A 72089-nucleotide genomic window follows, 5' to 3' on the forward strand; every position below is an offset into this window, starting at 1 on the left:
CATATATTTTGGTATAAATATGAGAATAAAATAAGTTATTCACCAAAGCGATAATTTGGGAATAATTATTGAGCAATAAATCAATTTAAAAATCTTTTAAAAAATTGGAAAAATAATAAAACACTTGGGCATACTTATATATGTATGTATATGATATTTGAAAGTATTTGCATGTAAAAGAAATACATAGGGAAAAATTGGGTACAACAGCTGCCCCTCTTTACCCGGGAAGGATGAAAGAGTTGTCGGGTAAAGATATGATGGTCAATTTTGACCGAAAGAGATGATTTGCAAAGAATTCTGACCGAGCTGTGGCTCTTGAGCTGCCTACCTATCCCTGGTCTTACAGGAATCAGGCCATATGTAGTTCAGGATCCATCGGCGAAATATGTCGATAGAGTTATTGAAAAGAACAGACGTGATGCCTAAGTTGAGAAGGATAGTTGAAGTCTGATAGGCTGCGAGAAACGGAGCGGGATCGCTACTACTGAGATGGTCGTTTGCTAGCCGGTTTACCTGCAAGTGGGCAATACAGCATAGATTGTACATAAATTTAAATGTGATGCAAGTTCCCATTGGACCATGAATGCTGTCTTTGGACGGTTAGGATGATGTCCTTGGACCATGACGTCCCGGGCTATGAAGAGCGTAAATAAAAATTTGCAGGCCATGAAATGATGTTCTCGGGCCATGTAGATGGTGCCTCCGAACTATGATGCCTTTGAATAGGTTGGCGATCTTTCAGCCCATGAAATGCAAAATGTGGCGATCTTTCAGCCGGTACAGAATTGAAATGAAGGTGGCGATGTTGCAGCCGTGCGAGAAACGTAAAGAGGCGATATTTCAGTCATGCAGGATGGAGACAATGCTTAGTCTCGAAAGGCAGATAGAGTAGCCTTATGCAGATGGAGACAGGGCTTAGTCTCGAAAGGCAGATAAGTAGCCTTATGCAGATAATGATGGAGGTAGAGCTTAACCTTGGAAGGCAGAAAAATAGCCTTATACAAAATGCAGATGGAGACAGGGCTTAGTCTCGAAAGGCAGAAGAGTAGCCTTATGCAGAAGATGATGAAGGTAGAGCTTAACCTCGGAAGGCAGAAAAGTAGCCTTATGCAAAATGAAGATGGAGACAGGGCTTAGTCTTGAAAGGCAGATAAGTAGCCTTATGCAGATGATGAGGGAGGTAGAGCTTAACCTCGGAAGGCAGAAAAGTAGCCTTATGCAAATGCAGATGGAGACAGGGCTTAGTCTCGAAAGGCAGATAAGTAGCCTTATGCAGATGATGATGGAGGTAGAGCTTAACCTCGGAAGGCAGAAAAGTAGCCTTATGCAAAATGCGGATGGAGACAGGGCTTAGTCTCGAAAGGCAGATAAGTAGCCTTATGCAGATGATGATGGAGGTAGAGCTTAACCTCAGAAGGCAGAAAAGTAGCCTTATGCAAATGATGAGGGAGGTAGAGCTTAACCTCGGAAGGCAAAAAAGTAGCCTTATACAAAATGCAGATGGAGACAGAGCTTAGTCTCGAAAGGCAGATAAGTAGCCTTATGCAGTGCAAGAATGCAAAAGGACGATTAGTAGTAAGATCTCTTAGCTGATAGCTGATTACGACAATATGACTGCTGGGGAGATTGTGTACGGATAGCAATTGCGGGCAAGTGATGATTCTGAGAAGTTGCATTCTTGGGAAAGTATGCGTACATAAATATACTTAATGATACTGCAAGTCGAGTGCCTGCATCCAAAGAAAAATCGTGAGTTCTGTAAGGGGAAAAGGTTAGTTCGTCTTCCCCGGGCTCTTGACGTTGTGTGTCATTGGGTTATCGTTGCTAAACAACAGCAATTCGGATAATAGTTATGCATGATTTAGTAAATATAACGTAAGTATATAATCGAAAATAGTTTTCTTTAGATGAACCAATGACTACGACGTGGTTCAATACATTGCAACCTCTTTCACTCCGGAATTTTGAGGGTCCTCCTCAAAATTCTGCCCCAGTTTGCTGAGCGGACAATTCTGACAGCTGTGCTGAATGACTAAAAAATCATCTTCGGAATTTTGAGGGTCCTCCTCAAAATTCTGCCCCAGTTTACTGGGCTGGCGCTTCTGGCGATGCATGGACTAAAATCAACTTCAGAATTTTGAGGGTCCTCCTCAAAATTGTGCCCCAGTTCCAATAGCGGGGAAAAATGAAATTTTTATTAAATTGTGACCGAACCCATAGGGCCACTTACGTATCCCCTCTTAAAAGGGAATCAGGTCAGGTGTAGTTCAAATTACATCATAGAGGGAATCATAAGTGGTTACACATAATATCGTTTTACTGCATCTGAATTGATCAGCTTTGGCCAGACTTCTCCGTCCATTTCTACAAGTTTATCACAATATGTCCTCAAATGGACTCTGGGATCTCCCGTGCCATTGAACATTTCAAATATGGGAGGTTTGTACCCCTCCGGAAGTTCAACATCTGGCCGAATGCAGAGGTCCTCATAATTCAGCCCCTCTATACCTTTGTTTCCTTCCATGCCCTGGACTCGGCTGATCAACTTCTTGAGTTCTGCTACCAAGTTTATGATAAGAGAGTCCTTGTCATCATACTCAGGTGCACTTCAGATTGGTTGAGTGTAGTGGGGTACGGTATCTACATAGATGGGAGTGTTGTGGAGGTGGTCGTTTGTGGTGTTCAGTAGTTCAGGAATGAGTAGTGGAGTGTTGTTTGGAGTATGACATGTGTTGCAGTGTTGAGCATGAGTGGGTTCCATCTGTAGTTGTGGGGTGTTCTGTGGAGGTGCGGGATTTTGAGCATTTGGAAAGTTGACATCAGGAGCGGTGAGAGAGAATGATAAATTTGCCAAGTTCCGAACTTGGTCCAGTTCTTCTCGAAACTTCAATAATTTCTGCTCAAGTTGGGCAGCAGTTTCCTTAGAAATCGGGGTACCCTGAGGAATCTCAATTCTTTCAATTTCCTTTCTGGCACTTGAATCTCCCATTCTACCTTTGTTCTTGTTCCGAATAGGACTCGGAGGAGGAGGAGGTGGAGGGCCCTTGGATCTTGTACTGTATGATGATGGTGCCAGAATGCACGAACTAACCTTTGGGGAGGGGAATAATAAAAGAAAAAAAAGGTAACAAGTTAGTGCGGATTATGAAGAAAAATGTCACAGTATTTAAACACATTGTGCAAGGATGTAAATCGTGTCCTAATTTGGGTGTCTCGTTATGACTGAGGTAGGCCTAGCGATAAATTAATTTGGAGAACTTATAATGCTAAATGCCTTATTTTATTGACAAAAATAAGACGAATCCCAAAACGACACTAAAATAGCGGAAAGTAAAAATGTCACTAATGGCCATTGGCCTTATTACATTAAAAGCGAAAAGAAAGACTCCTAACTACTTGGTCCCAGAAGGACCTTCTTCAGGTTGAATGCTCTCATTGATCAAGTCCTCCAGCTCGCACAGATTTTCCAATAAAAATACTATCGCCAAACGTTCTCCTTTGCCTTCCTCAGCATTTTGACAGTCGATAACTCTTTTCCTCACTTTCCCTTCCAATTCCAGTAAGCTGTACTCCAGGTATTCTAGATTCTCACTAGCCTTGGTGACACTCTTTTTCCATTCGTTGATTTTGTTGCTCGGTGGGAGGTTTCTCCACTAAGTCTACAAGAGTAAAGGTATGTTTACCATACCGAAGTCAGGAACTTTGTCATTCATTTTCTGCAAAACAAAAGGGTTAAGACCTCACCCCCACTGGACTCGACTATTTAATACCAATAATCAGCATAAAAAGCATTTAGTTCTCCAAATAAATGTACAAAATATGGTGGTGTCCATTTGGGTTTCAAGGAAACCCAGTGGACTTCGGACAAGGTTATCTTAATGAGTCATTATGTGGAAAACATAACTGACTCGGCTAGGTTTGACCATGATGCATGCACAGTTAAACAGAGTAAGGTATATTGGGGTATTAGACAGGTACCCTTGAGCGGACAACTCAAGAGGGAAAGGCACGGAACCGTCGACTGCACCGCTGATCGACTGGTTTTACCGCAAATACGCCTTTGCCAACTTTAAAGCGTGATAATATTGGAAGAGCGCAATCGCTCATTATAAGCACTACAATGGTATTTGTTTGGCATGAGTGGAATATGATGCAGTTTACAAGAATGAAACAAATTGACATGTATTTCCACGTTCATAAGATAAATGATTACAATAATTGCAGTAATCACAATAGTATTGAAATAAAGCAGTAAAGGAAAGCAGTTAAAGGAAAGAAAAGACATGAAGAGCCAAGTCAGTTTCATAGTGAAAGAATAAAAGACAGTAAATAAAGCAACTAATGAGATAGTAAAGTCACAAGCAACATGCAATGGTAAAAGCCTAAAGAAGTTACCCAGCAGAGTCGCCATGTTGTCGATGCCCCCTTTTTCTACGGGTCGAAATCGGGTATACGACATTGGGAGGACAACTCTATTCCCTTTCGAGAATTGGGTTTTGAAATTTTGAAGAGTCTCCACCTAATGATTATAGTGCATTAGGACACTTTAAGAAAGGTTTGAGTTGGAAAAAATTAGAGTTCGGGTAAGGGCTAGAAATTATCTCGAGGGGAAGGTATTAGGCACCCCTCAAGATCCACTAGTGTGGTCCCGGCCATGTTACAATTGTGACTTTACAAGTAAACAATCAAGGCTCAAATAAGGACTTGCATACAACATTGCAATTAGGTTGAAAACTTTTGAAGGTAAGTAGAGAGGACAAAAATTTATGAAAAAAAAATATTTGAATGGTTTCACGAGAAGAGATAAAATCAAATAAGGGGAAGGGGGTCCTAGGTTTACGATTAATATGGATCACTTCAATGCAATACCCAGCAATCACTCCTCAAAAAAAAGGGGCCGCACGTGATATTAGCGCATCGGTCATCATCTCCATATCTACCTTTCCCACTTCGTTAAGGTATTAAAGCGCGGAATAGTATCGTTACTTATTGCATGCTATTACCCGTCCCAATCCTATCAGTCCCGGAGGCATATGGGACTACTAATCCTAAAAGGGAGGGAACTGGGGCTTTTGCAGTTTTTTAAAAAGGATAAAATTCTAAGGCGACATTCAAAACATATACAACAAGTATTGGGAAAGCAAGTAAGTAGATATGGGTCAAATAAACCTCCTTAAATCAGAGAAAATCATATAGTTTAGCATGTCTTACACGTACTGATTAGGTCTGAATTAAACTTAAACATTAAGGCAGGCTGATTTATCACATATTTTCAGATAAGAAGTCCGAATTAGGCCTGCCTGCGGGTTGTAATTATCAAAGACTGATGCAATTATAGTTTTTACCCTAAAGCTTGCCTAGGTGCTAAACGGAACCTATAGGCATGATATCTATTAGTTTCAGAAATAAAGAAGTAAACTGATTGTAGAAAAAAGAATTGTCAATTACAGGGACATAAGATCCGCAATCGTTAAACATTATTGCTACTGATTTTAGGCTTATAAGCGAGTTGACGATTCAGGTTTAGTTGACAGCTCCTATAGGCATGCTTTCTAGGCGTTACTGATTTTAAGCGCTGTTATTGTCATGCAGAAATCCTATAGGTAGGTCATCTATATATAGTTAGTTATTTAAATCTTATAAACAGGTTTGCCTAGTGACAGATGCATATGCAAAATGCAGGAAGTCCTATAGGCATATTACCTATATGATATGCAGAATTTCAAAAACGACTTATAGACATAGTATCTATATGAAGTGCAGAAAAACCTATGAACATGGTATCTACATGAGATGCAGAATTTCAGAAGTATAGTAATTCCCTATGAACATGGTATCTACATGAGATGCAGAATTTCAGAAGTATAGTAATTCCCTATGAACATGGTATCTACCCCTTTACATGCAGGACTGACCCTCTCTTTTTCACTAATACCCCAGTAGTTTATTACAAGATTAATACAGACCAGAATAAATATGAAAAAGATAAGAAATAAATCAGAAATTAAAGATTCCAACCAAGGAGAGCCTAATTCAGACCTCAGGTCTGAAATATGAAATAAACCAACTTCCAAATATCAGATTTCCAAAGCCTTTCTCTTATTTGGGATGTGTCAAAGTTCCAAGGAGCTTCAAGAACTCCAGGCAATGCTTACACCCCTAAATATCATTGCAGAATTAGATTATAGTGCAGTATGGAAGGGCCAGCCCTCAAATATCCAAGCTCAAAGAGAACTCAAAGTCTCAAGGCAAGGCTCATAGGAGAGGGGGGCAGAACTTAGAGGCTAGGAGTAAGTGCAAGTGCAATAGAGGGGAATTAGGGGAATTCCAGCGTAAACTGGTGGTCATACCCAACAATAAGGAGTGTTGACACACCCTAACCAGTCTACTAGGCCACATTTTGGGAGTTAAGATCCATTGAGGATCAGGTTTAGACCTGAGCAACAATTTGGATACTGCCAGGCCATAAACCTTAACTCAAACACATAGAAGGGAGTAGGGGTATGGGGAATTCACAACAAACAGCAGATGCAAAGAGAGAGTAGCATATTCAATACAGAACATGAACAGGAAAGTAGCCAAGAGTGTAGCAACTATAAAGTAAACACATAGGGATGATGGTGGAATCAAAATTAGGACATACCAGTTTCAGGGAAACAAATAAGTGAAAGGAGAAGTCTTGTCAGCCAAATTGCAAGCAAGCAGTACAAAAGATCTCAGAAGAGAGTAGAGAATTGAAAGAGTATTGTAATTGAGAGTGTGTGTATGTAAGAGTATGCAATTCAAAGTGTGTTCAAGTGCATAAGGGTAGTCCCCTTTTATAGTGCAGAAAACAAGTAATAAAAGGTAAAGAAATAGTTTGCAATCAATCACATAAAGTCTCCCTTTGGTTAAGGGATTCTGATTTCGAACGGGCATAAGACAATTAAGGAAAGAATTTTATTAAAACCTTTTCCAAAGTAACATAATAAGGGTAAATACACAGGGTTTATTTAAGGCAAAAGTCCAATGATACATGGTTTGTGAAAAATAAGGAAAGAGAATCAATCAAACAACCAGTAAAATCAAAGTTGCAAGCTTTGTTCGAATGAACCAAGTAAGAAAAAGGGTAAAGAAAGGTTCAATTAGGGAAAATTAGTAACAATCAAGTAAACACCATTAAAGGAATTCGGAATCAATTAGTAGTTGGCAAAACCTTTTGAAAGAAGAGTTCTCATATATAAAGCACACAAATATGTGAATCAAGAAGAGGCTGTCAAATTATTTAGAAGAGAGTTTAATCGAAGAGAAGTTCAGAATCATAAGCAAAAAGATACAGGTTCAATTTGCAGACTCATAGTGAGTCTGAGAGTTCAGGGTCCCAAAGTGGAGCCTTAACTCGAACACAAAAATCAAAATCGTCAAAGGAAACCCCCAAATCCTAGGGTTTCAAAACTGAATCAGACATGGAAGTGAGAAAGCAAGTCTTTTGTTTTAGAGTCTCAACAAAACAGATATGATAGCATGTTTGAATGACAAAGGAAGAAAAATCATGAAGAACATATTTGAGAAAACTCGGAAGCTAAACAAGTTCAGAAGAAGGAGATAATACAAACGTGAACACAAGTAGATGAAGCATGTAAGAACATGAACAGAGTCCAGTAAACAAGATCAAATAACTTAACAATAAACACACATAGTAAAAGAGTAAAGAAAACTAAGCAGGGATTAACATATATAGCAGAAAAGAAAAGGTAGAAGACAGTACATGCGTAATAAAGAGTACTCACACCAACAGGGTATGGAAAAACACACATAAAGTAAAGAAGAAGAAAAATCAGAAAGATTTTTCCCAAAAAATCCTTTCAGAAACCCTAAAATCGAAGAGAAACGATTTTGAAAAGAAACTTTTGGGGAAAACACTTTAGATGGCAAGAAAAGCATAGATACAGTATAGATCTAAGCAAATAACGGTGAAAGGACCTAGAATAGCTTAGGGTTTCGGAAAAACCCTAGAAATAAGAAAGGCTTAGAAACAGGTCCGATCTTGAGTCGGAGAGGTCAAGAATCAGGCTCCTGAGTCTTGAATATGCCGGAGCATGGCCGGAGGAGCCATGAAATCAAAGGTCTGAAAAGATCAGAGAGGGAATCTTTGAGGTCAGGCCTCAAAGCTTTGAACAACCCTGGCTTACTGGTGAAGATAGGTGAGTACCAACTATCCATGGCCTGAGAAGCCATGGATTCCAGTGACCGGTGGTTGAAAGGGGGGTAGGAGGAGGCTAGGGTTTCAGAGAGTTTTTGAGAGGATTTGAGAGGGTTTGGGATTCAAAGGCAGCGGGCCAGGTGAGAATGAGGGATTAGGGTAGTCACCTGTGTTTAATTATGGTAGGGCGAATAGTGGTCGTTGATCCGAATGATCAACGACCTAGATTTAAGAAGGTAGATGGGGAACCGGGTTGGGTCGTTTGAGTTGGGTTAGGGGTTGGGTCAAAAGGAATTGGGCTGGTCCGAATTTGAGTTTGCAATTGGGTCAATATGAGGCTAAAATCGAAATATAATGGGGCTACAATTGAAACGAACTGAGGCCAAAATTTAAATAGCCAGTTTTCCCTTTTTTATTTTATAAAAATAGTAAAAAATGATTTTGAAAGCAAATTAAAAGCCCTGGATCCGTTAATAATATATAAATATTAATTTAAAAATATTGGAACCAGTTTAATAATTATAAAATGCTATTAAATCTTAAAGCAGGCTAAAATTGCAATTATATGCAATTTAACTTTTAAAATACCAAATTAATTTGTAAAAATATATCAAAAGTAACCTACATATATTTTGGTATAAATATGAGAATAAAATAAGTTATTCACCAAAGCGATAATTTGGGAATAATTATTGAGCAATAAATCAATTTAAAAATCTTTTAAAAAATTGGAAAAATACTAAAACACTTGGGCATACTTATATATGTATGTATATGATATTTGAAAGTATTTGCATGTAAAAGAAATACATACGGAAAAATTGGGTATCAACATGGAGGAGGATGAAGAAGGATATTGTTGCATATGTACCTCGGTGTTTGAATTGTCAACAGGTAAAGTACGAGCATCATCTTCCTTCCTTGCTTCCCTGTTCTTCTTCTTGCCCTTCCTGAGCAGTGGGTCTATTGGAAACAGCCTCTCTACCTTCATTAGGTAGGGGTAAGGTCTACGTACAGACTACCCTCCCCAGACCCCACATGATGGGATCAAACTGGGTTTGTTGCTGTTGTTATAAAGTACGAGCATTAGAGACCTGGTGGTTTGCTTCAGAAGATTGAGATTCCTGAGTGGAGTGGGAGCGTATCACTATGGATTTCGTTGTTGGACTCCCACAGATGCAGAGGAAGTTCGATGTGGTATGGGTTATTATTGATAGGCTAACTAAGTCAGCGCATTTCATTCTTGTGGCAGTTTCCTATTCTTCAGAGTGGTTAGCTGAGATCTATATCCGGTAGATTGTTCGTCTCTATGGTGTGCCCATGTCTATCATTTCTAATCGGAGCAGGCTATTTATCTCACATTTCTGGAGGGCAGTTCAGCGTGAGTTGGGTATGCGGGTCAAGTTGAACATAGCATTTCATCCTCAGACGGACGGATAGTCCGAGTGTACTATTCAGATCTTGGAGGACATGCTTCGAGCCTGTGTTATTGACTTTGGAGGTTCTTGGGATCAGTTTCTGCAATTAGCGGAGTTTTCCTACAACAACAGTTATCAGTTGATCATCTAGATGGCTCCCTATGAGTCATTATATGGTAGATGGTGTCGATCGTCAGTTGGATGGTTTGAGCCGGGGGAGGCTCGGTTGTTGGGTACAAATATGGTACAGGATGCCTTGGACAAGGTTAAGATCATTCAGGATAGGCTTCGTACAGCTCAGTCCAGGCAAAAGAGTTATGCCGACCATAAGGTTCGTGATGTGACATTCATGGTTGGAGAGCGGGTGTTGTTTCGGGTGTCGCCCATGAAGGGAGTGATGAGATTTGGGAAGAAGGGCAATTTAAGCCCTAGGTTCATTGGGCCTTTTGAGATTCTTCGGAGAGTGGGAGAGGTGGATTACGAGCCTGCGTTGCCACCAGGTTTATCAGCAGTACATCCAGTATTTCATGTGTCCATGCTTCGGAAGTATCACGGTGATCCATCCCACGTGTTAGACTTCAGCGTTGTCCAGTTGGACAAGGATTTGACCTACGAGGAGGAGCCGATGGCCATTTTAGACCAGCAGGTTCGTCAGTTGAGATCGAAGAGTTATCCTTCGGTTCGTGTTCAGTGGAGAGGTCAGCCTGTTGAGGTAACTACCTGGGAGTCTATGTCCAATATGCAGAGCCAATATCCCTATCTTTTCACCGACTCAGGTATTTTTCTATGTCCGTTCGAGGACGAACGGTTATTTTAAAGGTGGAGAATGTGATGACCCAAAGGGTCATCTTGTGTTTTAGAATCCGAATCCGGGTTCTGAGGCCTTGAAAACCTTATTTTCTTTCTCCTCGATTTGCGTGCACAGTCCGGACGCATTTTCGGAAAGCTTTTATGTGAAATTTAAGAAAAATATTGAAATTTGCCTTTAAAATTGATTAAAGTTGACTTTGATTAACGTTTTTGGTAAACGGACCAAGACTCGTGATTTGACGGTCTCGTAGGGGCTGTAGTAAAATATGGGACTTGGGCATATGTCCGGAATCGAATTCCAAGTTCCCTAGCCCGAGAAATGAATTTTTGAAGAATTTTTTTTGCTGGAAAATATAAGGATTTTTAAAAATGGAATAGTGTGTAATCTCATTGGTATCGGGCCCGTATTTTGGTTTCGTAGCCCGGTACAGGTTTGATATAGTATTTAAGTCGTATATGTAAAATTTGATATAAAAAAAAGGGAAGAGAATTGATATAAATCGGACCCTTGGTGGAGAAAATAGAAATTTTGAACTATCTTGAGAATTTCATGAGTTTTGGTGTTAAATTCGTTGTTTAAGATGTTATTTTGGTGATTTAATCGCACGAGTAAGTCCGTATGATGTTTCTATACTTGTGTGCATGTTTGATTTTGAGCCCCGAGGGCTCGGGTGTTTTGGACTTGGAAAAAAATGTTGCAGGTGTTCAGTTCTGTTGCAGGCATCTGATCTCGCAATTGCGAGATCAGCCTTTGCAAATGCGAGCACATCAGGCTTGGCAATTGCGAGCACATCAGGCTTGGCAATTGCGAGGGCCTCATCGTAATTGCGAAGAAGGCCTAGGCCAGCAGAGTTCGCAAATGCGAACAAACCTTCGCAATTGCGAAGGAAGTCTGGGAAGGGGTGTGATCGCAAATGCAATCCTTTTGTCGCATTTGCGGAGGTCCCTGATCGCAATTGCGATCATTACCTTCGCAATTGCGATAGCAGCAGAAGTGTGGGTAACCTCGCATTTGCTATGGTTTTTCGCAATTGCGAAGTTCCAGTCATAATTGTGTCATCTGCAACTGTTAAGTTGGGACTTAGACGGGATTTTCACTTTCAAATATCTCGAACCGTAAACCTCCATAGGCGCTTTTCTAAAGACCCAAACTTCTCCAAATCATAGGTAAACGAGTTCTAACTCATTTCTTTAAATCTATCTCATCATTTTACAAGATTTCATCACAAAATCTAGGGATTTTTATGGGGAATTATGTGTTTTTGGGTAGAATTTAGGAATTTCAAAATTTGGGGAATTAGACCTCAAATTGAGGTCAGATTCCAAAACCAATTGTATATCCGGGCTCGGGGGGGAATGGGTAATCGGGTTTTGGTCCGAATTTCGAGTTTGGACCAAGCAGGCCCGGGGTTGGGTTTTGACGTTTTGGGAAAAACTTTGGGAAATATATACTCATGCATTAGAATTGGTTTATTCAGGGTTAATTTATGTTAATTACTTAATTGTTAATAGATTCGGGCGGTTTGGAAGTGGAAATCAAAGGAAAAGCGGTAATTGAGGCTTGACATTTAGTCGTGGAATCGAGGTAAGTGTTAGGTCTAATGATGATAAGCTCTAGTTTAATATTTTAGTCGCTTATTACACTCAATTTACTGCACTTTAATTGAGTTTGATCTTTAATCGCTAGTGTCTTGCACTAATTGTGTGTGTTATGCCTTGTAGGTGTGATTTCGAGCTATGTGGATGTTATGGAATGAATTCAAGTGATTTGGAGCTTTGAAGTCTGAGTAAAAGCCCAAGGAATTAAGCCGGGATCGTATTCGGGGATCAACGAATGATAGAGCAACAAAATGAAGAATCGAGTAGGCATATTGCGCACTGTCTAGTAAAATGCACATAAATGTTTGTTTAGAACTCCATTTGGGCTCCACAATATATGGTTGGAAATCTAATTCAAAGGGCTATAATGTTCATGTTTTATGTTTTTTTCAAATTCCAAGCAGAACAAGGTGAACAACGCGGTCGAAACCGTGACCGCGGACCTGAGGCAGGCTGAGGCAGTAGCCTTGCAATGTACCGCGTCCATACCGCTGCTGCGGCAGTCCAGACGTGAAATATAGTCCTTTTTCGCGTAGGAGAAGGTATAATTGTTTGGTCTCGACCTTACTTGATATATATACATGTAAAAATGGTATTTTTAAGGGGTTGGACATAATTTAGACCTAGGGAGGCTGAGGAGACCAATTTTTGACACAGATTCGACCTAAGGAGGCAGAGACACAATAGGAGCAAGGCGGGGAATTCTTCTACCAGTTTTTCCTTCCTCTTCCTATTTTTTATTGTTGGTTATGACTTTTAGTATTGTAGTTTTACATACTATTATGAATAGCTAATTTGTTATCTAGGGTTTTGATGGAACCTTTTGTAGGATAAATTCTTGTTATGCTTTTATATAATTGAGCTATAGTATTTTCTCTATTTGTTCAACAATATTATTCTTGTGGTTGATTGAAGGGCCCTCAACTAGCTATGCCTATTTAGTATGTATTACTCGGAAGAGAGTGCATATTTAGTTAGTTGTTGAACAACATCACTCCCGACGTATGTGAGGAATCAATAACCAAGGGTTTAAAGGTTGAATTAGGGATACCGAAACCTTGGGTGCGATCTAAGTGAGCTGTAATTAAAGCCAGCTAGCGTAACTCGGGAGAGTACATCTAGTAAATTGTCGTAATTATTCGGGAGAGAATTACAACACGCAGAACGCTCATGATCGGTAGAGAATACTTAGGCGAAATTATAGAAGACACAACGGGAAGGATTCCGACAATTGGGGAAATCATAACTCTAGACCTCCTTAATCTTCTCTCCAACCTGTAGTATCTTTAGTGTTAATTTATTATTTTAATTTGATAGTTTGTTAGTTAAACACAAGAATCTTAATATCTATAAGTTAGGAATTGTTAGTGCTTGTATTCTTGGTGATAGTGAACATTGTAGCTAAGCCTTAGTTCTCTGTGGGATTTGAATCCAGACTTATAAACCGGATTATATTTGCAACGACCGCTTTGTCCTTTTTATAAGGCATAGTTGGGTGTGATCAAATTTTGGTGCCGCTGCCGGGGAACTAACGGTGTAGTTGTCAGTGTACATATTTTTAGGTTGCAAGTTTGAACTGTTATTTTTGCTTTCTTGTATTTGCTTTTTATTTTTATTTTTCTTACTTGTTAATTTTAAAAAAAAACATGGCATCAGGGAATTATGAGAATTTTGATGTTGGTAATTCTACTTTTAATCCTCCTTATGCATATTGTGGATGAAACCACGCTGGGCAAAATTATCAAAATATTTCCGAGAGCAAGTTGTTTGCACCAACTCAACTTTATATGTGTGATATGTGTGGTGGTCAAGATGGTCACTTTCATGGTTGTGCTTATATTTCTTATCTTCCCCCAAACCCTTACTTTGATGGTTCTTCTTTTTCTTGTGAAGTTAATAGGAACAAAGAACCCAGGTATGAGGACCTGAAAGAGATTGAGTATATGCTAAAGTACCTTATGAACAATATGATGAGATACAACTGCGGGTACAAAGGCAAGGGGAAACTATTCACAACTTGGAGGCTCAAGCGAATAAATTAATTGAACCTTGTAAAGCGCAACAAGTTGATATTGTGGATAGTAGCCAATATGAGCATGAATTGGCTGCAGAAATTGCCATTATACTGGAGGATTTAAAAAAATATGAGGATGAGCTAGAGGAGAAGGCCAGAGTAGAACACCAACAATCAATCAAACTAGATTTTGAAGATGTCGATGTTGTAGAATAGATACGAGAGTCAACCAAGGATATTGAGGATACATATTTAGTTGACTCTATTGTCATTAGTGTTGAGAATGTAGACAGTCCCAATGTTCATATAGTTGAGCGTATTGGTCCACACTCCAAGCATTTTTCCACATTGTGTTTGGATGATGATATAGAAATAGAGTCTTCCGAGTCACTTGAGGAGTCAAGAAATGAGGAACAAGGTGCTTACATCCTGGAGTTCTTCTTGCTAGAAAGTCGAAATTACACACCTCATCTAAAGGCCAAGAAGTGCAGAATACTAAATTATTTTATTGGGCCAGTCAGATTCGTTTCACCATCCTAGGAGCATGATCATAGAGCAGAATCAAAACTTGGGGTCCAATTTATAAGTTCAAAGTGGAGGCAAAAAATGATTCGCGTCATGCCGCAACGTTAAATCAAGCGCTTGTTGGGAGGAAACCTAGCTTTACTGCTTTGTTTTATTTTTTTGATAATTTTTTTATTGTATTATTTTTGTAGTGCCGATTTTTAATTTTCTAGAAGCATGGAAAGCAAAGCTATTGGAAGGATGTAACAGCGAAGCAGATGGTTGGAACTAAGTGCGAGGTACCCGCACGAAAGACCAAGCCTGGGAGAAGTCTGAGTACCCCATGAACTGCTAGTGCTTCGGCCTTTGGCCTACAAGGGAGTTTCTCTTACCCTCTTCTGGTTATGTTGTGCATTGGGGACAATGTACAATTTTAAGTATGGGGTGAGGAGATTGTCTGGGTGACTTTTTATACTACTTTAGCTGTGTTAGTTTAATTAATAATATTTTTTTTAAAGATTGGACTTTTCCCGACGATGGATCTATTAGAAATTTTTTTGAGGGATTTAAGTCTAAAGAAAAAAAACAAAAATATTTTCTTTTGTTAGGTAGTGTAGCAATTACCCCTTGATTTTTCTTTAAACCACGGTTCTTTTCCAAGGGTTTTGTTTGAACCAGGTGTAATTAGTTTTTTTTTGGAGTAGGAGCCATTGTGTTGTGTTTTGAATTAAAGCAATATCTCTTGACTTTGTTATGCTTTGAGAATAGTGAGTACTTTGGTTGTGAGGCTTAGGCTCAGTTTTTGACTCTTGTATAAGACCTTAAATTTTATGATCTTAAATTTGCTTAACGGCTTTGACTAGAGTATCTTGATGAAATCAATCCTAAGTGAGTTATGTGACATGTGTGTGTAAGGATTTCTTATATTTTGTGCATTGCATTTGATGCCTAGAACTTACCTTGTGTGTTTGCAAAGCGAAATAGTAGTTTTGTTCAATCTTGGAAGCGATATAAGCGTTTCTTTGTTGAGCCAGATATGTATATTTTACCCACCTAATTGTTATGTATCGTAGTTAACCCCCATTGAGCCTGTAATCTTGTTTCTTTGGCAACCACATTACGGGCCTTACCTATTTGTTTGAATTAATCATCTATTTGAACCTTTAACCCCTCATGAGTACTTTAATTATTATGAACTCTGTAAAAGTTAAAGTGTGGGGTGGTTGATTTGGCTTTTGAGTGGAACTAATGAAATCAGGAGAAAGGTGCACTGTTTTGAACAAGTAAGAGCCACTTAAATTGGAAAAAAATGAAGTATTGCTATGAAAAAAAAAGTATTCCTTAATAAATGGTGACTCTTGATGTAATTGTGCTTAAAGAAGTATGAGCTAATATACATTGATGTGAAGGTGGAGTTTGGTTTGACATAAGTATGGGGTTTGAATGTTAAAGTATATGTATTAAAGTGCTTAGGGAGGTGTAGTCACTCTTATATCTAAATGTATCATACCCGTCTTGTAGCCTACATTACAACCAAATAAAGTCCTAATTGATCCTAGATTGAATGAGCTCGATTAGTGGAGTAGTATACCTCGGGCAAGCTTATGGTGCATTTTTTGTGGCATATGAATGTTATTTCTGAGAGTGAGTGAATTCTTTCTATCTTGAGTTCCTAAGTATTCTTAAATTTTATTGTGTGAAACTACTCTTTTTTGTTGTGTGAGGGCACTTGATTCATGAAGGAAAGGTAATGTCAGTGACCTCTATGTTAGAGTAAGTGAGTTAGTTATGAATAATGCGTGGTACTTGTGAGTCAAATCTTGAGGTGAAGATGTTACGCTTTTGTGCTTAGTCTATTTTAAATACTCTTGGTGTGAAGAGTTAGGAGAATTGTTTAAAAAGGTCGTGTCTATAAAAAAATGTAGTTTGATGCTCGAGGACGAGCAATGGTTTAAGTGTGGGGTGTTGATGATAGGATATAGTTACGTATTTTAGTCGCTTATTACACTCAAATTTACTGCACTTTAATTGAGTTTGATATTTAATTGCTAGTGTCTTGCACTAATTGTGTGTGTTATGCCTTCTAGGAGTGATTCCGAGCTATGTAGATATTATGGAATGAATTCAAGTGATTTGGAGCTTTGAAGTCTGAGTAAAAGCCCAAGGAATTAAGCCTGGATCGTATTCGGGGATCAACGGATGATAGAGCAACAAAACGAAGAATCGAGTAGGCATATTGCGCACTGTCTAGTTAAATGTACATAACATTTTTCTTAGAACTCCATTTGGTCTCCACAATATATTGTTGGAAAGCTAATTAAAAGGGCTACAACTTTCATGTTTTATGTTTTCCAAATTCCAAACAGAACAAGGTGAAAACCGCGATTGAAACCGCAACCGCGGACCTGAGGCGGGCTGAGGCAGTAGCCTTGCAATGTACCGCGCCCGTACCGAGGTTAACCGCGCCTGCGGCAGTCCAGACATGAAATATTGTCCTTTTTTCCCGTAGGAGAAGGTATAATTGTTTGGGTCCGACCCTACTTGGTATATATACATGGAAAACTGTATTTTTAAGGGGTTGGACATAATTTAGACCTAGGGAGGCTGAGGAGACCAATTTTTGACACAGATTCGACCTAAGGAGGCAGAGACACAATAGGAGCAAGGCGGGGAATTCTTCTACCAGTTTTTCCTTCCTCTTCCTATTTTTCATTGTTGGTTATGACTTTTAGTATTGTAGTTTTACATACTATTATGAATAACTAATTTATTATAGGGTTTTGATGGAACCTTTTGTAAGATAAATTCTTGTTATGCTTTTATATAATTGAGCCGTAGTATTCTCTCTATTTGTTCAACTATATTATTCTTGTGGTTGATTGAAGGGCCCTCAATTACCTGTGCCTATTTTGTATGTATTACTCGGAAGAGAGTGCATATTTAGGTAGTTGTTGAACAACATCACTCCCGACGTATGTGAGGAATCAATAACCAAGGGTTTAAAGGTGGGATTAGGGATAACGAAACCTTGTGTGCGATCTAAGTGAGCTGTAATTAAATCTAGCTAGCGTAACTCGGGAGAGTATGTCTAGTAAATTGTCGTAATTACTCGGGAGAGAATTACAACATGCAGAGCGCTCATGATCGGTAGAGAATACTTAAGTGAAATTATTGAAGACATAGCGGGAAGGATTCCGACAATTGGGGAAATCATAACTCTAGACCTCCTTAATCTTTTCTCCAACCTGTAGTATCTTTAGTGTTAATTTATTATTTTAATTTGATAGTTAGTTAGTTAAACACAAGAATCTTGATATCTATAAGTTATGAATTGTTCAAGCTTGTATTCTTGGTGATAGTGAACAACTGTAGCTAAGCCTTAGTTCTCTGTGGGATTCGACTCCGGATTTGTAAGTCGGATTATATTTGCAACGATCGTTTTGTCCTTTTTATAAGGCATAGTTGGGCATGATCATCTAACCTTAGCTTGAGGGAATAGGTGTTGTGTCTTAATTACTATGTGTTAGTGTTGAGTACGACATATAGGTGTGCTGACGAGTATCTATACGTTGGTGTCGAGCATGCAAATGAGTCTTATACTGTGATTGTTGTGACTCTTATTATGTATTGTTAATATTTAAATTGATGATTATCCATGTTAAACAAGTTCTATGATATTTTCTTGGTATTTGATCATTGTTGAGTATAGACTCAAGTTGAGACTTATTTTGTGAAGTTAACTATTGAAATGAGATTGGTTATCGATGATTCCCTTGCTGGGATGTTGTGTTTCTATTGTTTGGGTGAGGAAGAGTGTAAAGCACGTAGGGTGATGTCGTGCACGATATTGTGAGAGAGTGTTAATGTACGAAGGATGATTCCGTACCATATTTCTGTGAGTGTTAACGCACGAAGGGTAATACCGTGCCATGATTATGAGAGAGTTAATGCACGAAGGGTGATGTCGTACCATGATTATGAGAGATTTAATGCATGAAGGATGATGTCGTGTCGTTTCTATTGATTTTTATGGTGAGAATGAGAGTAAAAGCACTAAGAGTGATGTCGTGCATGTATTGTTGTGTTATCATTTCTGTTGGTTCAAAGTTTAATATTTACCTTGCTTCTTTACTGTATTACTGTCAGAACTTGATATTTCCCCCAGCATGTTTTCTCTTCCCGTTATGTTTTGTTAAATTTCTGTTGTTATTACTGTCTCATATCTGATTTAACTGCACATGTTTATATTGGTGTCGTGTCCTAGCCTCGTCACTATTTTGCCGAGGTTAGGCTCGACACTTACCAGTACATGGGGTTGGTTGTACTGATACTGCACTCTGCACTTTCTATGCAGATTTCGGTGCCGGACCTCGTGTGTAGAGTGTGGGTTGCTGCCTTCAGTCCATGGGAGACCCAAGGTAGATCTGCTGGCGTTCGAAGACCTTGGAGTCCCTTTCTTCCCCATTTTGGATTTCCTATCTCTTTCTATTTTGAGAACAGATGTATTTCTTTTAAACCTATATTTGTTGAATTTCTTAGACGTTCGTGGATTATGACACCAGATCATTGGGGTAGTCACATATTAGAGTTGTTAGACTGTTATAAAATTTTCGCACTTTATCTCTGTTTGGCTTTAGCTATTATTTATTCATGTTCTGATTAACAATTAATGTGGTAAAATTTATATGTCGGCTTGCCTAGCTTTCAAGAGTAGGCGCCATCACGATCTCGACGGTGGAAAATCTGGGTCGTGACATAAGTAGAATTCCTTTACTATATAAAGGGGTTCTAATCATTTTGTAATCATTATATTTACGCATAACAAAGCAATATATTACATTTTCTCTTATGCTCTGCTGTTTAGTTCATATTTTATTTAACATACTCTCTTGGTTCGAGGGCGATCTAGCTCGAAGGCCATAACCGCTCATTATATTGGTTTGCTTTATTTTACAGTTAATTTCTAACATTAATTCTAATATTTCTCAGTTTGTGCCAGGTGAAATCACATATCCTTAAAACCACTTATAAGTTTAATTGTTATCTAGTTTTAAGTGTAAGTAATAATTTTCTCACAAGGAGAAGAATTAGGGAAAGCAGTGTTACTATATATTTGTGTCTGGCCAATAGCGGAGTCACGATTTTCACTAAGGTATCTCAAAATATAAAGAATAAATTCACGAAAAAAACTAAAGGGTGTCAATATATAGTATATACATTAAAAAATGTTACCTAATTATATAGTATAATTTTTCGTCGAAGAAGTGTCGGCTGACACCCCTTGAATACATTTGGCTCCGCCACCATGAGCGGCCAGAGGCGGAGTTAGAATTTCAAGTTTATGGGTTCGGAATTCTAGTCGTATTAAACTAGTGGGTTCTAAATTAATAATTTATATATATTCAATAAATTTTTTAAGATAAATACAGGGTTCGAACCAAAGTTACCGGGTTCGGCCGAACCCGCTCGGAATACTCTAGCTCCGCCCCTGTGAGCGGCCCATTATTTATTGGTGCCATTACTACTTTACCCTAGTGAATATCTTTATATATCATTCTCCAAAAGGACAAAAAGTAAAAAAAAATGTAAATATCTTCAAGTTTCTAGAACAACATCTATGCTTCAATATCTAGTTAGTTGGTCTATCTTACATAGAATATTTGCAACTTTTTATTACAAATAAAAAATGTATGGGGTTAGGCAATCGTTGTGGTCTTATAAAGATATCATTTGTTAACAAAGTGATTTAGTAGTTAAAACATTTGTAATTAGAAAGACTTTCATTGTTTCCAAATATAAGTAAACTTGCAGGGAGGAATAATGTCTTTCTAAGACATCATTAGATAAACTATTCGAGAACAAATTTCCAGTGGATGGTACGACAACAATAACAAGTACAGTATAATTCCACAAGTAATGTCAGAGAAGGAGAGAATAGTGTGAACACAGACTTTACTATTACCTTAAAAAGATAAAATGCTATTTCCAATTTGAAAAAAAATAAAAATCACTATATAATACAGTTCTATTTAGCTAGTCTTCGTTCACACTAGTGGCCTTTCTTTTCATTAAATCCTTTAGTACAATTTAATTTTCTTCCCCACATGGTCCTTTTTCCACAAGAATATAATGGTTCTAAGTTCTAACCAAAATAAGGGGCACAATTAAGTCTTGCAGTGTGACCAAAAAAGACTCCTTCCAACATATGCACAAGATTTCTTGATTGATTTTGCAAGTGGGGGAAACTAAAGTCATGAATATGAAATTGTGAATAGCTCAAGGACAAAGCACAATATATAGACATTAACACCAAACACAAAAGCTCATCAAATTCACTTTCCAAATACAACATCAGTTGCATCCATGGGATTCTTGAAAATCCTTCTATTCTGCATCTTTTGCACTTTCCTATGGCCTAGTACTCAGAGTGATTTAGAGACTTATATAGTCCAAGTTGAATCCCCAGAAAGCCAAATTTCTACTCAATCATCATCATCAATGGATTTAGAGAGCTATTACCATTCTTTTTTGCCTAAAACTACAACAATTAGCTCAAGTGAAAATGAAGAGCCAAGAATGATCTATTCCTATCACAATGTGATGAAAGGCTTTGCAGCAAGATTAACTGCTGCACAAGTGAAGGAAATGGAGAAGAAACAAGGCTTTGTTTCTGCTCAGCCACAGAGGATATTGCCCTTGCACACTACTCATACTCCAAGTTTTCTTGGTTTGCAACAGAACATGGGCTTGTGGAAGGATTCCAACTATGGGAAAGGCGTGATCATCGGAGTTTTGGACACTGGAATTTTCCCTGACCATCCTTCATTTAGCGACGTTGGGATGCCTCCCCCGCCTGCTAAGTGGAAAGGAGTTTGTGAGTCTAATTTCACGACCAAGTGTAACAACAAGCTCATAGGACTCAGGTCTTATCAACTTGCCAATGGTTCCCCAATAGATGACGATGGACATGGTACACACACAGCGGGCACAGCCGCAGGAGCCTTTGTGAAAGGTGCCAATGTCTATGGGAATGCCAATGGCACAGCAGTTGGTGTTGCCCCTCTTGCACACATAGCCATATATAAGGTATGCACTTCTGATGGTTGTGCTGATGTTGATATTTTAGCTGCCATGGATGCAGCTATTGATGACGGTGTAGATATCCTTTCAATATCCATTGGTGGAAGTCGTTCGCGTCCTTTCCATACTGACCCTATTGCTCTTGGGGCGTATAGTGCAACAGAAAGAGGTATTCTTGTTAGTTGTTCTGCAGGCAATAATGGTCCATTCAGTGGATTTGTAACAAATGACGCGCCATGGATTCTCACAGTAGGCGCCAGCACTCATGATAGAAAACTAAAGGCCACTGTTAAGCTTGGAAATAAAGAGGAATTTGAAGGAGAATCTGCTTATCGTCCAAAGACTTCCAACTCAACATTCTTCCTTCTATTTGATGCTGGAAAGAATGCAAGTGATGAATTTGAGGCCCCTTATTGCAAACCAGGGTCACTCACTGACCCTGCTATAAGAGGAAAGATAGTCTTGTGCCTGGTTGGTGGTGGCGTTCGCAGGGTTGATAAAGGACAAGCTGTAAAGGATGCTGGAGGTGTTGGCATGATTATCATCAATGAACCAGATGATGGTGTCACTAAATCAGCTGATGCGTTTGTGCTTCCATCGTTAGATGTTTCAGATGTATCTGGAACGAAAATTCAGGCCTATATGAACTCAACATCAAATCCTGTTGCTACAATCACGTTCCAAGGGACGATAATTGGCGACAAAAATGCTCCCATAGTTGCTTCATTTTCTGCTCGCGGACCAAGCGTAGCTAGTCCTGGCATCTTGAAACCTGACATAATTGGTCCAGGGGTTAACATCCTTGCTGCTTGGCCTACCTCCTTGGATGACAACAAGAACACAAAATCAACATTCAATATTATATCTGGAACCTCAATGTCTTGTCCTCACCTTAGTGGTATAGCAGCTTTGCTGAAGAGCGCACATCCTAATTGGTCTCCTGCTGCTATTAAGTCCGCAATCATGACAACCGCTGATACATTAAACCTAGCCAAGAATCCAATATTAGATGAAAGGTTGATTCCGGCTGATATCTTTGCAATTGGTGCAGGACATGTTAATCCATCGAGAGCAAATGATCCAGGACTAATTTATGATACACCATTTGAGGACTATGTACCTTATTTATGCGGTTTGAACTACACAAATCGAGAGGTAGGTAGCTTGTTGCAACGGAAGTTGGATTGCTTGAAGGTGAAAAGTATTCCTGAAGCACAACTAAATTATCCTTCATTTTCCATCAAACTTGGATCAACTCCTCAGACATATACCAGAACTGTGACTAACGTTGGTGACGCTACATCAACTTACAAGTTGGAAATAGTTTCTCCAAAAGGCGTTGCCATTAATGTTAATCCCTCCCAGCTAATTTTCTCCAAGTTGAACCAGAAGTTAACATACCAAGTGACCTTTTCCAAGACAACCAATAACTCAAACACTGATGATGTTGTACAGGGATTCTTGAAATGGACTTCTAATAGGCACTTTGTGAGAAGTCCAATTGCAGCTGTGTTTGTCTAGTGAAACTACAAGATTGGCATTCTAGTTTTCTTTTTCTTTTTTCCCTTCTCTCTTAAGGTTGACCCCATAGAGCTTAAATCCTGGATCCGCCTCTGCTTATACTAATGCTCTCTTTATTTTCATCCAAGTTCGCAACTGAATGATAGCATATCCTCTTTGATAGAAGTGAGCTTTTAAATGAGTTGAAGTGCAATTGACAACCTAAAAACAAATTAAATGATTAAAAATTGTGTCTATGTCAGGGATAAAGAAGCTCCTGAATCCTTCCTCGAGTAGTCAAAGCACAAAATTTCTAATTTGGATCAGCTGTTATATGTTAAAAAAGGCTCCAATTCAAGGATGCTTTAACAAATAGAAGATAGATTTTCCAATGCAAAAGAGTCTAGCTTTTGCCAGCATGATCTAACCTAGGGGGGGGGGGCATTTGGATAATAATGAAACTACACATCACACATTTAGAATGGAAATAAGCATATAGGAGTATAAAGAAAATACTCAAAATGCTATACAGAAAAAAGATTACTCTAGCACAATATCAATGTCACCATTCACTTTGACAAAGAGATACATGAATCTCGACATATCTAACAATGGCTGATTTTAGGTGTACAGTAATATTTTAGATGACGAGCAAGGACTGTAAGTAGTTTGGATTGGCGGAAAAATATTGTTCGCTAAAGGCTTTTTTTGTTGAGTTGAATTTAATAAAACTTCCATATCTCAAAGTCCTTTTCATTTGCTACTTATAAGAACTAGCTATATAAAGTAGGCTCAACATAATGCTGGAGTTAACAAGTTACTGAAGAACTTCAAAATATACTCGAAAGTCAACCTTTTTAATTCTGAATTTGCTGTCCTTCCATTAGGAGTCAACTTGGCTTTTGCATCATGGCCAATTAAAGAACCAAATGCGTATTTCGCATTGAACATTTCCAATGTCATTATTTGTCCGGAAAAGTTAGTTACATACTCTGATAAATCAAATTGACATTAAAAGAAAAGATAAAAAGAAAAACCAGGAGATGACCAAAGGAAAAAGAAAGAGAAGAAGATACATTTACATTGTAAGGTACATGACTAAATAAACGGAATCTTAAACCAAGGTTAACATCACACCATTAAGCAAAAATGATGTGAAAATGTTTTATTACAAATGAAAAATCAGCATGTCGCTGAGATTAGCTCCATCATTTCCTTTTTCTAGAAAAAGAGGAATCTCACAGCAATTGGGCTCCGAACAATGTGTTTGTCAGAAATCCATTTTAGAGATCCCTGATTATAGCTGGTACTTGGAATAGTACCCGAAGGTGTAAATGTCACTTGATAGATCAACTTTTGGTTCACCTCTGAAAAAGCAAGTGTAGTTGGCTCAACTTTCACATCAACGCCCGGTGGTGAATCAATTTCAACACTGTATATCGAGTTGGCTTGTCCTACGTTCGTTACAGTTCTTGAATATGTTTGAGCAGTTGAGCTGACTGTGACTTTAATCGAAAATGATGGATAATTTAGTTGACCTTCTAAGATGCTAGTTATCTCTGAACAACTAACTTTGCGATTCAAAATGATCCCAACTTGTGCATCTGTGTAATTTAAACCACATAGATAAGGTACGTAGTCAGCTGGTTCTATGTCATATATCAGGCCAGGATCATTTGCTTTTGATGGATTAACATGGCCTGAACCTGTTGCCAAGACACTAGCTGGATTGTACGTTTGATCCTCGATGAAGTCCAATCCGAGGTTTAAGATATCGGCTGTTGTCATAATTGCTGACTTAATTGCAGCTGGAGACCAATCAGGGTGAACACTTTTTAGCAGCGCTGCAACGCCACTGAGATGAGGACAAGACATTGAGGTACCTGAAATCATGTTGAAATAAGAATTCGTGTTTATGTTATTCTCTAAGGAAATATGCCAAGCTGCTAGGATGTTAACACCAGGACCAATAATGTCCGGTTTTAGAATTCCAGGACTTGCAAAATTTGGACCCCTGGAAGAAAATCCAGCAACCACTGGAGCACGATCATCTCCGATTATAGTTCCCTTGAATACTATTGTTGCAGTAGGAATTAATGTTGAGTTTATATACTCTTTGATTTTCAGGCCATCTGCATAGCTAACGTGTGTCACGGGAAGGACATGTGCCTCAGCTGATGTCGTGTTGGCTTGGAGTTCTGTATTCATAAGAATCATGGCAACACCTCCAGCAGCCTTCACTGCTTTTCCTTTATTGACTCGTGTTGTATTACCAACCTCACACAACACTATCTTTCCCATGACGTTCATGTTGTTCAGCGAATCAGGGGTACAAAATTTTGCATAAGAGTCACTAGCATCGTTTCCAGGATAGGCAAGAGGCAACAGTGTTGGAGGAAAGTCACTAGGTTGAAAAGCTGATTCTCCATCGTATTCTTCGTTGTTTCCAAGCACAGCAGTAGCCTTAATTTTCCTGTCTATCGTACTTGCACCAACTGTTAAAATCCATGGCGCTTCATTAGAAATTGTAAACCTGTATGGTCCTGAATTTCCAGCAGAACAACTAACAAAGATTCCCCTTTCCATTGCACTAAATGCACCAACTGCAATGTTGTCAGAGTAGAAATTACTAGTAAGTCTACCAAGGGAAAGCGAAAGTACATCGACACCATCTTCAATAGCCATATCCATTGCAGCCAAAGTGTCGCTTTCAGAACAAGTGATAGGGGAGCATACTTTGTAAATAGCAACATGAGCTAGAGGTGCAACGCCCGCTGCAGTTCCATTAGCATTGCCAAATATATTAGCACCTGGCACGAAATTTCCAGCAGCCGTGCTAGCAGTGTGCGTACCATGTCCATCTTCATCCAGTGGTGTCCCATCCCCTGAGGACTGAAAGTACCTCGCGCCAATGAGCTTGTTGTTACACTTTGGGACATCAAATTCACACTTACCCTTCCATTTAGCAGGGGGTGGGGGCATCCCATCGTCGCTAAATGAAGGGTGGTCGGGGAAAACTCCTGTGTCAATGACACCAATGATCACACCTTTTCCATAATTTGAGTCATTCCAGAACCCCATGTTCTGGTGCAATCCCAAGAAATTGAGACTATGTGTGGTGTGCAAATCAAGTTGCCTTTCGGGGCGTGCAGAAATAAATCCTTCCTTTTTCTCCATTTCCTTGAGATCATCTGGAGATAACTTAGCTGCAAAACCTGTTAGAACGTTACGATAGGAATAGATCAATCGTGGCGCCTCACGAGAGCTATCTGAGGTTGTTGCAGGCAAGAAAGAAAGATACCAGCTATCTAAATCTTGATATCTGCTAGCGCCTTCGCGATCAGGGAACTCACAATGAACAATATAGACTTGTGAATTGCTTTGTTTTTCTTTAGGTCTTTCATCAACAGGGCGTTCATTTGCATTAGTGGTGAATGAAGAGAAGAGAAAAATAAGGCCAACTATAGTGAGAGTTGACCTGTATTGAGCCATGACAATGTCAGTGCTAGTGAAATATAGCTGACTATATGTGAGTTTGGATTTTGTTTAAGTGTTTTGGAATGTTTGATGGGTATATATATAGTTGTTGGAAGTTTTTTCTATTTGCTAGTCAGAAGTAGGGGTGTTTGGATCGGTTTTTTCCTAAAAAGAAACCAAACCAAATAAGTCGGTTTTTCAAATATTAGAACCAAACCAAACCAATTAAGTCGGTTTTTCTCTATTCGGTTTATATCGGTTTTTCGGTTTTTTCGGTTATTTGTCGGTTTTTTCTTAAATATAAGACATACACTACCAAACAAATATTCCGGCGACCACATTTTCAGTGTAACACTATCAAATCAATTGCCCTTTGAAAAATCTATTATTTATCAAAATATATTGATGATAATTGAATCAAATAGTGATGAATAATTTAAGGACTCAATTAAAAATATGTTATTTTTAACACGGAATGGATTCTTACACTAAACAAAAGAAAACTACCAATCAAACTAGAATGTAAAGGTAAAGAACTATATTAAAAGTGCAAACTATTAGCATTTACCATAAATTTTTTGAAACTTTGTATAACAATATACATATGTATAGGTGTAATAATAAATTAGAAATAGCTACTCCTATAGTCGGTTTGGTTCGGGTTTTTTTCTGATTAAAACCAAAACCAAACCAAATTTGATCGGTTTTTAAAATTCAAAACCAAAACCAAACCAAACCAAAAAGTATCGGTTTTTTTGGTCGGTTTGGTTCGATTTTTCGGGTTTTTATGAACACCCCTAGTCAGAAGTTATTATAGATGTGTGAAATAGTCATGCCTGGATATTCTTGAATTAGATAGAAAAAGGAAAGTCAACTGGTAATCTACACGCTAAAGCAACTTCATTTTATTTAACTTATCTTAGGTAATGAACTTGACATAGCAACAGCATATAGATGAAGAAGTCAATCGAAAATATACATTTTCTATAGAAGTAATGTTCAAGTCAACTTGTTCAAACTCACAAGTACAGTACCAAGGTAATCCTGCTCACAAAAGTTGGAGCAAAGAACCTACACTCAGTATTGTAGCAAAGAACCTACACTTAGTATTGTAGCTGGAATTTGAATGTTAAGACTTTCAGATTGTTACTCTCATGGTTCAGTCATTAGGCCATCTCCTTGGGACCAAAAGAAGCCAATAAATATACCTAAGCTTCATACTACAACAACAACAATAACATACCCAGTATTATCCCATACCGTGGGGTTTGGGGAGGGTAGTGCCTACACAGACCTTACCCCTACTTTGTGAGGATAGAGATGTTGTTTCTAATAGACCCTTGTCTCAGGAACGCATAAGCACCACATTAATAAAAATATAGACAAAAAGGGACGGTACCAAAAAGCCATATAAAAGCAGGATATAGCTGAAATAAAAAAAAAATTCTTTTCTTTTCTTGGCATCATTACATGCTCTAGACTTATCCTTTTAATGACTTAGCTCTCCTACTCAATCTTATTACTTTGCTCTTCCCTTTAAATTGAAGGATTCATATCTCATCAATAATATTTTCTTTTTATATATCTACGAACCCGGGCTAGTTCCGTCACCTTGCAAGTAGTAACGGAGGTAGAATTTTTGCTAACGGTTCAAAAAAGAAAACTTTAAAAGTTAAAAGAGACTGTAGCAAGCGGTAATTGAACTAGCGACCTCTTAAAAGTTTGAACCCCTTTGACCGTTGAACTATGTTTTTGGGTTGCATCAATGTAATTCAAAACGTAATATATACAGGTAAAAAACCTGCCTCTTTTTGTAAGCTTTCTGCCTTCGACAATTAAGATGGAAGGTTCAAATCACATCAGTAGCGAACATCCTTTTCTCCAATTTTCCCTGAAAAAAAAAAGTCCCCCTCCAAATAAAAAAGAGGATAAAGATTTAAAGAATCCAATAAAGGTAATGTTGGTTAGTTGCTTCTATAATGAAGATATGTCAACTCTTAAGTTATTAAACTTTGAGCTTTGGCAATATTGACCCTCATTATACATAGATTATAAATTAGTTATATATAGTAATCATATGTTTTACATGAATTATGCATATATTACATATACATGAACTATTTAGGTTAATTCTTCTTTAGTTAAACACATATTTGTATTTATATTCACATGTTTCAAAGAAAATATAATTTGTTTAAAGATGAAATCAATTAGTTTTACTGATTCAATTTGGTGACAACACTATACTTCTTGTAAAATAACATTTAAACCACTTGCAAGATTTAGTAATTTATAACACATAATCACATTTAACATTTCAAAATTCTTCAAATAACTTTACAAATAAGTTATCTATATATTTGTATTTGAATGAAGTTAGTCATTGAAGTTCTATAAATTATTATAATTTACTAATGACAGATAGATTATTTAAAGAGATAACTACGTCATAATATTACACTGAAAAATTAAAAATAAGGAAATGCCAATTTTGAAATGATAATCCAATTCACCGCCAAAGAAGAAGTCTTTCAACATACATTTCTGTGTTTTTCTCTCGTTGAAATTTTTCTTTTCATCTTTTACTCTCTTTCTGATCTTAATTTTCTGCCAACAAAAATTTAAAGCCAACTCCTCCAAATGCTTTACACTGGTCAGACTATCTGTATTAGTATTATCCTATAGTCTATCTAAATTTGCAGGAAATTAACCACCAAAGGATGTGGTGGCGGATGGGGCTGCTCTTCTCTTAATCAGAGGTCTCGAGTTCGAGCCCTGGGTATGGAAAAATCCTCGATAGGGAGCGCTACCGGACACCGGATGGGAAACCCAAAAAAACAAGAATTTGCAGGAATTTATGCCAATAAAATTAATTCCAACAAAATTGTATAACTTAAACGGTTACATCAAAAACATCCTTTTTTTATTGTAACAGCTCATCTCACTAGTGATGGTGTCCGCTTTGGGCCTAGGCCTGTACGGCTTTAAAACGCGCATCTATTTTGTCGATATGAGATTCGCCTAGGGTGTCACATAACACTTCAACCTACTAGGCCCAACGCACGACTTTAAAATGTATTATTAAGGTCTAAGTCTTGTATCCTTATTACTCAACATCTCTCCCTGTTTTGTCGGTGAGATTCGCCTAGGGTGGTACGTTTATTTATTTATTTATTATGTCTACAACATAGTTTAACATAAGATGAATATTACTATTTCAAAAAATATTTAAAAAGAAAGAAAAGAAGAATATTTAGAATAAATCAGCAAAGAGCGTCTTTTCATTTTCATCCATTAGACAGGTTATTATATCCCCGTGTTGATTTCCCATCTTGAAAAGGTCAGGTGCAACGTCTCTTTCTCATACATTCTAGATTTATAGTTTACTTTTAACAATTCTCTCGTACTTGCTATATTTATAGTTTACTTTTAACAATTCTCGTCTTTCTATATTCATAGTTTACTTTTAACAAATCAATTAAATAACGCTTGTTGCACTTTTGAATATGAGGTTATGACTTTTCGAGAATATACTTAACACTAGATAGATATGATATATGCTGTTAATTGGAATATACAGTTTTCCGGGAATAGAGTCGCATTTGGTAGAGGGCGTTTTACCCCAACTGGATAGAGGTAGAGCTTATGGGTTCAGGATTCTAGTTCATTTGAGTTACTTGGTTCTAAATAGATATCTGGTACACATTCAATGGATTATAAGATAAATACAGAATTTGGACAAAAATTATTGGGTTCGGCCGAACCCGTAATCGAAGGGCTAGCTCCGCCCTGAAGGTGGGACTCTCCGTCGCGAATCCAGCTTAGTCGGACCCTAAAACGTGTATGAGACGAGTGGGAAACCAACAAAAAACACTGTTATTGTTAAGCTTACAGCCTCCGAAACAGAAGTTTAAGCAGACAAGAAAGATGTTTTTTTGTTCCTTGCTTGCGAAGGATTTAGCAATTTGGAGTTAAGAAGGCAGACAATTATTTTATCTCATTCAAAACAAAAAACCAAAGTGGTAATGCTTGAATTTGTCAGGATTGACAAAGCTCAAAGTTTAAAAACTTAAGTGTTGGCATATCTTTATTATAGAAGTAAGTAATCAACATCAAATCTATTGGGATCCTATAAATCATTATCCATTTTTTATTTGGAGAAAGTATGCGCTCATAAATAAAAAAGGAAAACCATTGCTGAAAATTTGAACAGTTCACTTTAGAGTAGAGGGCGAAGTTGTAAGTAATATCTCATCACATATACCAGGAGGTCACGGGTTCAAGCCGTAGAAACAGCCTCTTGCAGAATGGTCCTTCCCAGGACCCCGCGCATAACGGGAGCTTAGTGCACCGGGCTGCCCTTTTATATACAAAGTTAAAATTTCCATTTATGTTTGTAGAGTTTGCTCCAAACTATATAGTTTTAAGAGTACTACGCAGCTATAAAATCAGCTCGAGCACTTCAAAAGTAGTTTTAAGTATCGATGCAAGCGGGCATGTGATTCAGCTAAGCCAAAAGGGCTCTTGTTTATATCTGAGGAATCCTATAGATTGAAGATCAAATGGTTAAGGGACTAAATCAGATAGTAATTAATTAAGGAACCAGCTTAAGTGTCGATGCAAGTAATTGTTTCTTAACATATACAACATTAACTAGGGAAGTAAGATGATTAAAAAGAAGATGTATAGGTTTTGGCAATGTGATTCTCTCAGAGAAAGAAAACAGGTCTTGATTCAATAACTGTAAAAGAAAACAAATTCATTTTGAGCTCTGAAGTTATTTGCTTCACTTCTTTAATCCCCAGGAGATGGTCTAATGATTGAGCTGTGAGTAATAATCTCGAGATTTCAAGTTCAAATTCAGCCATAACACTTACTCGTGGGCTCGTGGGCTCCAACTTTTGTAAGCATACTTACCTTGACAACCTGCACCTATGGGTCGGACAGGTTGTCAAGTGAATTAGTTGAGGTGAGCACAAGTTGATTCGAACATTACTTACATAAAAGGGCATATTGTAGATTGACTTCTTCGTCTATATGCTGTTGCTATCTCAAGTTCATTATCAAAGAAGAGTTAAATAAAATCAAGTCGATTTAGCATGTAGATGACCAATCCACTTTCATTTTTCTATTTAATCCAAGAATCTCCAGGCATGACTATTTCACATATCTAAAAATAGCTTCTGACTAGCAAATTAAAAAAAAAAAAAAAAAAGCTTCCAGTTACCATATATATATACTTCCAAAATTCCAAAACTCTCACCAAAATCTAAACTCAAATAACAGCTATTTCACTAGCACAAAAGTTGTGATGGCTCAATACAGGTCAATTCTGACTATAATTGGCATTACTTTTCTCTTTTCTTCATTCACCACTATCGCAAGTGAACGCCCTGTTGATGAAAAGCCTAAAGAAAAACAAAGCAATTCACAAGTCTATATAGTTCACTGTGAGTTCCCTGATGGCAATAGGACTGCCAGATATCAAGATTTAGATAGCTGGTATCTTTCTTTCTTGCCTGCAACAACCTCAGATAGCTCTCGTGAGGCGCCACGATTGATCTATTCCTATCGTAATGTTCTAACAGGTTTTGCAGCTAAATTATCACCAGATGATCTCAAGGAAATGGAGAAAAAGGACGGATTTATTTCTGCCCGCCCTGAAAAGCAACTTGATTTGTATACCACTCATAGCCTCAACTTCTTGGGATTGCACCAGAACATGGGGTTCTGGAATGACTCAAATTATGGAAAAGGTGTGATCATTGGAGTCATTGACACAGGAATTTTCCCGGACCACCCTTCGTTTAGCGACAGTGGGATGCCCCCACCCCCTGCTAAATGGAAGGGTAAGTGTGAATTTAATGTTACAAAGTGTAACAACAAGCTCATTGGAGCGAGGTACTTCCAGTCATCGGGGAACGGGTCACCATGGGACGAAAATGGACATGGTACGCACACTGCCAGCACGGCTGCTGGAAATTTCGTGCCAGGTGCTAATATATTTGGCAATGCTAATGGCACTGCAGCGGGCGTTGCACCTCTAGCTCATGTTGCTATTTATAAAGTGTGCTCTTATATCTTTTGTTCTGAAAGTGACATTTTGGCTGCAATGGATATGGCTATTGAAGATGGTGTCGATGTGCTTTCGCTTTCCCTTGGAGGTGTTGCTTATAATTTCTATGAAGACGTCATTGCAGTTGGTGCATTTAGTGCAATGGAAAAGGGGATCTTCGTCAGCTGTGCTGCTGGAAATTCAGGACCATACAGGTTTTCGACATCTAATGAAGCACCCTGGATTTTAACAGTTGGTGCAAGTACCATCGACAGGAAAATTAAGGCTACTGCTGTGCTTGGAAACAACGAAGAATACGATGGAGAATCAGCTTTTCAACCTAGTGACTTTCCTCCAACACTGTTGCCTCTTGCCTATCCGGGGAGCAATGACAGTGACATTTTGGCTAAATATTGTTACCCTACTTCGCTGAACAACACAAATGTCACGGGAAAGATTGTGTTGTGTGAGATTGGTATAACATCACGAGTTTCTAAAGGAGAAGCTGTGAAGGCGGCTGGTGGTGCTGCCATGATTCTTATGAATACAGAACTCCTGGCTAATACAACACCAGCAGAGGCACATGTCATTCCGGTGGCACACGTTAGCTATGCAGATGGTCTAAAAATCAAAGAGTATATAAACTCAACATTAGTCCCTACTGCAACAATAGTATTCAACGGAACTATAATCGGCGATGATCGTGCTCCAGTAGTTGCTGGATTTTCTTCCAGGGGTCCAAGTTATGCAAGTCCTGGAATTCTAAAACCAGACATTATTGGTCCTGGTGTTAACATCCTAGCAGCTTGGCCTGTTTCCTTAGAAAACAACACGAACTCTATGTTTAACATGATTTCAGGAACCTCAATGTCTTGTCCCCATCTCAGTGGCGTTGCAGCGCTGCTAAAAAGTGTTCACCCTGATTGGTCTCCAGCTGCAATTAAGTCAGCAATTATGACAACAGCTGATGTCTTAAATCTCGGATTGAACTTCATCGAGGATGAAACTTACCTTCCAGCTGATGTCTTTGCCACAGGTGCAGGCCACGTTAATCCATCGAAAGCAAATGATCCCGGCCTGATATATGACATAGAACCAGCCGATTACGTATCTTACCTATGTGGTTTGAATTACACAAATAGACAAGTTGGGATCTTTTTGCAGCGTAAAGTTAACTGTTCAGAGATAACTAGCATCTTAGAAGGTCAACTAAATTATCCATCATTTTCGATTAAACTCAGTACCGACTCAGCAGCTAAGACATATTCAAGAAACGTGACGAACGTAGGACAAGCCAACTCAACATATAGTGTTGAAATTGTTTCACCACCGGGCGTTGATGTAAAAGTTGAGCCAACTACACTAGTTTTTTCAGAGGTGAACCAGAAATTGAGCTATCAAGTGACGTTTACACCTTTGCCTAGTAATCCAAGTACCGGTTATTATCAGGGATCTCTCAAATGGATTTCTGGTAAACACATTGTTAGGAGCCCAATTGCTGTGAGATTCAGCTTTTTCTGAAAAGGAAATGAAGGAGCTGATATCAGTGACATGCTGATCAAGTTTTTTCATTTGTAATAAGACCATTTTCACCTTACGACGTGAAAATGTATCTTCTTCTCTTTCTTTTTTTCTTTGGTAATTTCCTGTTTTATCTTGTTAACAAGAGTGTGACACTGTTAATACCAAATATGTGTTTTTCTTTTTATCTCTTTTTAGTGTCAAGCTGAATGTATCAGAGTTGAGATTTATGTCGTCTGTTTTTTGCTCTTGTCAATACAATCATATTCTTATTCTACTACTCAACGATACAAAAATGAAATATATTACACCAGATAGTTTTCAGTAAATATTAAGCAACTCATACTTTTAACATTCTCGATCAGGAGAATAACGCTTAGCCAAAATTTGACAAATAAACTTGATTGTTGATACCGTCCTGCTTGTTTTTTCCTTCTCAGGAAATGCCAATGGCGGAGCCACATTCAACTAAGGGATGTCAATCGATACCCTTTCGCCGAAAAATTATATTGTATTGCTAGATAATTTTATTGTTATATGTATATTTAGTATGCGTTGACTCCCCTATACTTTTTGATGTATCTATTTTTTTAAAATTTTGACACCCCTTGATGTAAATTCTAGCTCCGCCACCGGAAAATGTGTATCATTGATAGCCAGATGATATGTATTTCCTATGAAAGTATAGTTTTCTATATAAAATGATAAAAGTAGATGGAATATCATTAATAGCTAGATGCTAGATACTTATCTGATGAGCTGAAAATGAAAAGAAAACAAACATGAAATTACTTCAAGTAGTTAAACTTGCAACCTATCTGAAACAGAAGGTCAAGTAGACAAGAAATATATTGTGTTGTTCCGTGTTTGCCAAGGATTTAGCAATCTGGAGTAAAGAAGGCAGCAGGCCTGTTTTGTCTCAATAGTTAAGGTGTGTCCAAGTTGACTCGAACATTACTGAGATAGAAAATATTATCATGAAAATTAACGACTTTGTCTATATGTTGTTGCTATCTCAAGTTCATTTTTCAAAGATTAGTTAGATTAAACTAAAATTGTTTTTAGCGTGTAGATGACCAATTCAGTTTTTGGCCTATTTTTTATTTCATGATTCTCCCCGCATGACTAGTTCATATGTCTATAGTAGCTTCTGAGTTCTGACTAGCAAATAAAAAAATATTTCCAAGAACTATATATAACCTCAACTAAAATTCAAAAACTCCAACAAAAATCCTTAGGCAAATAACTCTTTTTTCCAACTTCATCCCTCCATTGTAGATATAATCCAAACTCATTAGCAAAGAAAACTGATATTTCACTAGCAGTAAAGTTGTCATGGCTCAATTCAGGTCAATTCTCATAATAATTGGCCTCATTTTTCTGTTCACTTTATTTACCACTAATGCAAATGAACACCCTGTTGATGAAAGGCCTGAAGAAGAACAAAGCAATTCACAAGTCTATATTATTCATTGTGAGTTCCCTGATCGTGAAGGCGATAGCAGATATCAAGATTTAGATAGCTGGTATCTTTCTTTCTTGCCTGCAACAACCTCAGATGGCTCTCGTGAGGCGCCACGATTGATCTATTCCTATCGAAATGTTCTAACAGGTTTTGCAGCTAAGTTATATCCGGATGATCTCAAGGAAATGCAGAAAAGGAAAGGATTTATTTCTGCCCGCCCCGAAAGGCAACTTGATTTGTACACTACACATAGTCTCAACTTCTTGGGGTTGCACCAGAACATGGGGTTCTGGAATGACTCAAATTATGGGAAAGGTGTGATTATTGGTGTCATTGACACGGGAATTTTCCCGGACCACCCTTCGTTTAGTGACGATGGGATGCCCCCACCCCCTGCTAAATGGAAGGGTAAGTGTGAATTTAATGTTACAAAGTGTAACAACAAGCTCATTGGAGCGAGGTACTTCCAGTCCTCAGGGAACGGGTCACCATGGGACGAGAATGGACATGGTACGCACACTGCTAGCACGGCTGCTGGAAATTTCGTTCCAGGTGCTAATATATTTGGCAATGCTAATGGAACTGCAGCGGGCGTTGCACCTCTAGCTCATGTTGCCATTTACAAAGTGTGCTCAGGTATCACTTGTTCTGAAAGTGACACTTTGGCTGCAATGGATATGGCTATTGAAGATGGTGTCGATGTGCTTTCGCTTTCCCTTGGTAGGCTTACTAATAATTTCTATTCTGACAACATTGCACTTGGTGCATTTAGTGCAATGGAAAAGGGGATCTTTGTCAGTTGTGCTGCTGGAAATTCAGGACCATCCAGTTTTTCAACGGCTAATGAAGCACCCTGGATTTTAACAGTTGGTGCAAGTACCATCGACAGGAAAATTAAGACTACTGCTGTGCTTGGAAACAATGAAGAATTCGATGGAGAATCAGCCTTTCAACCTAGTGAATTTCCTCCAACACTGTTGCATCTTGCCTATCCTGGAAGCAATGCTAGTGACTCTGATGCTAAGTATTGTACCCCTGCTTCGCTGAACAACACGAATGTCATGGGAAAGATAGTGTTGTGTGAGGTTGGTAGAACAACGCGAGTTGACAAAGGAAAAGCAGTGAAGGTAGCTGGTGGTGCAGCCATGATTCTTATGAATACAGAAAACCTGGCTAACACAACATTAGCCGAGGCACATGTCCTTCCGGTGACACACGTTAGCTATGCAGATGGTCTAAAAATCAAAGAGTATATAAACTCCACATTAATCCCTACTGCAACAATAGTATTCAAGGGAACTATTATCGGAGATGATCGTGCTCCAGTGGTTGCTGGATTTTCTTCCAGGGGTCCAAATTTTGCAAGTCCTGGAATTCTAAAACCGGACATTACTGGTCCTGGTGTTAACATCCTTGCAGCTTGGCATGTTTCCTTGGAGAATAACACAAACACGAACTCTAATTTCAACATGATTTCAGGTACGTCAATGTCTTGTCCTCATCTCAGTGGCGTTGCAGCGCTGCTAAAAAGTAGTCACCCTGATTGGTCTCCAGCTGCAATTAAGTCAGCAATTATGACAACAGCTGATGTCTTAAACCTCGGATTGAGCTCCATCGAGGATGAAACGTACCTTCCAGCTAGTGTCTTCGCCACAGGTGCAGGGCACGTTAATCCATCAAAAGCAAATGATCCCGGCCTGATATATGACATTGAACCAGCCGATTACGTAGCTTATCTATGTGGTCTAAATTACACAGATAGACAAGTTGGGATCTTTTTGCAGCGCAAAGTTAAATGTTCAGAAATAACTAGCATCTTAGAAGGTCAACTAAATTATCCATCATTTTCGATCCAAGTCCGAAGCAACTCAACAGCACAAACATATTCAAGAAATGCGACGAATATAGGACAAGCTAACTCAACATACAATATTGAAATTGATTCACCACCGGGCGTTGATGTGAAAGTTGAGCCAACTACACTTGTATTTTCAGAGATGAACCAAAAATTGAGCTATCAAGTGACGTTTACACCTTTGGCTACTAGACCAAGTACCAGTTTTAATCAGGGATCTCTCAGATGGATTTCTAAAAAGCATATTGTTAGGAGCCCAATTGTTGTTCGGTTTTTCTTTTTATAAATAAACAAATGAAGGAGCTGTTCTCAGTGACGTGCAGATCAAGATTTTTCATTTATGAAATAAAACCATATATCAAGATGTTAACTTTGGTTTATTATTCCGTGTATTTACTCATGTATCTTACATTGTAAATATACCAAATATTTATCAATAGATATTAATTAAGTAGCTGGAAGCTCATATTTTCAAACTCTCTTGAGAATCTTACTAAGTCAGAAATTGACCAATACATTAAGTATGGAGGATATCTGCTTACGCTAAAAATCGGAAAAACAAATAAAGGAGAAACATGGATGCGAAGACTTGTACCGAGCAATACGCATGTACACATTGTTAGAATCCAAATAATAAGGTGTCACGCGGAAGCTAATAGAGCAAATCTTGAATGATGATAAAACAGAATTGATACAAACATTTGGTTCAGTCAATTGACCTCGTCCATAGTGTTAGGACCCGGTGGCACTAAACACTACTGCACAGCGGAATAAAATAAATGATCAACGAAACCAAAAATAAATGACACAATATTTAACGTGGTTCACCTAAAACGTTTAGGCTACGTCCACAAATCCGACACCAACTTCCACTAAAACATTTAGCAGGCATACAAAGAGAGACTTCCCCAATAATTTGGAGGTACAACAATTCCTGAGCTCTACCCAAAATAGTGGCGCACACAAAAGTGTTTCCCGAAAAATACCCGACTAGTATTCTACTCACTATTTTGTCACTCCCCTGTTAGGAAACATTCCTAAAGGAACTATATCTCTCTCCCTCTCAAACTCTTTCTTCTTGAGTTTTGATATATTTTTTTTGGTGTGTTATACAATGAAATGGAAGGGGGTATTTATAGTTTTGAGATAGGGACCAAAAGTGCAAATCTCACCTACCAAGAAGGATCAATTTGCAATATTCCCATCTCACCTACCACTCATTGCATCATTGCTTATCTCACTAAGGAGAGTTGCATCATTGCTTACCTCTCCCATACATCACCATAATTGTTGGAAAAACTAACAATTCTCCCCCTTCCAACTATATGGTGGATCCACTATCCCTGCAGCTTCTCTACAGAACTCAAACTTCCCTTTCGGTAAAGTCTTGGTCAACATGTCCGATCCATTTTCGTCTGTATGGATCTTTTCAAGCCGCAACATCCTCTTCTCCAACACATCCCTGATCCAATTATATCTCACATCAATATGTTTGGATCTGGAATGGAATGAGGCATTCTTCGCAAGGTGGATAGCACTTTGACTATCACAAAATAACTGATAACCGTCTTGCGAAAATCCAAGTTCAGTTAAGAACTTCTTCATCCATATCAATTCTTTGCAAGCCTCCGTTGCTGCGATGAATTCAGCTTCAGTAGTTGATAATGCAACACATTTTTGCAACTTTGATTGCCATGACACAGCTCCCCCTGAAAAGTTAATCAAGTATCCTGAAGTTGATTTTCTAGAATCAACATCTCCGGCCATATCTGCATCAGTATAGCCAACCAACACAGGGTTGTCTTCTCCAAAACATAAGCATAGTTTGGAGGTTCCTCGAAGATACCTGAGAATCCACTTAACAGCATCCCAATGTTCCTTTCCTGGATTAGAAAGAAATCTACTTACCACTCCTACAGCGTGAGCGATATCTGGCCGTGTACAAACCATGGCATACATCAAACTTCCTACTACTGAAGCATATGGAATCCGCTCCATCTTTCTTCTCTCATCATCTGTTGACGGGCTTTGCTTGGTGCTCAATCTAAAGTGGTTAGCAAGAGGACAGCTAACTGCTTTAGTTTTCTCCATGTTGAACCGTTGAAGTACCTTCTCGATGTACTTCTCCTGAGACAACCATAACTTCTTGGCTTCTCGGTCTCGCATAATCCTCATCCCAAGGATCTGTTTTGCTGGCCCCAAGTCTTTCATGGCGAAGAACTTGCTTAGCTGTTCTTTTAAGCTATTAATTCTGGAAACATTCCGGCCAACAATCAACATATCATCCACATAGAGCAATAGGATGATGAAATCATCGTCAGAAAACTTCTGAGCGAACACACAATGGTCTGAAGTTGTCTTCTTGTAGCCGTGTTGCCCCATCACCGACTCGAACTTCTTGTACCACTGCCTTGGTGCCTGTTTTAAGCCATAGAGGCTTTTCCTCAATCTACAAACGCAGTCCTCTTTCCCCTTTTGCTGGAAACCGTCTGGTTGCTCCATGTATATCTCCTCTTCCAAATCACCATGTAGGAAGGCGGTTTTTACATCCATCTGCTCAACCTCCAGGTTGAGGCTTGCTGCTAATCCCAGCACCGTGCGTATTGAGGTCATTTTCACAACTGGTGAGAATATTTCATCAAAGTCAATGCCTTTCCTTTGATTGAAACCTTTGACGACCAATCTTGCTTTGAATCTCGGAAGGGAATTGTGTTCATCATGCTTCATCTTGAACACCCACTTATTCTTCAAAGCTCTCTTGCCTTTCGGCAACTTCACCAGCTCAAACGTCTTGTTCTCATGCAAGGATTTCATCTCGTCTTGCATGGCTTCTATCCACTTCTCCTTATGTTCATCATCAATAGCTTCTTCAAAGCTGTCGGGTTCTCCCCCGTCAGTGAGTAACACATACTCATGTGGAGAATATCTGGTAGACTGTTGCACAACTCTTCCAGATCTTGTGTGATAAGGAGGGTTATTGAGGATTGGTGGTTGAGGTTGATCCTCCTCGTCTGCATCATCATCACCATTGTCCTCGTTACCTTCAGTATCTGCTGGTTCATCTTCATTAGGAAGATCAGGGGCTTCAGGTTGATTATCCTGAACATCATCTCCAACTTGTCTCGGCACCACTGTTGGAGGCAACTCAAACTCAGCAGAATCATCAGTGGACTTCTCTACTTTGTCAATGTCTTCAATTGTTTGGTCCTCAACGAACACGACATCTCGACTCCTGACGAGCTTCTTCTGCACCGGATCATAGAACTTATAGCCAAGCATGTCTTGACCATAGCCGATGAATACACACTCCCTTGTCTTGACATCAAGTTTGCTCCTTTCATCTTTCGGAACATGGACATAGGCTTTGCAGCCAAATACCCGTAATTGATCATAAGAGATATCTCTTCCTGACCAAATCTTTTCTGGAGCCTCGTACTGAAGAGGGACACAGGGTGAATGGTTCAGCACATAGGCTGCTGTAACTAGAGCTTCACCCCAGAAAGCCTTTGGTAACTTTGAATGAGAGAGTAAACATCTGGTTCTCTCGATCAAAGTTCTGTTCATCCTCTCAGCCAAGCCATTCAACTGGGGAGTTTTAGGAGGTGTGAACTGATGTCGAATACCATGCTCTTTACAGTAAGCATCAAATTGACCCTGGTATTCACCGCCATTGTCTGTCCGGATGCACTTCAACTTCTTACCAGTCTCTCTTTCCACCAAGGTCAGAAACTGTTTGAAAACTTGAAACACTTGATCCTTGGTCTTCAGCGTGTATACCCATGTCTTTCGTGAATGATCATCAATAAAGGTCACGAAATATCGGGCACCACCGAGGGACTTCTTGAAAGGTCCACATACATCTGAGTGTACCAGATCCAACACATTTTGCCTTCTGGAAGGAGGGAATCTTTTGAACGAAACTCTGTTTTGTTTCCCAGCTAAACAGTCAGCACACTTCTTCAACTGGATCTGGTTTAGACCTGGTAAGGCGTTCTTCTTTACCAAACGCGCCATTGACTTCTCACTCATGTGGCCAAGACGTCTATGCCACAACTTGATATTGCTATCATTCTCCGCAACATTTATAACTTGTTGGGAGATGCTCGCCTGGGTCACGTACAACTTTGACTGCTTCGTGCCCCGCGCCACCACCAATGAGCCCTTCGTGAGCTTCCATTGGCCATTATGGAAGGTATTGCAGTAACCTTCCTCATCGAGCTTGTCTACGGAGATCAGATTCAGGCGCATATCTGGAACATGCCTGACATCTCTTAAAAGTAGCTTCATCCCATTCATGGTCTCTAGGCAAACATCACCTTTGCCTACAACTGTTGAGAAATTGGCATTTCCCATCTTTACACGACCAAAGTCTCCAGGTGTGTAAGATGAGAAGAGTTCTCTCCGTGGCGTCGCATGAATGGTAGCCCCACTATCAATCACCCAGGTCATCTCTTGGGTTGTCAGATTGATAATGTCGTCATCGTAGACAACGTTGAACTCACCAAAGGAGTTCGTTTCATCATCACTGCTTTCTTCGGGCTTCACCTTTTTGCCTTTGTTCTTCTTCTGGTCATTCTGGAACTGTCGGCAAAATCTTTTGATATGCCCCTTCTTTTTGCAGTAATGGCACTCAACATTTGCAAATTTGTTGGATTTACCTCTGCTCTTATCTCTGTTACTCTGGCTCTTATTTTGACTTCTCCCCCTGGTCGTAACAGCCAACACCTCTGACTGTGAAGAAGATGTTCCTTGTGATCGGCGTCTCATTTCTTCATTCAGAATGCCACTCTTGACTGTCTCCATGTTTACCACACCGTTGGGTGCAGAATTGGTGATTGAAACCTTCAAGGTTTCCCATGACTCTGGGAGTGTTGCCAGCACCATAAGAGCAAGTACCTCGTCATCGAACTTTATGCCCATTCCCGACAACTGGTCGACAATCCCTTGTATTTCATTAAGGTGATCTGCCACAGTTGTCCCTTCTACATATTTTACTTGCATTAATTTTGTCAAGTAAAATAATTTGTTGTTACCTGTTTTAGAGGCATACAACTCTTCGAGCTTGTCCCATAACGACCTTGCATGTGTCACACCAGAAATGTGGTTGTACACATTGTCTTCAACAAATTGCCGTATGTAGCCGCACACTTGGTTGTGCTCAAATTCCCAGTCCTCGTCTGACTTATCTTCAGGTTTCTGAGAACTGAACACCGGCAGGTGCATCTTTGTCACGAACAGGAGATCCTTCATCTTGTTTCTCCATAAGTGATAATTTGTGCCATTCAGGTTGACCATCTTGCTTGTCCTCGCCTCCATTTAGATCAGAATTTGACAGACTTCTGCAATCTAAAAAAAATTCCGACGGTGAATAGTAATCGTGGATATGAATAGTGCCCGTATGGATGAATAGTACTCGTACGTATGAATAGTACCGTACGTATGAATAGTACTCTAACCAAAGCTCTGATACCACTTGTTAGGACCCGGTGGCACTAAACACTACTGCACAGCGGAATAAAATAAATGATCAACGAAACCAAAAATAAATGACACAATATTTAACGTGGTTCACCTAAAACGTTTAGGCTACGTCCACAAATCCGACACCAACTTCCACTAAAACATTTAGCAGGCATACAAAGAGAGACTTCCCCAATAATTTGGAGGTACAACAATTCCTGAGCTCTACCCAAAATAGTGGCGCACACAAAAGTGTTTCCCGAAAAATACCCGACTAGTATTCTACTCACTATTTTGTCACTCCCCTGTTAGGAAACATTCCTAAAGGAACTATATCTCTCTCCCTCTCAAACTCTTTCTTCTTGAGTTTTGATATATTTTTTTGGTGTGTTATACAATGAAATGGAAGGGGGTATTTATAGTTTTGAGATAGGGACCAAAAGTGCAAATCTCACCTACCAAGAAGGATCAATTTGCAATATTCCCATCTCACCTACCACTCATTGCATCATTGCTTATCTCACTAAGGAGAGTTGCATCATTGCTTACCTCTCCCATACATCACCATAATTGTTGGAAAAACTAACACATAGACAGGCGGAGATGAGGAATCTGTAATATAAAAGAGAGTATAAAATATCGAGAGAACAAACTCACAAAGAGTCAAACCCAAGTAGTAAGCTAACACTTGTCCCGAAATTATTTCCATAAACAAGATTCTCAAAGGTCTTAAGACTACATTGTGGATGTAGCTGAATGAATGAAAGATTTTTAAGAGAAAGGACTAGCCAAAAAAATTTCCTCCATAAAAAAGACTAGCCAAATATAAAGAAAAAAAATATGTTCGTTTTCTTAAAAAGAAAAATCAATTATGATAAATATATTGTCCTTTCTTCAAGAAATTAGATAACCAAATATGGTAAAAAAATTAGTACATCTTATCACATAATTTGAAAGAATGTAGAAGACTAGAAGTTGACATTGGAAATGTGCAACACAAGATACGCGTTTGTTTCATTAATTAATTAATATTTTAGTTGGTCATGATGCAAAAGCCAAGTTGACTTCTGCATTTGTGGGTTGCAAGAAAGTTTCAATTGGAACTGTATCTTAGTATTAATTGATGTAGCGATGTAAGTTCAGAATTTAAATAATTGTGAAAAAAAAAATATTGACTTCCGCCATAAGTGAGGGAAATCATTTTTCACCCGACCATGAAAACTATTTTCAATAGAAAATATTTCTGACAATCAAACACTAGAAAATAACTTTTAAAAATCGATCATTTCAAAAACACATGATTAATGTCCTTACCATAGGCACGGGCATTGTCGGCCTGTCAAAAGCAATTGATCCCCGACTAATAAAATAATTATGGGCGTTATCGTGTGGTTCAAATTATGCATATTGGAAAATTTAGAAGATTGTGAAACCTTAGAGTTATTAGCTATAGAAAATACAAGCAATCAAGAAGCACAACTCGGTTACAATTTGTTGGTGAAATTACAAGTAATTACAGTTGAAAAATAAGATGAAGAAAAATAAATAAATAATCTTCAGGCTGAGGCGCGAATATCTCGCCCTCTTTAAAGAGGTTCAAGCCCACTGCGGTAGCATCTTCACTGGTCCAACAGTAATATTCTTGACTTGTCCTCTGCAGGATACAACAGCCCGACAACGTCGTATGACTCGAACAAACTCTAGACAAGTTGTTGAGTCCAAAGCTCCACAAAATTGTAAATCTCCAGGTGCCTGAAGCTGACCTTCACTCAGAGGCCACTCTCAAAGATTTCAAGGTTCGATGCGCTATCTTCATGAGACTCGAGGGCCCCGATGATCCGAGTCTATCGGACCGCTTTTGGCTTGGTCCGAGGAACAACATTGGGCTCGGAAAGGAGCCATTTCTATCAACCAAAGACCGAAAAGAATACTCGCGTCTGAGTTAGATATTGACAATCGTCAATAGAGGCATACATTCAGAAAGAAGAAAGGAATGAATGGATGGAGGAGGGCACTTAGATAGAAAAATAACGTCAGAATACCCCCATTTATAGGAGATAATGGCACGGTCATCCATGCCTTTGGAAGACTGACCGGCAGGTACAATTAATGCGTTCTTGAAGAACCAAATCGACGACGGTACTGTCACTTCGAAGAACGGGAATCGACAGCGTATTGAATAGCGTCGAAAAGACAAGTCCATAGGATGTCCCAACTATCGTGAAAACTCACGCCATAGGTTGTGTCATCGGTATGAAATCGTCACAAGAAAACCGAGGAGTCAGGCATCAGAATCGTTTCCCATCGCTTCGTTCTACGAAACGTGAAGACTATCTGTACGCGGCGAAATCGGAGGGTTCGATTTCTTGATATTAGTTCGTTTCAGAAGAACACCTCGAGGCCTCAAGGACGCGAAGCTGAGACCGAGTTCCCTTCCTCAAAGCTCGTTGAGGCCCGGCCTAAAGGGAATATCGACTGAGACTAGATTAAAAATGGGGAGTTCCTAGGGCACGCAACTAAGTCTGACAAAGCCGGCCTACCCAGAGCATGTATCAGGGTGTCGCGTCTAGCCGTCTCATCCCCGTATCTTTGTAATTAATGCTTTTCGTACTATGTTAGAATTCCCCTCCTATATAAAGAGGATCCTTACTATTTAGTAGTGGTCGGCTATTGCTCCAACTATTCTACACAAAATAAATAATAACTCTCTATCTCCTTTCTTTTTAACATATTCTCTCGGTATTATTGCTCGTAGTTATTGCCTACATACTTGTTCTTCATTTATTGCTTGTCATTGGACATAAAGAGCCTCCCTTAATTATATCCTAACTATTAGCCCTTTCTCGGTTATCCCCGATAGCTCGAGCCCGAGCCCAGGCATCGACCTCGAGGCCCCTCATCGGTCAGTCTGAGGCCCGAATCGCCAACCCATCGGTTTGATTATAACTCTGCTTTAGCTCGCATTTTATCTTTTATCTCCATATAACTAGCATCAGCTGCTTAACAACTAGCATAAAAATAGATCACGTATTTTTAGAGTCCCATCAATAAATTTAATTGTTATTACCATTTTCGCGGTAAACAGCAGAATGTATTAAACATACAGACTGAGCAAAGAAGTAGGCAGGAAATTGAACTCATAACTGATGAACTAGTGCAGGAATGAAAACACATAGGGTTTGAATCTCAAACTTAATTAAAGACATACTAGTTGAAGAAAGGATGCAGAATATAAAGCAAATAAAGTTCCAATATCTAGCCTTGACTTTCAGCCGGCTAGATCAATGAGTAACACAAGTAGCAGCAGAGAAAGAGAGCTTTAAAGTGTAAGAAAGAGTGATTTTTGAACTAATGTTCATTTTCCATAACTTAAAAGAAGAGGAGGTTTATATAGTAGTCAAAAGCTTGACACATAAGGTAAGAGATCAATTAAGTAGTAAGTCGAGGAAGTCAGCAAGATCTTCTCTTAATCAAGGGACAATTAGATCAACAGTAAAATCATGCTAAGTATTTAAGGAAAAGAATCAAATAAGGCTTAATATAGAGTAGGTAATTAGGGATAAATGAATAACAGTTTAATTAAGAAAACAAATCAGTAATAATCAGTGGAATACAAATAAGGCAGGGAAAAATAATTAAGGCAAGCAAATTCAATCAAATTTAGTAAAAGGTAAGAATCAAACGTTTAAAGGAAAGTGTTCAAATTAAACCAGGAAATAAGGGACTCAGAGAAATCAAGGGTTCAGAAAGTCATGAAAGATCCAGCATGTTTAGCATATAAATAAGGAAAAACATGAATTCTCAAGAATCGACATATAACTTTAACAAAACAAAAGTTAAACAATGTTGATTCAATGAGAAAGATACAGGTCTTGATATGAACAGTCAAGACGAACACAAGCATATAGGATCATAGAAAGGTTAAACTAAGAAGTTCAGTAGAAGCATATTAGGGCAAGAAGGTCACGAGAAATCACAAGAACACAAAGCAAGAACACAGTCAGATGCACCGGTACTCAGAAACCAAACGAAGAACCCTAGAATATTAGGGCTTTCAGTACAAATGGGCTAAGGTTGTAGCAGACGTATTATAAAATCGGTCAAAATATACGAGAAGCAGAAGATTAAACACAAAAAATCATCAAACAATTCTTAAAAGAAAATCTGGAAACCCTAGCTTTAGGAAAAGATGGAAATCACTTGAAAACCATACGATTTTTTGTAAAGAATCTTAAGGTTATTATAAAACTCATATGAAACAAACCCAAATTATCTTAGATCTGTACAAATCTAAGAGGTTTAGAAAAGAAATTAGGGTTTCGAAGAGAACCATACAGAGGTGAGGAAACATACTGAGAAACCCATAGATCGTAACTAATATAGGACGATCTTACTCGGAATCTCACTGAAGTGGCCTGAAATAGGCAAGAGAGGACCAATAGATGCAAGCCACTAGCCTTGCTCCCTTGAGGGACTTGGAGATGGCAAGAACAATATGAGAGAGGCCATTGGAGGCCTGAGAGGTGGTGAGAGGTCATCGGAGATGGTCATAGATGAGTGACGCCGTTTGGAGATTAGGGTTAGGTTGAGAGCATTTGAGAGCAGAGAAGATTTTAGGGCGGCGGTGTAAGGTGGTGAAAATGATTAGGGTTTTGGGGTATAGGTTGGTTTAATTAATGAACGGGGAAACTTGGACCGTTGATCAAAATGATCAACGGCCAGGATTTGGCCGGGTATTGGGTTGGGCAGATGGGTATTGGGACTAGGTAGGTTTAGGTTTAAAAATTAGGCTGGTAATTGGTAAAATTGAAATAAAATTAGGCCATATTTTAAATAGCCATTTTAATACTATATAATTTATAAATAATAATAAATAATTTCTGAAAAATAATTTCGTGTACTAAAATGGTTTAAATAGTTATTTAATATTTTAAAAATATAAAAGATCATTTTATGCATCAAAAATGTAATTATGCATTAATAGGGCTAGTATTGCAAATATATGCAAATTAGCTTTAAAATGTAAATGCAATTATAAAAATGCACCCAAAATATCTAAACAATATTTTGGCATAAATAAAAAATTTAGATGTCTAAATCACCACAAAAATAATTTGAAGGATAATTATTAGAAATTTTATAAATAAAAAGTGAAGAAATAAATCAATTTGGAGCTTTTAAAAAATTATAAAATTGCATAAAAAATATAAAAATTCTCATGCATGCTTATAACTGCATATATTCTATTTTGAAGGTATATATATGTATTAAAAAATATAAGAAAAAATTGGGTATCAACAACTGCCCCTCTTTACCCGGGAAGGATGAAAGAGCTTTCAGGTAAAGAAATGATGACCAATTTTGACCGGATGGGATGTTTTGAAAGACAGAGGCCGGACTCCGGTCTTTGAGTTTCCTACATATCTTGGGTCTTACGGGAATCAAGTCATGTGTAGTTCTGGATTCATCGGCTAAATATACTGATGAAGTCATCGCAAGAACAAACACGAGATGCAAAAGCGGCTATGGTGACTGATTAAGGTTCGAGATAGTTGAAGGAATTGGAGCAAGGTCTCTCCTGCTAGGACAACGGTTTCTTACTGGTCACCTGTAGATGAAAAGATGTTGTCGACATGTATTTGTGCGAAAATTTAAACATGATACAAATTCCCTTTGGACCATAAAGGTTGTCTTTGGAAGGTTAGAGATGACGTCCTTGGACCATGATGTCCTGGGCTATGAATTGTTTAGTGAGGGATTCGCAGGCCATGAAATAATGTTCTCGGGCCATGAAAAATGGTGCCTCCGAACTATGACGCCTTTGAATAATGATATGCAAATTTGAGGGATCCTCAGGCCATGGCATGGTGTCTTCCGGCTATGAGGATGATGCCTTTTAGACTATGGTGCCTTCGGATAGATTGGCGATGGTTCAGCCCATGATATGCAATAATATGATGTTAACAAGACAAGGCTTAGTCTTGTGAAATGGAGGGTAGAGTTTAGCCCGGCTGAAAAGCAAATAGATAGTACTAGAAATAGCGCAATATTTGTACAGAGAGGGACAGTTCTTAGTCACATAGAGATGAGGAGGCAAGGATTAGCCTCATGCAAGTATGGAGGCAAGGATTAACCTCATGCAAGTATGGAGGCAAGGATTAGCCTCATGCAAATATGGAGGCAAGGATTAGCCTCATGCAGGTATGGAGGCAAGGATTAGCCTCATACAGGTATGGAGGCAGGGATTAGCCTCATGCAAGTATGGAGGCAGGGATTAGCCTCATGCAAGTATGGAGGCACAAATTAGCCTCATTCAAGTATGGAGGCAAGGATTAGCCTCATGCAGATACGGAGGCAAGGATTAGCCTCATGTTTCTAGCCAGGTGGACAGGCTTCATAGTTGGTGAGAATCCTTAGATTTGTGATATGGCTCTAAGGCTCATTAAGCAGGCTCGGGGGGTCTTACGCATTCGGTCGATGTGACCTTTAGTGTAAGCTGGCGTTAGAGATCTTATGCTTTTGCTCAACTGTTTTGGGTTTAGTTTCCGAGTCGGGCTTTGACTTGAGCTCATTCGACCCTCAAGCTTTTGTGTTTGCATGGGCGGGCGACAATGGCTCTTATGCCTTGCCCTTGGGCATTTGAATTTTAACTATTTTGGGTTCAATCTCTGAGTCGAGTTTCGACTCGAGCACAATTGACCCTCAAGTTTTGTATTTACATGGGCTGGCGACCACAGCTCTTATGCCTTGGGTTGAAGCGGCCTTTTATATGCACGACCCTAAGGCTCATTAAGCTGGCGACAATGGCTCTTACGCTTTGCCCTTAGGCATGTATAGTTAACTATTTTGGGTCCGGTCTCCAAATCGGGTTACGACTCAAGCTCATTTTGACCCTCAAGCTTTCAAATCTTAAGCTGGCGACAGTGGCTCTTACGCTTTTGGTCGTTATGACCTTTTAGTGTGTGTGGCCTTGGGGCTCATTAGGCTGGCAACAATGGCTCTTACACACTTGATCGATGTGACCTTTTATGTAGGCTTTATTTTCCCCTCGTTAAGGACTTTTGAAATGATTTTGCCTAACCCGTCGTCGGTTCGGGAAGAACCTCAATTTCAAGTCGTTTGCGATGATGTTCGAGCACCTTGGAAGGTTTAGCTCGTAGGCTGAGTAGCTCGAAGCCTTGTGATTTGAAGCTGACATGGTCGAAGCTGTTTTGCCTGTCGAGGGTAGCCTGTTTAACCGGTTCTTTTCGAAGTAGATTCAAAGTAATGTCCTATGATTTTGTAGCGACAGTCGGGCATCCCCGAGTCGTGTTAATTCGGCTGGTATAGCCGTATGACTGTAGTCATTTGTGTTTGGCCGGAGCCATTTTTGGTCCCCGAGTGTAGTAGTTTAGGTGTCTATATCGAGGGTATGCCCTTTTGGGAGTCTTACAAATGCGATATATAGCCTAAACTTCGAGATTGAGTTTATGCCTATAGTAAGGTCTTACAAAATTTTCATGCCTTTTGAGGTCTTACAGTTTTGTTGATACTTGGTACAAGTATGATTCATGCCTTGCTTGAGGTCTTACAGTTTGTGCCATTGATACTCGGTACGAGTATGATTCATGCCTTTTTTGAGGTCTTACAGTTTTGTTGATGCTTGGTACAAGTATGATTCATACCTTGCTTGAGGTCTTACAGCTTGTGTTGTTGCCTTGTGTAAGTTTCACAAGACTGAGTCTACCCGCTCTGGTTCTTACGGCCTCGGGTTTTTTAATGAATGGTGATTGGAGATAGTCTCCGAGTCATCGAGTTTGTTTAGGCTCGGAAACCATTACTCGTGGGCTCAGAATTGCCTCATTAAGGGCTTATGATTTTGGAGATTCCGACCCTGAGGTCATGCGCTTTTTGAGTTTGTGATGCCAGTCTCCGAGTGTTTAGGACATTTTTTCCTTTTTGGAGATGTTTCATGATCTTCGTGCTGCCTCATTGAGGGCTTATGAGTTTGGAGTTCCGACCCTGAGGCCATGCGGGTGCTGAGTTATTGACGCGTCTCCGAGTATTTCGAGGCATTCTCGGTGGAGGGATCTTTGCTGTGAAAATGCTGAGTTTCCTTTGGAGTACGAGATGTTTTGGCGAAAGATATTCTTTAATTGCTTGGCATAAGTACATGTCGTTTTGTTGCCGTGAGTCCGGCTTGTGCGAACATGGTTCATTTGACCGTTTGGCTCGGTACATTATTTTCTATTGGAACCTTGCTCGTCGTTCCTTGGTTTTCCCGAGTGGATGGCCTCTCGAGGGAATGCCCTCCAATGTTCGGGGTCGATTGCAAAAGAAGCCCCGTACTCTTGTTGGATCCTTCTTAGGTTGCACGTGGATGTTGCCTCGTTAAAAATCTTGCCGGTGAAACCCTCGTCGGGATAAAAGCTCAACCAAAGGAAAAGATTGCAACTAATGCCTTTAAGGCCTTGAGATCTTCGGGTTGGGTTATCACTTTCGACTGCCCTAATCGGGCGCCTGCATATGGATTAGTGTAAATTAATGAAAAAGGGAGGTGGTCTCACCTTATTGTGGGATTCACCGACAGTATTTCGAGGTCTGATGTGTCCCTATTGTTTGGAGCGAGGACTCGGTATGGTCCTCCGCTGTGTTTAATCGGGCATAGCCGAAGACATAGTTTGATTATACTTTGGCTCTTTTGAGAGTGGAGATATTGGTACTGGTTCTATGTTACGTACCGCGAACACTGATCGAAGCCTACCCTGCACTACTATTGAGTAGCGAGAGAGGCTCGAAGCAGCTTTTACTCGATTTAGGGTCGGGATCGATTTCCATAGAGAACTAGATATTGGAGTCAGGTATCTATCTAATTTAGAGTTAGGTATGTGTTCCAAATTACACTTCTAAACATTTTTGGGTTTTTGTTTTACTTCTACTTTTATCAAACTACAATGGTAAATTAAACTAGAATAAGCTAAGAGTAAAATGTTGCGGGTTGTTCAAATGGTTTAAAAGGCACTAGGGTGGTGATTTTCGCCTAGGTGGTCAATTGACGGATACTTGAGTCTAAGGCATGATTGACACATTTGGGGAGTATGATATAACCGTTGCACGATTTTACCCACTCTACACCTCTTGGTGGTTCAAGTGATTTTGCCCGAATTGACTTTCTCAAGACAAATTGAGTATTGCACAAGTAATCAAGGTTCAAGTCGGGTATTACTCTCTCGAGGTTTAACCCTTTAATTGGGTCTATCAATCTCTTGAGTACGCCCAAATTCCTTGTTGGACCAATTTCAACGACTCAAGCTCTCTTTCTCAAGAAGATCTCAAGTCAACTAAACACAAACTAGTGTTTGCAACCACTAATTCAACAATTAAACATGAAATTAGCCTAAATATCAAATATCCATAGTCAATCTAGACCTAAAACACAAGACCCATAAATTACACACACTAGGGTTGAGCCACAACCCTAGCTTATGGGTTTAGCTACTCATAATTAAAGAAGAAAAGCAAGAAATAGATGAAGAAAAACTCATATTAATTAATTACTAAATGAAACAAGAAGATTCAATGTTGAAATGTAGCTAAAATTACTCAAAACAGCTAAAACTATGAAGTCATGAGTGCAACTTTGAAGAGAAAACTATCTGAAGACCTAAAATGGGAAAAGAAGCTATTTATACTAAGCTGAAAAATATGGACAAAAATACCTCTACAGGGCTAGTGCGGACCTCATAAAATCAAGTGCGGCCGCACTAAGGCTCTTGACATAAAAACCCATCTCCCTAAACTCAGGCAATGCGGACCACACAGAATGGAGTGCGACCACGGAGGCTTCTAGTGTGGTTCGCATGAAATGGAGCGCGGACTGCATTGGCTTGAAACTCAGTACTGGCAACTCTCTGATCCTTCTTACTGCGGACCGCACTAAATCTAGTGCGGCCACATTGCCCTTTTTGCCTGAATATCATACTCTCTGAACCTCACTTGTGCGGACCGCATAGAATGGTGTGTAGCTGCACTGGCCTTGCTTTGTCTGAGCTTTGTCTTGTCTTGATACTTGTGCAAGTTTCACTCCTTTTGAGCTGATCTTTGACATCTTGTCACCTTGTTGATCAAACCTGCAATCAAGCACAACTTGTGAGCTTTTGGGACTATTTTGTACACATTTCTAATCAAAAATTAAGCAAGAATGAGTATAAATTGTAGCAAAATCCCTAGTTATAAACTCCTCCAAACTTAAGCTTTTGCTTATCCTCAAGCAAACGAAATAAGACTCACCCCTCAAGTGAAAATCCCAGAAAATTCAGCTGTCCTAAGTAACCTCATCTAGCATCAATTGGGACTAACAATTGCCCTCAATACAAATGAATCATAACAACGTTTACTCTTTGAAACACCATGGATTAAGTGCGACACAAGAGCATCAAGAGTTGACTCAACACATCAAAGAACTCTTTCTATTACTTTGGTCATTGTGGAACCCAAACTCATACATCCTCAACTCTCTCTAAGCAAATATCACCTTTAGAATAGTGTCACTCAGAATGAGGTTAATAAAAATCACTCATCTTTCGCAAGGAAAAGTCACGAATCCGGCTCTAAGTACCATATGCTTGCCCCTTATGTGAGTCACCACTAATGTAAGTTTCATTCAACTCAAGATCATATAGGGCTTTTGTGGAGACATAGTGAAGGCTTTTGGTTTAGGGTAGGTAATGTTTGGTCTAAGTAGGTTCAATCTTCCCTTAAGCACTTCTTTTGTTTCATTTTTTCTCAAATTCATTTGACTTTTGAGTCTTTTCACTTCTTTCTAAGGGGTTAGAGAGACACACTATCACTCTTTCTTATACATTTCAAATCTTTTCTCCTTTCTCAACTTTCCACACCTTTCATTCTTTGCTTTTCTTGAATCCCCTTTTATTCAATTCTACTTTGAGCGTTCTTTTTGTCTTTTTGCTTTTCTTTCTTTTTTCATTGCCTTTCCTTTTCTTCATTTTGTACCTTTTTACCACTTTGTTGCCATCCTCGTCTCTCCCCTAAAACTTATGCTTTTTCCATGTGCTAAAGGAAATATCAGGTGTCAAGAGAGGGTATCTTTTAGAAAGGGCAAAGGCTTGTATCATGGTTCTTTGAAGGAAAAGGGTCCAAGGCTTAAAAGGGTTGACTAAGGATCTTATCATTGGTAGGTTATGGAAGTGTTCAAGCTATCATTTAGACCAAGGAGAGCCTATAATCATGTCTCAAGTCAAAATTCACTTAGGATTTCGCCTCAACAAACATTCAAGGCAAGTTCTAGACTAATGTCTCGGGACTTGGACTTGCACTACAATTTCTTACCACACAAGCTATGGGATTGCTAAATACACAGAGTTGGGGGCTCAAAATGACCTTATATAAGATTTGAGCACACAATGGTCCCGAAAAACCACTTGATGATTATCAGTCAACACAAGAGTCTCAAAGTCACGACTTTCACCATCCTAAACACAACAATTTGTTTTTGACCCTAAGATCAAAGGCAAATGTGCTAGGCCCAAGTGAAGCTTTGCTTGAGGCACCCTTATCACTAACTACAAAAAACAAAAAAAAAACGGACTCAAACCCTTAAGAAGGTTGTCACGCCATCCATCATTGGGAAGAGCCACCCGGTTCACACAAACTCCACCTTTGGAAAGAACCGTGGCATTAAGAAAACCAAAGGCTTATTGCAAACTTTCAAAACACGAAGCTACGAACATAAATAAGAAGCTAAGAACGAAAAATTGCGAAAAGTAAAATGAATATATACAAGAGGGGATTCGTCGAATATACAATAGATGAGATGAAAATGTACAATGTAACATAACTTTATATACATACCCAAAGTAAAATAAAAGTACAATAAATGTAACAAAATGTTAAAATTATATACAACCAAAAGACGAAAAATAAAGAAAACATAAAAACTGTCGAAAATATACAGTAATCCATATCCATAAAAGTAGTGCCTACCCCCTCAAATGAAAGCTGGCATTGTCCCCAATGCCGACCAAACTAAATAAGCACCAAAAAGAAAAGGGAAAAGGATATAGAGACTTCCTATGGCCCGTCTGCCTGCATGGGCTCCTGAGTGGTCCTTGGATCCTCACTGTGCTCGGGAATCTCAGACTAGTTCCCTATGGCCTGCTGCTCTGCTGCTGGGACTTGGGCCTGGACCTGGACAGGCTCCTAAGGTGCATCATGTGGCTGACTGGAGGAGGCCTCTGGTGGGTCTGCCAACCGGATGACTACATCGTCCGCTCTGGGAATCATCCTCTTCCTCTTGGGAGGCCTCTAGGACTACTCGGGCTGGGGGTGAGCTGATGGTACTAGGTTTTGTAGCAATAAGTCCAAAGGCAGATGATCTGCCTTCATTCTGTAAACATCAACCCTCAGCACCTTTACGGACTCCTTGGAAGCCCGCGTCTTCCTCAACTTCTTGTGCTCCTTAGCAAGCTCCTTGATAGCCTTGTTGTGTGAATCAACTGCATCTGTGAGCACCTTCTGAGTGTCGAGGATTTTCATTTGGTTGGCCAAAATCTCCTTGAGGGCATCCTCTATGGACTGTGGGACCTGTGGAGGCGGAGGAGCCGACTGAGCCTCTATTGTGGTAGTGAGGATAGACAACATGGATGACACTGTCTGCATCCAGTTGTTGATACTGAGAAGAGCCTGGCTCAGTCGGTGGGTAGTCATTGGGTAAGCTCGGGAAGAGGGTATCTCCGGATCTGCTGAGGTGGATGGACTACGAGGAATGTCTGTGGAGGTGGAGGCAGGCTGAGCAGGAGCCACTACCACAACTGGCTCTTCAAACTGGCCAGTTAGAGCAGTAGTTGTTCCCTTAAAGTTCTTACTCTATGGGTTGTCATCCCCCTGCATGTTGTACCAAAAGAATGGGGCCCTCGCTTTGACATTGATATCAAATGGCCTCTTTTCAACTTTGAGGTCCCTAAAGTACATAGTCAAGAAGCTGGGGAAAGGGTAGTTTCTGTCATGCTCATTGCCTACAAGTGTGATTACCCGAGACATTACCTTCCCGGCATTAATCGGGTACCCCTCCATGATCAATGCCACCAAAACTGCTCGATGAAGAGGGAGGGAGTTGTCATGAGTAGTGGGGTCCAATCTGCTGCACACAAATGTTTCCCACCCCTTGGCTTCGAAATTCAGACTTCTTCTCAAAATTTTCACTCCTGCATTTAGCCAATCGGGGGTGGTACCTGAGATTGCTAGATACTGTGCCAACTAGGGACGGACTTCCTCGCCCAATTCCATATTTGCCATATACAGTTCCTCATCCTCCTCATCAAAGCCGAGGTAATCATTTATTGTTTTTCCATCAAAAAGCACCTTCAGATTTCGCACCTTGGTCACTTTTGTGCCCCTTTTGATGTGGGCAACATTGGTATAGAATTCCTTGACCAGGTGCTCGTTTGCATCCTCACAGTTGTTCAAGAAATACTCCCAGCCAACTCTCTCCCTAAACTACCTCCTCACATTGGGGTTGTGAGGCAGTAAGTCCCTATCCACAAAGCTCCTCTCCGGGATTAATTTCCTCACCGGCCACCATTCTCTAAACTTGTGATAAGCTACCTCACTGACAAATCGGTCTTGCCACACCTCCGGTTTCCTAGTTCTCGCAACCCCGTCAACCTGAGGTTCACCCCCTTCTCCTTCTTCTCCTACTTCTTCATCATCTCTTACTGCACCCTCTCCGAATAATGAAGTTGTGGGAGAGGTGGAGTATTCATCCTCACCGCCTTCAACTGAGCCCTCAGACGACCCAAAAATACATTTACTGATGTTTGGGCAGCAGGAGAAGTGGGAGGAGTGTCTCTTAGTCTGTTTCTCTCCGGCCAATCAGGGATGTACTCTGGGATTGAGTCTGAAGATATCTCCCGAGAGGGCTCGTAATCACTCCCAGACATGTCAATGGCCCTATCAGCAGCTTTAATCATCTTCCTCATGTTTTTAATATTTTGTCGGGTTTGAATAGTCAATCTTACTATTTTCTGTTTCCTTCCCCGGGAGGATTCTCCTCTGCCTGGTTGTTTAGAGCCTTTACCTTGTTGTTTCACCATTGTCTGCAAACACAATCCAATAAGCTTGTTAGTATTAGTAGAAGCAATTAAAAGTAGAGTTGCAGAAAGAATTGCAGACAGTTGTAGAAGATATGCAGTGCGGACCGCACAGAATGGTGTGCGGCCACATAGAGGCCAATGTGGACCGCACAAAATGTCCATGGGGTCCGCACAAAGGTGGGGTTCAGACTACCCACTTTCTCTATCCAGGCAGTGCGGGCCGCACAAAAGGTAGTGCGGTCGCACAAGGACCAATGCGAACCGCACAAAATGTAGTGTGGCCACAGTCACCAAAGTTCAGCTTTCAAGTCTTTTAGCAATGCAGTCCACACAAAATGTTACTGTGGACCGCACAAGGGCACCGTAGACCGCACAGAATCGACTGCGGTCCGCACTGAGTGCCCATAGGCAACACTAACTTAGGGTTTCATGAATTTTGATTTTAAGTCCTATTTTTCACCTAAGTAAGGTCCCTACGTGTTTGCCCAGTGTTGTTAACTATCTAATTCTACATTAATCAAGAATTTAACTACCCTAACCTAACCAATTGAAGAAACTACGGGAGGAACAAAATTAAAGACAAAAAAACAAAAAGTAAAGGAAAATAACAAAATTAAAGCAATTAAAAAGAAGTTAAGTTACCAAATGTGAGATAAAATGAAGATTAATGATTCCAAGCGGTTAATTTTGAGTAAATGAGCAGATGAACAGTGATTTACTATTTCTGAGAGTCAAGAGTTCGAGAAGTGTAACAGGAGTGCCTCAGGCCCTATTTATAGAAAATGACCTGGGGCCTAGTCTTACCAACCAATGCGGACCGCACATAATCGACTGTGGTCCGCACTACACAGCTTGATTTAAGTTTGAGAAGGCAAATCACTACGGTCCACACAAAATGTCATGCGGCCAGAGTGGTCCACCGTGGACCGCACAAAATGTAGTGCGGCTGCCGTGGGAAACTTCAGAGAGGTCGACATTTCACCCTCTACCAGTGCGGTCCGCACTAAATGTAGTGTGTCCGCATTGACAACTTCAGAGACCTGAACACTTTTTTCACTATGTCCTGCACTGCATCAACACAATCATGTAGCATCTCACAACCAGTTAATCCAAAAATCAATCCTATACTACAATGAAAATCAAATAAAAACAAGAAGAAAAACACATGGGTTGCCTCCCAAGAAGTGCCTGATTTAACGTCGCAGCATGACGCAGGTTACCATCACATCATTTGAGATGAAGAAGTGTTATTACGTGGCTGTCATCAATTTTTCCCAAGTAGTGCTTGACCTTATGCCCATTCACTCTGAAAACTTCACCATTTTTGTTCTTTAAATCAAGAGCATCAAACGGGGTCACACACACCACTTCAAAAGGTCCACTCCATTTTGACTTGAGCTTTCCCGGAAACAGACGTAACCGGGAGTTGAACAAGAGAACCAAATCGCCCACTATGAACTCCTTTCTACGAGCATATTTATCATTGTCACACCTCTTTTTCGCTACACCCTTAAAGGGTACAAGGGAGTTTTTTTCCCAATTTAAGTGACAATCGAAATGGGATTATATTTATTAAAATTCAGAGTCGCTACTTGGGATAATTTATGGTGTCCCAAGTCACCAGTTCAAATCTCGAATCGAAGAAAAGGTTGACTCTGTATTACAGTCTGCAAACCAAAAATCCAGTAAGGAATTCTGTTAACCCGGGAGAAGATGTTAGGCATTCCCGGGTTCCGTGGTTCTAGCGTCGCTCAACTGTCATAATTGGCCTAATTATCTGATTTTAAACACTTTTAAACCTATGTGCATTTTTAGCTTTAATCGCTTTCAATTAATTTTAAGGAAAATTCCAACGTCACATAAAACACGTTTTGAACCGCGTCGCATAAATGCACCCGTAGTCCGCAATACATTTTATATAACATTATTAGGATTTAGATTTGAGTCACATAAATGCGCACCCGAATTTAGGAAGGTAAATTATTAAACTAACGCACCTAAAGCAATTTTGCATTTGCAACTTTGCGAGGGCCATGAAAATTTTACTAAGCGGCATGCCTCGAATTCTAAGGATTAAACCAAACTTAATTAAGCGAGGGTCGTGTAATTTGTCATTTTGTTTAGCATGGCGCACCTCAAATTATTTTAGCTTAAGGGTTTCTAAACTAATTCATGAGGGCCATACATTATTTTAAGTTATCTAATTATGGCTCACCTCAATTTATTTGTGAAATTCTAAATTTATTAAAGGAAAGAGCCTAGAGGAATTCAAGAAATGTTAAAGTTCTAACTTCTAAAACAATATATGTACGCAAATGCCTATTTCCATTTTAAGCTTGAGCCCAATAACCCATAGTAGACCCAATAAACGCAAATGACTTCAGAGTGATACGTTGGACCTCCATAGCAGGCCCAAATCGTGGATATGTTGTAGCTGAGAGACGCGGCCCTCAGGATCGAATCCCTGAGGCGCCCAAATTGCACTTGAATAATCATAGAGAAATCAGTTATTAACAAGACATTCCACTGATTTTAAAACACAAAAACAAAGCTCCATTTTGACAATTAAGCTGTATTCAACTTCAGATTTTTAAGTCTCAAACTAAATATAAGTACTGTGAGGGAAAAGAATTTCAACAAAGCTGGGAAAATTGTCCTCAAATTGCCAAAGAATCTGATTCATCAGTAACTAGTGGTTGGAATATTAATTAACCTTAAAACAACAATTATTTCAAACCATCTATCAAGCTTAACCACATTCACATAATACTCTTTTACATATTAGAACATGAAGAATCATCGAAAACACTAACTACATAGTCATAATTACTGAAAACACAAACTACACATTAGCTTTCCTTTTAAATGCTAAAACTCAGATCAAATGTCAAGTGTTAATTATGTAAGCAAATTTAGCACTTCAAAATTGCATTTGTATAAGCCAACACACATACAGTCCAACATCCAGCATTTCAAGACTAGAATCTGACGATTTTTAGCAGAAAACTAACAAGAGATGTGACCCAGAATACAAAATCAAACATGAATCTAAATAATCGAAGTCCATAGTCCACTTATCAATACACATGCAAAATACTCTATAGGTCACTCTCACACACACAGTTTCAGAAAAAGAGAGCCTAATTAATGTCTATAATTCGAAGCCTAAGTACACAATATGAAAACAGTAAAGAAACAGGGAAATCAACTTTGAATGCAGCCTTTATTTAACAAAACTCCAATCACATTACATGTCCAACAATTATTCCTCAATCATAAGCTAAGGAAGGTACCTGGAAATTGGAAAGAAAATAGAAATGAGCACTCAGCAACATTCGGCAGCAAGGAACAGACCTAGATTCAACCAAATTCCCAATGAAATCAGCTCATAAACCAATGAAATAGTGACCTCAACGCAGAATTCACCTAGACTTTTCAAAAGAAAAACAAATTCAAGCCATTTCAAACCCTCAATGAATCAAAGATTGTTTCAGCAAATTCTAGATTGAAAATCCGAAAAAAATCAATGAAACAATAAGAAAATTGCAGCCGTTTGTATTTTTCTGAAATTTTTCTCTCAGGTCTCTCTCTCTCTTGTTCTCTTCTCTGTTCTTATTTTTAGTATTTTTAGGGTTTCTTCTTCTTCTTTTTAAGCTCTGTATTTTCCAGTCCTTAAATAGGCATTCTATTAGTGTCATTCCCATTTTCAATTCAACTTTTCTATTTTTAAATTATCTACACTAGCTTAGTGTTTTTTTACTTTAATCAATAGTGCATTTTCAAACCCTACCACTTATTAGAAGCATCCTAAATTAGGTGAGATTCACTTCAAACTACCCCTACATTACCCCTTAAACTTCCGTCAACTACTTTCAAGAAACCAGATGGAAATGGGTCAATCTTGACCCAAAACATATCAGACCTTTGAAGTGGGATCAAGAATGGCCTGAAGGCCCAAAAAATCCAACTTACCTAAGCCCAAATTCAGTGATTTTACCAAAATCAGAAGAAAACAAACATTTGAAGGGTTCGAAAACTAAAATTAGCTATAGGAATGATTAACAACATACACAAACATGGAATGAACTAAAGAAGAACAAACGGACAATTAACAATTTCAAATAAAACCTAATTCAAATCTTAACTAAGTTGTTCAAAGAAGAGAAGAAGAAGAGGCAGAGGTGAAATAGTCATTACAATAAAAAGAAATAATACAGGGAAACTCACCAACTAAACTGGAAGAACTTGGTACCCTGACTTTCCGATTTCATCGCCAAATAATGTTAGTCACTTGTTCTTTGTCAAAACAAGTGAGTAACACTATTTCGTGACGAAACCGGCTCTAAAATCATCATCAGTCTCGAGTTTAGGTTTGGCTTTTAGAAACCGGATTTGGGATTTAAGATTCGACACGTTTCAGCCAGATTCGAGGGAAACCAGTGATATATTGGGCATGAGGGGGTTATGTGGTGTTAGTTTGGGATCGATTGGGTAAACTAGGGTTTGGGGTTCAAACTTCGATCGAAGATTCAACAAGTTCGGCTATGATTCGAAGGAAACGGTTTGGGGATTTGGGATGAGGAGGTGAAGGGGATTCTGGGGTGTAATTTTGGGATTGTTTGGTGGTTGCCCGCTGCCGTGGCGATTTTCGGTAGGCGGCGAGCGGTGGTGTGACGCGACGAGATAGACTGGTCTCTGAAGAGAGATGAGAGACGAAGGAGAGGGGGGTTCTGAAGGGGTAAGGGGGTTTGGGGTTTAGGTATATTAAATCATTGATTTAATTAGGGCCGTTGGATGATTGGAATCCAACGGCTCTGATTAAATCATTAACGAAAATGGGGTTGTTTTGGTTGATTGGGGCTGGGTCGGGCACGGGGAATGCGGGTCGGGGTAGGTTAAACGGGTAACGGAGTAACGTTTTGACCGTTGGATGTAGATGGATGAATGGTTGAGATCTTTTGGTCTTGAAACGACGTAGTTCCACTCCAATACTACGTCGTTTTCAGGGTCTGGGCGACTGACTTCTTGGACCGAGTTATTGCATGGGTATTAGGCCTGGGTCGGCGGGTTTTTGGGGTAATTAAATTAGGCTCGAGAATTATTTTGAATTTGGCCCAAAATTCCGAATTCTTTTTCCTTCTCTTTTGTTTTAAAATTAATTCTTTTCTTTTCTTTTCTTTTCTTTTCAAAAAATTAAAACTAAAATTCTAAATTAAGTTATAAAACCAAATTAACTTATCACAAATATTAACTAACCCTAAATTATCACCACAATTAATAAATTAAGAAAAACTACTCAAAAATCAAAAATTAAAATTAAAAGGTGCGAAATAACTATTTTTTGTGATTTTCTTCTTCTTCTTTTTTCTATAAAAACTTAATTACTAATTAATTCTTAAAAATGCAAAGTCAAATCTTAAATGCACAGGCAACACATTTTTGTATTTTTTTCAATAAACGTGCACAGACAAATTCAAACAATTGAAAGAAAAAAATGCCACAAAATTTCACAAAATTTCAATCAAAAGAAAAATTTATTTTATTTTGATTTTTTTGGGAGTAATTCGTATAGGGCAAAAATCACGTGCTCACAACTGCCCCTCTTTGCTCGGAAACATGAAGAGTTTTCGTGCAAAGATAAAATGAGCGGGTATGAGCGATTTTTGCCCGTTTGAATACTCCGTGGGAAGCATTTTTTGAAAGATTTGACCGAACCTCTGCTTCAAAGGTTTCTTACATATCCTTGGCTATAAAGGAATCAGGTCAATGTAGTTCGGGAAGTTTTCGGTAGCTGGGACTATCATGAAGTTGTGATTTCACTGTTGTTGTTGCTGCTTACTAATCTCCTTATTACACCATGACAAAATAAAAGAAACTAGACCAAACTATGATCTATACATTACAAAGATCTATTCTATAATTCTCAAGCTTGATCTTGCAGTTTCTGCTGCTTGTTTGACTTGTATTCTCCAAGCGAGATTCCTTTGTTGCCGACTTGAATTGTAATCTGAAATGCTTTCCCTTTTCTTCAGGTGGATGCCTGATTACTGAACTTGAACTGCTTCTTCCCTTCCTTTGAAACTCGAATTGTTTTCCCCTTGAAACTTGAATTGTCTTCTTTTGACCATTGTTGCCTTTCCTCTGTTCTCCAGGTGGACTCCTGATTACCCACGCTTGATTTGCTTTGTTCTCCAGGTGGGCTCCTGATTATCGATGCTTGATTTTCTTTGTTCTCCGAGTGGGCTCCTGATTGCCAAAACTTGAACTGTATTCCCTTGCTCTCTAGGTAGGCGCTTGATTGCCAAAACTTGAATTGTATTCCCTTGCTCTCCAGGTGGATGCCTGATTGATGAATCTGTAACTGCTTTTCCTTGTTCTCCAGGTGGACGCCTGATTGCTGAATCTTTAACTGTTTTTTCTTGTTCTCCAGTTGGACGCCTGATTGCTGAATCTTTAACTGCTTTCCTTGTTCTCCAGGTGGATGCCTGATTTCTGAAACTTGGTCCATTTTCTTCTTGAAACTGCTTTTCTTCGACTTGTTCTCCCTTGTTCCTCCAGGTGGGTGCTTGATTACCAATACTTGTGTCAATCTTCCTTGAAACTTGATTTGTTTTCCCTTGTTCTCCAGGTGGGCTCCTGACTACTTAATCTTGAACTGCTTTTTATCCTTAACATTCATGGTGTTCTTCCCTGTTCTTCAGACGGGCACCTAACTTCAACAAAATAGACAAAACAAAGAAAATTTTCTACCCCAGTTTGGTAGGCGAGAACCTCTGTGAGTGTTAACTGAATCATGTTACTCAATATCTCTAACAATCTGTAAACTAGATTCCATTATCCAGGAGGGTCCTGAAATTTTCTAGTAAAATTCCCATTTCAAAGCTGCATTATATTTTCTTCTATTGAACCTTGTTATCTAACTTGGTCCTTAAACTTCATCCCATTATCCAGGAGGGTCCTGAAAAGTTTTAAATTAAATCTTATCTTACAAGTGACGCTTTTAAAGCTAAACTATACTTCCTTATAGTCGAACTTACGCTAAAACTTGTTATCTAATGGAATTCTTAATGCTACGTCCCATTATTCAGGAGGGTCCTAAAAATTTCTAGTGAATCCTATCTCAAGCATGCAAACTTCGAAGCTCCGTTTATACTCCTTTGGGGTACATTTATGCTAGATTCTGCTACTCATGATTATTTTGAATTTTAAACTAAGTCCCATTTTCCAGGAGGGTCCTGAGAATTTTGCGATCAAACCTGCCTGGTACTTGCTTTCCTTAAGAGGGTTTTTCCGAAACAAACAAAATTTTTGCCCCTGTTTCAAATCAAAGAAAATCTTGTCAGTTTAAAATAGGTGGTTAGTTGTGGCATTCTTGCTGAAGGTGATTCTTCCTCTGCCATGCTTTGCTTTGACTGGCTGCTTTGAACTGGTCAAAAATTGTTTAACCTTCTGATTGATCCTTAACCAAAGGACCCTGGATGACCCGAGTGCTTTACACCCCAACCGCTGTTTTTCATTTCTGACCTTTCTATATTGACCTCTACATCTCTCGCGACATTACTGAACCATTCCACCGATTTAACTTTTGCTTACACTCTATGTCCCACTTTTCATCACACTATCTCTGTCATGTTCTAGCCGCATTTTTCTTTGTGCAATTTTGAAACTGGTAGTAAACTTTGGAATATCTTCTTATTTGTAAAACAAGGCTAACCTTGGACGAGCTTTAGAGGAGTAAAATTAACAGTAATGAAATACGACGATTTTGAGAATTAAGAATAAAGAAGAAAAATTCAAATTTGGATGACCGTTAGAGAGAGGAAAAGAAACTTATCTGAGTGGAGTAACTGGCACCAATAATCATGGTATGCATTTTGGATTAATCAACCCAGTCTATTTAACCAATCACTTTTTCAATTGTTTTACTTTGTGCTCCGAGATCTCCATAACCCAATTTTTCTTTCCGCCAACTTACAAACCTTGTTCGGCTTGCAGTGCCCTGAAGGGTTTTCACTGACAAACCTCTCTCATTTATTCATTCTTCAATTCCTTGTCGCCTCATGGTGCCCGTGAAGGTCTTCACCAATAAAACTCTCTCATTTTTACTTTCTCTCAGCTTTCGTTGCCTCATGGTGCCCACGAGGGTATTCACCAATAAGACTCTCTCATTTTTTGATTTCTCTTGCTTAAACCGTAGTGTTTCCCCTAATATGAATCCTCTTACTTTCTTGACTTGGCATCTCTCGAAGACTGATCGAGAGGTCTTTCTTTGGACAATAATGCGGTCTCTTGGATATGTTTGGGGAAAAAATCTCAAAACAGCTTAGATGGGTTCAATATTACAACTTTTGGAATCTGATTTCTTACCACAATCACAACTTATGCCCCAGTTTCTTGCTTACGGATTTTTTTTATTTTGATATGTTGATATGACCGAGCCGTGAGGCTGCCTACATATCCTTAACAGGAATCAGGTCAAACATAGTTCACACCTGAATTTCTTTATTTTCTTGTACTTTCTCTTTTCGCTTCTTTTTTTTTTCTTTCTTTTCTCTCTTTCTCGTTATTGATTCCAAAAGAGGGGTATGAAATAAAATAAATAAGGCTCAAAAGGGAAAACAAAGGATAGAGTGTTTAGATAGCAGAACAAATTGCCTTCATCATTCCAATCTTCGAAATAATGCCAAGTATAAATAATCAACAATTGAACCAAAGAAATCATACATAATATCTCTTGACTGCATCAGAATTGATAGCCATGCCTACACATTTTCCTTCGATATCTGTTAGGTACAAAGCACCATGGGACAACACTTTTGTTACAATGAACGACCCTTGCCAATTTGGGGCGAACTTGCCCTTCGCTTCGGCCTGCTGTGGAAGGATGCGCTTTAATACTTGCTGACCCACTTCAAACTTTTAGAAACGCACCTTTTTGTTGTATGCTCTCGCCATTCTCTTTTGATATAACTGTCCATGACACACTGTTGCCAATCTTTTTTCATCAACCAAACTCAACTGCTTCAAATGGGTTTTGACCCACTCATCATCATCAATCTCAGCCTCAGCGACAATCTGAAGGGACGGGATTTCAACTTCCGCAAGTATCACTGCTTCAGTGCCATATACCAACAAATAAGGGGTTGCACCCACTAAAGTGCGAACAGTAGTGCGATAACCCAATAGAGCGAATGGTAACTTTTCACGCCATTGCCTGGAACCTTCCACCATATTCTGAAGTATCTTCTTTATGTTCTTGTTGGCTGACTCTACCGCTCCATTCACCTTGGGGAGATATGGGGTGAAATTGCGATGCGTAATCTTAAACTATTGACATACCTCTTTCATCAAATTACTGTTAAGATTAGCACCATTATCTGTGATGATCACCTTTGGTATTCCAAATCGACAGATGATATTTGAGTGAACAAAATCAACCACTGCTTTCTTGGTTACAGACTTGAAAGTTTTAGACTCAACCCACTTGGTGAAATAATCAATGGCTACCAGAATGAACCTATGCCTGTTGGATGCCGCTGGCTCAATTGGTCCAATGACATCCATGCCCCAAGCAACGAAGGGCCATGGTGCTGACATTATGTGCAATTCCGATGGTGGAGAATGAATCAAATCTCCGTGTATCTGGCACTAATGACATTTGCGCACAAACTGATACAATCTCGCTCCATTGTGAGCCAATAATAACCTGCTCGGAGAATTTTCTTCGCCAACACATATCCGCTCATATGTGGTCCGCAGTCTCCCGAATGTACTTCGGACATGACAGCCGTAGTTTGTCTAGCATCTATGCATCTTAACAATCCAAGGTCTGGTGTTCTTTTATACAAAACTCCTCCACTAAAGAAAAATCCACTTGCCAACCATCAAATTGTTCTCTTTTGATCCCCCATGGCTTGCACCAGATATACCCCCATTCTGATGTACTCCCTGATATCATGGAACCACGGTTCACCATCAAGTTCTTCTTCCACCATGTTACAGTAAGTCTGTTGATCTCGGACTTGAATATGTAGAGGATCAACATAAGCTTTGTCCGGATGGTGCAACATTGATGCCAAGGTAGCCAAATTAATGGCCACCTTATTATGGACCCTTAGAATATGTCTGAACTCTACTGATCGAAACCGTTGACAAAGATCATGCAAACATTGTCGGTATGGTATGAGCTTTAAATCCCGTGTTCCCATTCTCCTTGAATTTGGTGCACCAGAAGATCCCAGTCTCCCAAGACCAAGACTTCCTGGACATCCATGTCTGCAGCTAGCCTTAAACCCAAAATGCATGTCTCGTACTTAGCCATATTGTTGGTACAATAGAAACGAAGTTGAGCTGTAACAGGATAGTGATGCCTTGTTTCAGAAATAAGCACAGCCCCTATTCCAACCCCTTCATGTTGGCATCCCCATCAAAGAAAAGTTTCCAACATGGTTTTTCAATCTGCTCCAGTTCGTCGATATGCATCACCTCTTCATCGGGAAAATAAATTCTCAATGACTCGTACTCTTCATCGACCGGGTTCTCGGCCAATGCTTGGGCTTTCATCACGGTCTAAGTCACATAGTTGATGTCAAACTTCGTGAGCAAAAACTGCCACTTCGCAAGTCTTCCTGTGGGCATAGGCTTTTGAAAGATATACTTCAACGGATCCAAGCGCGAAATGAGGTAAGTAGTGTAGGATGACAAATAATTTTTCAATTTCTGTGCTACCCAAGTTAGGCACAACATGCCCTTTCCAGGTGAGTGTACTTAACCTCATAGGCGGTTAACTTCTTGCTAAGATAGTAGATGGCATGTTCCTTCCTGCCAGTGACGTCATGCTGACCCAATACACAACCAAATGAATTTTCCAGGACTGTCAAGTAAAATCAAAGGTCTCCCTGGTTCTGGTGGAACTAGCACAGGTGGGTTTGACAAGTATCATTTTATCTTATCAAATGTTTCTTGATACTCATCAGTCCACTTGACCGCAGCATCCTTCTTCAGCAACTTGAAAATAGGCTCACAAGTTGTTGTGACCTGAGCAATAAACCTGCTGATGTAGTTCAATCTCCCTAACAGACTCATCACCTCAGTCTTGTTCCTCAGAGGTAGCAATTCTTGGATAGCTTGGATCTTTGATGGTTCCAACTCAATGCCTCGACAATTGACTATGAATCCCAACAATTTTCCGGATGGAACACCAAATACGCACTTGGCAGGGTTAAGCTTGAGGTTGTACCTGCGAAGCCTCTGGAACAATTTCCTCAAATCTCTGACGTGGTCGGCCTGCTGCTTCGACTTTATGATTACATCATCTACGTACACCTCAATCTCCTTGTGTATCATATCATGGAACACAATAGTCATTGCCCTCATGTAAGTTGCCCCGACATTTTTCAAACCAAATGGCATTACTCAGTAACAATAAGTTCCCCATGGCGTGATGAATGTCGTCTTTTCTGCATCTTCTTCATCCATTAAAATTTGATGATACCCTGCATAGTAATCCACAAAAGATCCAATCTCATGCTTGGCGCAATTATTGATTAAAATGTGGATGTTGGGTAGTGGGAAATTATCCTTTGGACATGCTTTGTTGAGATTGCGGTAATCAACGCATACTCTGATCTTGTCATCCTTCCTTGGTACTGGCACAACATTAGCTAACCAAACGGGATATCATGTGACCCGAATGACCTTTGCGTCCAACTGCTTAGTGATTTCTTCCTTAATCTTCACACTCGTATCAGTTTTGAACTTTCTCAATTTTTGCTTAATGGGGGGGAATGTCGGGTCAGTGGGTAACTTGTGGACCACTAAATCAGTGCTAAAACCTGGCATGTCATCATATGAACATACAAAAATATCCTTGTATTCAATCAGGGCTTTGATCATCTCTTCCCTAGTCTTTGGTTCAAGGTGGACGCTTAGTTTAGTCTCTCTGATATTATTTGCATCCTCTAAATTGATGGCTTTTGTATCATTCAGGTTGGGTTTTCCTTCAAAGTGATTTAATTCCTTACTAATTTCTTCAAAGGCCTCTTCTCATCATATTCTGATTCGTCATCACACTCTACTTCTTGAATTATTTTTTCAGAATCAGATTGATTTTTAAGACTGGGCTGAGGATTCCTCACGCATGCCATTTCATTAGAACCAACGTAAAAAGAACTGTACAGAAAAGAAAAGAAAAACAAAAGGGAAACTATCAGGAATGATGAAGAAAGGGAAATTGCATTTCTTTGAATGATAAAAGATAACAAGCTTTGCAAACTCAAATAGACTGAAAGATAAAAAAAATCTGGATTACAACTCTGGAATAACCCAGACAAACTGAAGGAAAATCAAAATAAACTACCAAGACTCATTTCGAGTGGGGAGAGAAGTGGCTTTCCAATTATTAAGCTTTGTTTTTGGCCCGACGAATTGAATTTCTGTGTTGCTAGAACCTTCACTGCTTTCCACCATGTTCACACCGTCGAACAACTTCTCAAATCCTTCAATTAACTCCTTATCAAGATCAATCACAGGACTGTGAATTGTTGTTACCGGTCGTTTTCTGGTACCGGACTTGACAAATGATCTGGAGAGACGTGGGACTGGATTTGGAAGGACACATGCCCTATGTTTTAACTTTTTGGCTCTTCTTATGTCTGCGGCAGTGGGCTTGAATCCCATACCAAATGTTCCCAAGTTTTCAAGAAGAGACACCGACTGTATGATGCCTTGCAAAGATGAGCCCAAACCTTTACCAAGTACAAAACCATTCTTCAACATCTCATAGGCCACCATGACTGATGCGGAAGTTATCTTCGAATTTGGAATGTATTTCCCCTCTGGAACTTTCTCTACCACCATCGTGTCAAAAACCTGGTAGACCCACGATCCCTTGTCATCTTCCACTTCAATGAACGGTACAATAGCATCACTGTGAGTGCATAAACTGTTTTTGCCATGCACAACTATTTCTTATCTATCCCATTCAAATTTGACCACCTCTTGTAGTATTGATGAGACTGCTTTAGCGGTATGAATCCACGGTCGACCTAACAGCAGATTGTAGGAAACAGTTATATCCAGCACCTGGAATTCCATTGTGAACTCAACTGGCCCTATCGTCAGCTCTAGCATTATAGCCCCAACTGAATCTTTGCCTCCGCCATCAAATCCCCGGACACAGATACTGTTCTTATGAATCTTCTCATCTTCCACTTTCAACTTACTCAGAGTGGAGAGAGGGCAGATGTTCGCACTAGAACCGTTATCGACCAATACCTGGGTAACCACGGAGTCCTCACATTTCACCATAAGGTAAAGAGCTCTGTTGTGCTCAGTACCTTCTATAGGCAATTCCTCGTCAGAAAAAGTGACTCTGTTCACTTTAAAGATTTTGTTGGCTATCTTTTCCAGATGGTTCACGGTGATTTTATCGGGAACGTGAGCCTCATTCAAGATTTTCATTAAAGCTCAACGGTGCTCGTCTGAGTGAATTAACAATGACAATAGTGAAATTTGAGCATGTGTCTTCCTTAATTGTTCCACAATAGAATAGTCCTGCACATTCATCTTTCTCAAGAATTCCTCTGCCTCTTCTTCAGTTACAGCTTTCTTTACCAGCACTGGGTTATCTTTGGAGATCTTAGCTTTTCTCAACTCCTCGGGGGCAAAACATCTTCCCGAGCGAGTCAAACCCTAGGTTTTGCAAACTTTTTCTTTGATTTCTTTCCCTTTGTAAGTCACTGTCACCCGTTCATAATTCCATGGAATAGCCTTGTTGTTGACTATTGGTAACTGGGTTACCGACTTGATAATGACATGATCTGTGCGGGTGCCCTCCACGATTACGATAGGTTTGCTTGCCACTCCTAGCACAACCACTTTCATCCTTTCTTGCTTTGCTGCAACATCACTCGAAGACCGCTTCTTAACTATTACGGATAGTTCACTACTCCTTTCGTTTGACTTGAGCACTGATTTCTCACTTGTTGATTGTTCAATTTTCTTGAACCCACTGGACCGAATCATCATGATGGTCTGTGATGGCTTCCTGGGCTTCCCTCCCTCATGTACTATATCAATCATATTTGCCTCCTAATGGGCTAGCATCAGATTCCGGTTGATATTGGGTGTCTCGGGAGCTTGAACTTTAATACGATTGGTATTGATAAGCTCCTAGATAGCACTTTTTAAGTGCCAACACTTCTCCGTATCATGACCTGGAGTACCAGAATAATACTCACAGCTTACGGAATAATCAAGATTTTTCGGGGGAGGATTTGGCAATTTGGACGGTATCGGCCTCAACATGTCCAGTTGTCTTAGCTTGTGGAATAAATCGGTATATGACTCTCCTAAGGGAGTAAAGGTTTTCTTTTTCTGCAACCTTTCATCCTTAAATGTTTGATTAGGCCAAAAACTTGGTCCAGGAGGGTTTCGGTAGGCTCGTGGGGGTGGATAAGTGTTTTGGGGAATGGGCGCACGCCATTGCACGTGGGTGGGAGGTTGGTTGTATGTTTGGGCATGGTGGACATAAAAATAAAGTTCTTGTGGGGGTAATAGTGTTAGGGTAGATTATATGGGCTGTGAGGGTAACTTTGGTGGTGGGGCCGAGGCTGATTATAGTGGTGAGATGAGCCTATGGGTCCGAACCAAGTTCCTGAATCAACCATTACTACGTCCTCTCTTTTCTTTTTCCCAATTCCTCCTGTGCCACCCTGAATAGCCTGAGTGGTCACCTTAATAGCCAAATAGCTCATGATTTTATTTGACTTGAGCCCCTATTCTACCATACCTCCTATCTTTACTACTTCATTGAAGGATTTTCCTATAGTTGAGACCAGATGTCCATAGTAAGTAGGTTCTAAGGCCTGTAGGAAATAATCCACCATCTCACTTTTTTTATTGGAGGGTCTACTCTTGTTGTCTGCTCTCTACATCGGAAACCATACTCTCTGAAACTTTCAATGTGCTTTTTCTTCAGTTTTGTCAAGGATAGTCGATCTGGAATGATAAGATTGTATTGGAAGTGACAAGTGAATGTTTGTGCCAGATCATCC

The 72089-nt window shown here is 39.4% G+C and overlaps 4 protein-coding genes across 4 annotated transcripts; 3 read left to right on the top strand and 1 right to left on the bottom strand.

Annotated features, from left to right (window-relative positions):
- The first annotated feature begins 20797 nt into the window (after window positions 1–20797).
- LOC104214935 (subtilisin-like protease) lies at window positions 20798–23155 on the top strand. The gene has a single exon (XM_009764662.2). The coding sequence runs from the start codon at window positions 20894–20896 to the stop codon at window positions 23129–23131; it is 2238 nt and encodes a 745-aa protein (XP_009762964.2). The 5' UTR covers window positions 20798–20893; the 3' UTR covers window positions 23132–23155.
- A 1008-nt stretch (window positions 23156–24163) lies between these two features.
- Window positions 24164–26652, bottom strand: LOC104230063 (subtilisin-like protease). The gene has a single exon (XM_009782797.2). It carries the CDS (start codon window positions 26600–26602, stop codon window positions 24332–24334), a length of 2271 nt encoding a protein of 756 aa, XP_009781099.2. The 5' UTR covers window positions 26603–26652; the 3' UTR covers window positions 24164–24331.
- A 5186-nt stretch (window positions 26653–31838) lies between these two features.
- Window positions 31839–34350, top strand: LOC104230060 (subtilisin-like protease). The gene has a single exon (XM_009782795.2). The coding sequence runs from the start codon at window positions 31899–31901 to the stop codon at window positions 34161–34163; it is 2265 nt and encodes a 754-aa protein (XP_009781097.1). The 5' UTR covers window positions 31839–31898; the 3' UTR covers window positions 34164–34350.
- A 1056-nt stretch (window positions 34351–35406) lies between these two features.
- Window positions 35407–37863, top strand: LOC104230062 (subtilisin-like protease). The gene has a single exon (XM_009782796.2). The coding sequence runs from the start codon at window positions 35499–35501 to the stop codon at window positions 37767–37769; it is 2271 nt and encodes a 756-aa protein (XP_009781098.1). The 5' UTR covers window positions 35407–35498; the 3' UTR covers window positions 37770–37863.
- Window positions 37864–72089: the final 34226 nt, after the last annotated feature.

The sequence above is a fragment of the Nicotiana sylvestris genome, chromosome 8, assembly GCF_000393655.2.
Source record: "Nicotiana sylvestris chromosome 8, ASM39365v2, whole genome shotgun sequence".
NCBI lineage: Eukaryota > Viridiplantae > Streptophyta > Magnoliopsida > Solanales > Solanaceae > Nicotiana > Nicotiana sylvestris.

What these genes read in the sequence shown, in the direction of transcription:
- LOC104230060 (XM_009782795.2), top strand. Translation starts at nt 31,899, where the DNA reads ATGGCTCAATACAGGTCAATTCTGACTATAATTGGCATTACTTTTCTC.
- LOC104214935 (XM_009764662.2), top strand. Translation starts at nt 20,894, where the DNA reads ATGGGATTCTTGAAAATCCTTCTATTCTGCATCTTTTGCACTTTCCTA.
- LOC104230063 (XM_009782797.2), bottom strand. Translation starts at nt 26,602, where the DNA reads ATGGCTCAATACAGGTCAACTCTCACTATAGTTGGCCTTATTTTTCTC.
- LOC104230062 (XM_009782796.2), top strand. Translation starts at nt 35,499, where the DNA reads ATGGCTCAATTCAGGTCAATTCTCATAATAATTGGCCTCATTTTTCTG.